The sequence below is a fragment of the Schistocerca gregaria genome, chromosome 10 (genome assembly GCF_023897955.1).
Source record: "Schistocerca gregaria isolate iqSchGreg1 chromosome 10, iqSchGreg1.2, whole genome shotgun sequence".
In the NCBI taxonomy this organism is placed as follows: Eukaryota; Metazoa; Arthropoda; class Insecta; order Orthoptera; family Acrididae; genus Schistocerca; species Schistocerca gregaria.
This window is the reverse complement of record NC_064929.1, coordinates 7,323,166-7,395,254: the sequence shown is the minus strand read 5'-3', so window position 1 is coordinate 7,395,254 and position 72,089 is coordinate 7,323,166.

Here is a 72,089-nt window from a genome sequence, read left to right as displayed (position 1 = left end):
GATGCAATATCTGTGTTTCATCAACACTCTGATAGTCCACAGATCACAGAATGCTTTCAGAAGTGCATCGGAAACTACTACTGGTCTTCCAGGGAACGAACAAAGCGTAGTCTGTTTAAGACACTACTCCCATGGAAGAAAGTGCGCATTGTGACTGTTGTATTCAATCCCGATGCAATTTCTATCTTCAATCAACACTCTGATAGTAGACAGATTACAGAATGCCTCCAGATGTGCATCGGAAACAATTCTGGTCTTCCAGGGAACGATCAAAGCGTAGACTGTTTGAGACACTACTCTTATGGAAGAAAGTGCGCATGGTGAATGTTGTATTCAATCCCGATGCAATATCTGTGTTTCATCAACACTCTGATAGTCCACAGATCACAGAATGCTTCCAGAAGTGCATCGGAAACTACTACTGGTCTTCCAGGGAACGAACAAAGCGTAGACTGTTTGAGACACTACTCTTACGGAAGAAAGTGCGCATGGTGACTGTTGTATTCAATCCCGATGCAATTTCGGTGTTTCATCAACACTCTGATAGTCCACAGATTACAGAATGCCTCCAGATGTGCATCGGAAACTACTACTGGTCTTCCAGGTAACGATCAAATCCTAGACTGTTTGAGACACTACTCCCATGGAGGAAAGTGCGCATGGTGACCGTTGTATTCAATCCCGATGCAATTTCTGTGTTCCATCAACACTCTGATAGTAGACAGATTACAGAATGTCTCCAGATGTGCATCAGAAACTACTTCTGGTCTTCCAGGGAACGATCAAACGTAGACTGTTTGAGACACTACTCCCATGGCGGAAAGTGCGAATGGTGACTGTTGTATTCAATCCCGATGCAATTTCTCTGTTTCATCAACACTCTGATAGTTCACAGATTACAGAATGCTTCCAGATGTGCATCGGAAACTACTTCTGGTCTTTCAGGGAACGATCAAAGCGTAGACTGTTTGAGCCACTACTCCCATGGAGGAAAGTGCGCATGGTGACTGTTGCAATTAATCCCGATGCAATTTCTGTGTTTCATCAACACTCTGATAGTCCACAGATTACAGAATGCCTCCAGATGTGCATCGGAAACTACTACTGGTGTTCCAGGGAACGATCAAAGCGTAGACTGTTTGAGACACTGCTCCCATGGAGGAAAGTGCGCATGGTGACTGTTGTATTAAATCCCGATGCAATTTCTGTGATCCATCAACACTCTGATTGTCCACAGATTACAGAATGCCTCCAGATGTGCATCGGAAACTACTTCTGGTCTTCCAGGGAACAATCGAAGCGTAGACTGTTTGAGACACTTCTCCCATGGAGGAAAGTTCGAATGGTGACTGTTGTATTCAATCCCGATGCAATTTCTGTGTTTCATCAACACTCTGATAGTCCACAGATTACAGAATGCCTCCAGATGTGCATCGGAAACTACTACTGGTGTTCCAGAAAACGATCAAAGCGTAGACTGTTTGAGACACTACTCCCATGGAGGGAAGTGCGCATGGTGACTGTTGTATTCAATCCCGATGCAATTTCTGTGTTCCATCAACACTCTGATAGTAGACAGATTACAGAATGCCTCCAGATGTGCATCGGTAACTACTTCTGGTCTTCCAGGGAACTATCAAAGCGTAGACTGTTTGAGACACTACTCCCATGGAGAAAAGTGAGCATGGTGACTGTCGTATTCAATCCCGATGCAATATCTGTGTTTCATCAACACTCTGATAGTCCACAGATCACAGAATGCTTCCAGAAGTGCATCGGAAACTACTACTGGTCTTCCAGGGAACGATCAAAGCGTACACTCTTTGAGACACTACTCCCATGGAGAAAAGTGCGCATGGTGACTGTTGTATTCAATCCCGATGCAATTTCTGTGTTTCATCAACACTCTGATAGTCCACAGATTACAGAATGCTTCCAGATGTGCATCGGAAACTACTACTGGTCTTGCAGGGAACGATCAAAGCGTAGACTGTTTGAGACACTACTCCCATGGAGGAAAGTGCGCATGGTGACTGTTGTATTCAATCCCGATGCAATTTCTGTCTTCCATCAACACTCTGATAGTAGACGGATTACAGAATGAATCCAGATGGGCATTGGAAACAATTCTGGTCTTCCAGGGAACGATCAAAGCCTAGACGGTTTGAGACACTACTCCCATGGAGGAAAGTGCGCATGGTGAATGTTGTATACAATCCCGATGCAATTTCTGTGTTTCATCAACACTCTGATAGTCCACAGATCACAGAATGCTTCCAGAAGTGCATCGGAAACTACTACTGGTCTTCCAGGGAACGATCAAAGCGTAGACTGTTTGAGACACTACTCCCATGGAGGAAAGTGCGCATGGTGACTGTTGTATTCAATCCCGATGCAATTTCTGTTTTCATCATCACTCTGATGGTCCACAGATTAAAGAATGCTTCCAGATGTGCATCGGAAACTACTACTGGTGTTCCAGAAAACGATCAAAGCGTAGACTGTTTGAGACACTACTCCCATGGAGGGAAGTGCGCATGGTGACTGTTGTATTCAATCCCGATGCAATTTCTGTCTTCCATCAACACTCTGATGGTAGACAGATTACAGAATGCCTCCACATGTGCATCGGAAACAATTCTGGTCTTCCAGGGAACGATCAAAGCGTAGACTGCTTGAGGCACTACTCTTATGGAAGAAAGTGAGCAAGGTGACTGTTGTATTCAATCCCGATGCAATATCTCTGTTCCATCAACACTCTGATAGTAGACAGATTACAGAATGTCTCCAGATGTGCATCAGAAACTACTTCTGGTCTTCCAGGGAACGATCAAACGTAGACTGTTTGAGACACTACTCCCATGGAGGAAAGTGCGAATGGTGACTGTTGTATTCAATCCCGATGCAATTTCTGTGTTTCATCAACACTCTGATAGTTCACAAATTACAGAATGCTTCCTGATGTGCATCGGAAACTACTTCTGGTCTTTCAGGGAACGATCAAAGCGTAGACTGTTTGAGACACTACTCCCATGGAGGAAAGTGCGCATGGTGACTGTTGTATTAAATCCCGATGCAATTTCTGTGATCCATCAACACTCTGATTGTCCACAGATTACAGAATGCCTCCAGATGTGCATCGGAAACTACTTCTGGTCTTCCAGGGAACGATCGAAGCGTAGACTGTTTGAGACACTTCTCCCATGGAGGAAAGTTCGAATGGTGACTGTTGTATTCAATCCCGATGCAATTTCTGTGTTTCATCAACACTCTGATAGTCCACAGATTACAGAATGCCTCCTGATGTGCATCGGAAACTACTACTGGTCTTCCAGGTAACGATCAAATCCTAGACTGTTTGAGACACTACTCCCATGGAGGAAAGTGCGCATGGTGACTGTTGTATTCAATCCCGATGCAATTTCTGTGTTCCATCAACACTCTGATAGTAGACAGATTACAGAATGTCTCCAGATGTGCATCAGAAACTACTTCTGGTCTTCCAGGGAACGATCAAACGTAGACTGTTTGAGACACTACTCCCATGGCGGAAAGTGCGAATGGTGACTGTTGTATTCAATCCCGATGCAATTTCTCTGTTTCATCAACACTCTGATAGTTCACAGATTACAGAATGCTTCCAGATGTGCATCGGAAACTACTTCTGGTCTTTCAGGGAACGATCAAAGCGTAGACTGTTTGAGACACTACTCCCATGGAGGAAAGTGCGCATGGTGACTGTTGCAATTAATCCCGATGCAATTTCTGTGTTTCATCAACACTCTGATACTCCACAGATTACAGAATGACTCCAGATGTGCATCGGAAACTACTACTGGTGTTCCAGGGAACGATCAAAGCGTAGACTGTTTGAGACACTACTCCCATGGAGGAAAGTGCGCATGGTGACTGTTGTATTAAATCCCGATGCAATTTCTGTGATCCATCAACACTCTGATTGTCCACAGATAACAGAATGCCTCCAGATGTGCATCGGAAACTACTTCTGGTCTTCCAGGGAACGATCGAAGCGTAGACTGTTTGAGACACTTCTCCCATGGAGGAAAGTTCGAATGGTGACTGTTGTATTCAATCCCGATGCAATTTCTGTGTTTCATCAACACTCTGATAGTCCACAGATTACAGAATGCCTCCAGATGTGCATCGGAAACTACTACTGGTGTTCCAGAAAACGATCAAAGCGTAGACTGTTTGAGACACTACTCCCATGGAGGGAAGTGCGCATGGTGACTGTTGTATTCAATCCCGATGCAATTTCTGTGTTCCATCAACACTCTGATAGTAGACAGATTACAGAATGCCTCCAGATGTGCATCGGTAACTATTTCTGGTCTTCCAGGGAACGATCAAAGCGTAGACTGTTTGAGACACTACTCCCATGGAGGAAAGTGAGCATGGTGACTGTCGTATTCAATCCCGATGCAATATCTGTGTTTCATCAACACTCTGATAGTCCACAGATCACAGAATGCTTCCAGAAGTGCATCGGAAACTACTACTGGTCTTCCAGGGAACGATCAAAGCGTACACTCTTTGAGACACTACTCCCATGGAGGAAAGTGCGCATGGTGACTGTTGTATTCAATCCCGATGCAATTTCTGTGTTTCATCAACACTCTGATAGTCCACAGATTACAGAATGCTTCCAGATGTGCATCGGAAACTACTACTGGTCTTGCAGGGTACGATCAAAGCGTACACTGTTTGAGACACTACTCCCATGGAGGAAAGTGCGCATGGTGACTGTTGTATTCAATCCCGATGCAATTTCTGTCTTCCATCAACACTCTGATAGTAGACGGATTACAGAACGAATACAGATGTGCATTGGAAACAATTCTGGTCTTCCAGGGAACGATCAAAGCCTAGACGGTTTGAGACACTACTCCCATGGAGGAAAGTGCGCATGGTGAATGTTGTATACAATCCCGATGCAATTTCTGTGTTTCGTCAACACTCTGATAGTCCACAGATCACAGAATGCTTCCAGAAGTGCATCGGAAACTACTACTGGTCTTCCAGGGAACGATCAAAGCGTAGACTGTTTGAGACACTACTCCCATGGAGGAAAGTGCGCATGGTGACTGTTGTATTCAATCCCGATGCAATTTCTGTTTTCATCATCACTCTGATGGTCCACAGATTAAAGAATGCTTCCAGATGTGCATCGGAAACTACTATAGGTCTTCCAGGGAACGATCAAAGCGTAGACTGTTTGAGACACTACTCCCATGGAGGAAAGTGCCCATGGTGACTGTTGTATTCAATCCCGATGCAATTTCTGTCTTCCATCAACACTCTGATGGTAGACAGATAACAGAATGCCTCCAGATGTGCATCGGAAACAATTCTGGTCTTCCAGGGAACGATCAAAGCGTAGACTGTTTGAGACACTACTCTTATGGAAGAAAGTGAGCAAGGTGACTGTTGTATTCAATCCCGATGCAATATCTGTGTTCCATCAACACTCTGATAGTAGACAGATTACAGAATGTCTCCAGATGTGCATCAGAAACTACTTCTGGTCTTCCAGGGAACGATCAAACGTAGACTGTTTGAGACACTACTCCCATGGAGGAAAGTGCGAATGGTGACTGTTGTATTCAATCCCGATGCAATTTCTGTGTTTCATCAACACTCTGATAGTTCACAGATTACAGAATGCTTCCAGATGTGCATCGGAAACTACTTCTGTTCTTTCAGGGAACGATCAAAGCGTAGACTGTTTGAGACACTACTCCCATGGAGGAAAGTGCGCATGGTAACTGTTGTATTAAATCCCGATGCAATTTCTGTGATCCATCAACACTCTGATTGTCCACAGATTACAGAATGCCTCCAGATGGGCATCGGAAACTACTTCTGGTCTTCCAGGGAACGATCAAAACGTAGACTGTTTGAGACACTACTCCCATGGAGGAAAGTGCGCATGGTGACTGTTGTATTAAATCCAGATGCAATTTCTGTGTTTCATCAACACTCTGATAGTCCACAGATTACAGAATGCCTCCAGATGTGCGTCGGAAACTACTATTGGTCTTCCAGGGAACGATCAAAACGTAGACTGTTTGAGACATTACTCCCGTGGAGGAATGTGCGCATGGTGACTGTTGTACTGAATCCCGATTTAATTTCTGTGTTTAATCAACACTCTGATAGTCCACAGATTGCAGCATGCCACCAGACGTGCTTCGGAAACAACTACTGGTCTTCCAGGGAACGATCACAGCGTAGACTGTTTGAGACATTACTCCCGTGGAGGAAAGTGAGCGTGGTGACTATTGTCTTCAATCCCGATGCAATTTCTGTGTTTCATCAACACTCTGATAGTCCACAGATTACAGAATTCCACCAGATGTGCTTCGGAAACTACTACTAGTCTTCCAGGGAAAGATCAAAGCATGGAGTGTTTGAGACATCTCTCCCGTGGAGGAAAGTGCGCATGGTGACTGTTGTATTCAATCCCGATGCAATTTGTGTGTTTCATCAACACTCTGATAGTCCACAGATTACAGAATGATTCTAGATGTGCATCGGAAACTACTTCTGGTCTTCCACAGAACGATCAAAGCGTAGACCGTTTGAGACACTACTCCCATGGAGGGAAGTGCACATGGTGACTGTTGTATTCAATCCCGATGCAATTTCTGTGTTCCATCAACACTCTGATAGTAGACAGATTACAGAATGCCTCCAGAGGTGCATCGGTAACTACTTCTGGTCTTCCAGGGAACGATCAAAGCGTAGACTGTTTGAGACACTACTCGCATGGAGGAAAGTGAGCATGGTGACTGTCGTATTCAATCCCGATGCAATATCTGTGTTTCATCAACACTCTGATAGTAGACAGATTACAGAATGTCTCCAGATGTGCATCAGAAACTACTTCTGGTCTTCCAGGGAACGATCAAACGTAGACTGTTTGAGACACTACTCCCATGGAGGAAAGTGCGAATGGTGACTGTTGTATTCAATCCCGATGCAATTTCTGTGTTTCATCAACACTCTGATAGTTTACAGATTACAGAATTCTTCCAGATGTGCATCGGAAACTACTTCTGGTCTTTCAGGGAACGATCAAAGCGTAGACTGTTTGAGACACTACTCCCATGGAGGAAAGTGCGCATGGTGACTGTTGTATTAAATCCCGATGCAATTTCTGTGATCCATCAACACTCTGATTGTCCACAGATTACAGAATGCCTCCAGATGGGCATCGGAAACTACTTCTGGTCTTCCAGGGAACGATCGAAGCGTAGACTGTTTGAGACACTTCTCTTATGGAGGAAAGTTCGAATGGTGACTGTTGTATTCAATCCCGATGCAATTTCTGTGTTTCATCAACACTCTGATAGCCCACAGATTACAGAATGCCTCCAGATGTGCATCGGAAACTACTACTGGTGATCCAGAAAACGATCAAAGCGTAGACTGTTTGAGACACTACTCCCATGGAGGAAAGTGCGCATGGTGACTGTTGTATTAAATCCAGATGCAATTTCTGTGTTTTATCAACACTCTGATAGTCCACAAATTACAGAATGCCTCCAGAGGTGCATCGGAAACTACTTCTGGTCTTCCAGGGAACGATCAAAGCGTAGACTGTTTGAGACACTACTCTCATGGAAGAAAGTGCGCATGGTGACTGTTGTATTCAATCCCGATGCAATTTCTGTGTTTCATCAACACTCTGATAGTCCACAGATTACAGAATGCCTCCAGATGTGCGTCGGAAACTACTATTGGTCTTCCAGGGAACGATCAAAACGTAGACTGTTTGAGACATTACTCCCGTGGAGGAATGTGCGCATGGTGACTGTTGTACTGAATCCCGATTTAATTTCAGTGTTTAATCAACACTCTGATAGTCCACAGATTGCAGAATGCCACCAGACGTGCTTCGGAAACAACTACTGGTCTTCCAGGGAACGATCACAGCGTAGACTGTTTGAGACATTACTCCCGTGGAGGAAAGTGAGCGTGGTGACTATTGTCTTCAATCCCGATGCAATTTCTGTGTTTCATCAACACTCTGATAGTCCACAGATTACAGAATTCCACCAGATGTGCTTCGGAAACTACTACTAGTCTTCCAGGGAAAGATCAAAGCATGGAGTGTTTGAGACATCTCTCCCGTGGAGGAAAGTGCGCATGGTGACTGTTGTATTCAATCCCGATGCAATTTGTGTGTTTCATCAACACTCTGATAGTCCACAGATTACAGAATGATTCTAGATGTGCATCGGAAACTACTTCTGGTCTTCCACAGAACGATCAAAGCGTAGACTGTTTGAGACACTACTCCCATGGAGGGAAGTGCGCATGGTGACTGTTGTATTCAATCCCGATGCAATTTCTGTGTTCCATCAACACTCTGATAGTAGACAGATTACAGAATGCCTCCAGATGTGCATCGGTAACTACTTCTGGTCTTCCAGGGAACGATCAAAGCGTAGACTGTTTGAGACACTACTCGCATGGAGGAAAGTGAGCATGGTGACTGTCGTATTCAATCCCGATGCAATATCTGTGTTTCATCAACACTCTGATAGTCCACAGATTACAGAATGCTTCCAGATGTGCATCGGAAACTACTACTGGTCTTGCAGGGAACGATCAAATCGTACACTCTTTGAGACACTACTCCCATGGAGGAAAGTGCGCATGGTGACTGTTGTATTCAATCCCGATGCAATTTCTGTGTTTCATCAACACTCTGATAGTCCACAGATTTCAGAATGCTTCCAGATGTGCATCGGAAACTACTACTGGTCTTGCAGGGACCGATCAAAGCGTAGACTGTTTGAGACACTACTCCCATGGAGGAAAGTGCGCATGGTGACTGTTGTATTCAATCCCGATGCAATTTCTGTCTTCCATCAACACTCTGATAGTAGACGGATTACAGAATGAATCCAGATGTGCATTGGAAACAATTCTGGTCTTCCAGGGAACGATCAAAGCCTAGACGGTTTGAGACACTACTCCCATGGAGGAAAGTGCGCATGGTGAATGTTGTATTCAATCCCGATGCAATTTCTGTGTTTCATCAACACTCTGATAGTCCACAGATCACAGAATGCTTCCAGAAGTGCATCGGAAACTACTACTGGTCTTCCAGGGAACGATCAAAGCGTAGACTGTTTGAGACACTACTCCCACGGAGGAAAGTGCGCATGGTGACTGTTGTATTCAATCCCGATGCAATTTCTGTTTTCATCATCACTCTGATGGTCCACAGATTAAAGAATGCTTCCAGATGTGCATCGGAAACTACTATGGGTCTTCCAGGGAACGATCAAAGCGTAGACTGTTTGAGACACTACTCCCATGGAGGAAAGTGCCCATGGTGACTGTTGTATTCTATCCCGATGCAATTTCTGTCTTCCATCAACACTCTGATAGTAGACGGATTACAGAATGAATCCAGATGTGCATCGGAAACAATTCTGGTCTTCCAGGGAACGATCAAAGCGTAGACTGTTTGAGACACTACTCTTATGGAAGAAAGTGAGCAAGGTGACTGTTGTATTCAATCCCGATGCATTATCTGTGTTTCATCAACACTCTGATAGTCCACAGATCACAGAATGCTTTCAAAAGTGCATCGGAAACTACTACTGGTCTTCCAGGGAACGAACAAAGCGTAGTCTGTTTAAGACACTACTCCCATGGAAGAAAGTGCGCATTGTGACTGTTTTATTCAATCCCGATGCAATTTCTATCTTCCATCAACACTCTGATAGTAGACAGATTACAGAATGCCTCCAGATGTGCATTGGAAACAATTCTGGTCTTCCAGGGAACGATCAAAGCGTAGACTGTTTTAGACACTACTCTTATGGAAGAAAGTGCGCATGGTGACTGTTGTATTCAATCCCGATGCAATTTCTGTCTTCCATCAGCATTCTGATAGTAGACACATTACAGAATGCCTCCAGATGTGCATCGGAAACAATTCATGTCTTCCAGGGAACGATCAAAGCGTAGACTGTTTGAGACACTACTCTTATGGAAGAAAGTGCGCATGGTGACTGTTGTATTCAATCCCGATGCAATATCTGTGTTTCATCAACACTCTGATAGTCCACAGATCACAGAATGCTTCCAGAAGTGCATCGGAAACTACTACTGGTCTTCCAGGGAACGAACAAAGCGTAGACTGTTTGAGACACTACTCCCATGGAGAAAGTGCGCATTGTGACTGTTGTATTCAATCCCGATGCAATTTCTATTTTCCATCAACACTCTGATAGTAGACAGATTACAGAATGCCTCCAGATGTGCATCGGAAACAATTCTGGTCTTCCAGGGAACGATCAAAGCGTAGACTGTTTGAGACACTACTCTTATGGAAGAAAGTGCGCATGGTGACTGTTGTATTCAATCCCGATGCAATTTCGGTGTTTCATCAACACTCTGATAGTCCACAGATTACAGAATGCCTCCAGATGTGCATCGGAAACTACTACTGGTCTTCCAGGTAACGATCAAATCCTAGACTGTCTGAGACACTACTCCCATGGAGGAAAGTGCGCATGGTGACTGTTGTATTCAATCCCGATGCAATTTCTGTGTTCCATCAACACTCTGATAGTAGACAGATTACAGAATGTCTCCAGATGTGCATCAGAAACTACTTCTGGTCTTCCAGGGAACGATCAAACGTAGACTGTTTGAGACACTACTCCCATGGAGGAAAGTGCGAATGGTGACTGTTGTATTCAATCCCGATGCAATTTCTGTGTTTCATCAACACTCTGATAGTTCACAGATTACAGAATGCTTCCAGATGTGCATCAGAAACTACTTCTGGTCTTTCAGGGAACGATAAAAGCGTAGACTGTTTAAGACACTACTCCCATGGAGGAAAGTGCGCATGGTGACTGTTGTAATTAATCCCGATGCAATTTCTGTGTTTAATCAACACTCTGATAGTCCACAGATTGCAGAATGCCACCAGACGTGCTTGGGAAACAACTACTGGTCTTCCAGGGAACGATCAAAGCTTAGACTGTTTGAGACATTACTCCCGTGGAGGAAAGTGAGCATGGTGACTGTTGTATTCAATCCCGATGCAATTTCTATGTTTCATCAACACTCTGATAGTCCACAGATTACAGAATGCCACCAGATGTGCTTCGGAAACTACTACTAGTCTTCCAGGGAAAGATCAAAGCATGGAGAGGTTGAGACATCTCTCCCGTGGAGGAAAGTGCGCATGGTGACTGTTGTATTCAATCCCGATGCAATTTCAGTGTTTCATCAACTCTCTGATAGTCCACAGATTACAGAATGCCTCTAGATGTGCATCGGAAACTACTTCTGGTCTTCCACGGAACGATCTAAGCGTAGACTGTTTGAGACACTACTCCCATGGAGGAAAGTGCGCATGGTGACTGTTGTATTCAATCCCGATGCAATTTCTGTGTTCCATCACCACTCTGATAGTAGACAGATTACAGAATGCCTCAGGATGTGCATCGGTAACTACTTCTGGTCTTCCAGGGAACGATCAAAGCGTAGACTGTTTGAGACACTACTCCCATGGAGGAAAGTGAGCATGGTGACTGTCGTATTCAATCCCGATGCAATATCTGTGTTTCATCAACACTCTGATAGTCCACAGATCACAGAATGCTTCCATAAGTGCATCGGAAACTACTACTAGTCTTCCAGGGAACGATCAAATCGTACACTCTTTGAGACACTACTCCCATGGAGGAAAGTGCGCATGGTGACTGTTGTATTCAATCCCGATGCAATTTCTGTGTTTCATCAACACTCTGATAGTCCACAGATTACAGAATGCTTCCAGATGTGCATCGGAAACTACTACTGGTCTTCCAGGGAACGTTCAAAGCGTAGACTGTTTGAGACATTACTCCCATGGAGGAAAGTGCGCATGGTGACTGTCGTATTCAATCCCGATGCAATTTCTGTCTTCCATCAACACTGTGATAGTAGACGGATTACAGAATGCCTCCAGATGTGCATTGGAAACAATTCTGGTATTCCAGGGAACGATCAAAGCCTAGACTGTTTGAGACACTACTCCCATGGAGGAAAGTGCGCATGGTGAATGTTGTATTCAATCCCGATGCAATTTCTGTGTTTCATCAACACTCTGATAGTCCACAGATCACAGAATGCTTCCAGAAGTGCATCGGAAACTACTACTGGTCTTCCAGGGAACGATCAAAGCGTAGACTGTTTGAGACACTACTCCCATGGAGGAAAGTGCGCATGGTGACTGTTGTATTCAATCCCGATGCATTATCTGTTTTCATCATCACTCTGATAGTCCACAGATTACAGAATGCTTCCAGATGTGCATCGGAAACTACTACTGGTCTTCCTGGGAACGATCAAAAACGTAGACTGTAAGAGACGTTACTCCCATGGAGAAATGTGCGCATGGTGACTGTTATGTTCAATCCCGATCCAATTTGTGAGTTCCATCAACACTCTGATAGTCCACAGATTACAGAATGCCTCCAGATGTGCATCGGAAACTACCACTAATTTTCCAGGGAGCGATCAAAGCGTAGACTGTTTGAGACATTACTTTTATGGAGGAAAGTGAGCATGGTGACTGTTGCATTCAATCCCGATGCAATTTCTGTGTTACATCAACCCTTTGAAGGTCCACAGATTACAGAATGCATCCAGATGTGCATCGGAAACTTCTACTGGTCTTCCAGGGAACGATCAAAGCGTAGACTATTTGAGACATTACTCCCATGGAAGAAAGTGCTCATGGTGACTTTTGTATTCAATAACGATGCAATTTCTCTGTTTTATCAACAATCTGATAGTCCACAGATTACTGAATGCCTCCAGATGTGCATCGGAAACTACTACTGGTCTTCCAGGGAACGATCAAAGCGTAGACTGTTTGAGACACTACTCCCATGGAGGAAAGTGCGCATGGTGACTGTTGTATTCAATCCCGATGCAATTTCTGTCTTCCATCAACACTCTGATAGTAGACAGATTACAGAATGCCTCCAGATGTGCATCGGAAACAATTCTGGTTTTCCAGGGAACGATCAAAGCGTAGACTGTTTGAGACACTACTCTTATGGAAGAAAGTGCGCATGGTGACTGTTGTATTCAATCCCGATGCAATATCTGTGTTTCATCAACACTCTGATAGTCCACTGATCACAGAATGCTTCCAGAAGTGCATCGGAAACTACTACTGGTCTTCCAGGGAACGAACAAAGCGTAGACTGTTTGAGACACTACTCCCATGGAAGAAAGTGCTCATGGTGACTGTTGTATTCAATCCCGCTGCAATTTCTATCTTCCATCAACACTCTGATAGTAGACAGATTACAGAATGCCTCCAGATGTGCATCGGAAACAATTCTGGTCTTCCAGAGAACGATCAAAGCGTAGACTGTTTGAGACACTACTCTTATGGAAGAAAGTGCGCATGGTGACTGTTGTATTCAATCCCGATGCAATATCTGTTTTTCATCAACACTCTGATAGTCCACAGATTACAGAATGCCTCCAGATGTTCATCGGAAACTACTACTGGTCTTCCAGGGAACGATCAAATCCTAGACTGTTTGAGACACTACTCCCATGGAGGAAAGTGCGCATGGTGACTGTTGTATTCAATCCCGATTCAATTTCTGTGTTCCATCAACACTCTGATAGTAGACAGATTACAGAATGTCTCCAGATGTGCATCAGAAACTACTTCTGGTCTTCCAGGGAACGATCAAACGTAGACTGTTTGAGACATTACTCCCTTGGAGGAAAGTGCGAATGGTGACTGTTGTATTCAATCCCGATGCAATTTCTGTGTTTCATCAACACTCTGATAGTTCACAGATTACAGAATGCTTCCAGATGTGCATCGGAAACTACTTCTGGTCTTCCAGGGAACGATCAAAGCGTAGACTGTATGAGATACTACTCCCATGGAGGAAAGTGCGCATGGTGACTGTTGTATTCAATCCCGGTGCAATTTCTGTGTTTCATCAACACTCTGATTCTCCACAGATTACAGAATGCCACCAGATGTGCATCGGAAACTACTACTGGTCTTCCTGGGAACGATCAAAAACGTAGACTGTAAGAGACATTACTCCCATGGAGAAATGTGCGCATGGTGACTGTTATATTCAATCCCGATACAATTTCTGAGTTCCATCAACACTCTGATAGTCCACAGATTACAGAATGCCTCCAGATGTGCATCGGAAACTACCACTAATCTTCCAGGGAGCGATCAAAGCGTAGACTGTTTGAGACAGTACTTTTATGGAGGAAAGTGAGCATAGTGACTGTTGCATTCAATCCCGATGCAATTTCTGTGTTACATCAACCCTTTGAAGGTCCACAGATTACAGAATGCATCCAGATGTGCATCGGAAACTTCTACTGGTCTTCCAGGGAACGATCAAAACGTAGACTATTTGAGACATTACTCCCATGGAAGAAAGTGCTCATGGTGACTTTTGTATTCAATAACGATGCAATTTCTCTGTTTTATCAACACTCTGATAGTCCACAGATTACTGAATGCCTCCAGATGTGCATCGGAAACTACTATTGGTCTTCCAGGGAACGATCAAAGCGTAGACTGTTCGAGACATTACTCCCGTGGAGGAAAGTGCGCATGGTGACTGTTGTATTGAATCCCGATTTAATTTCTGTGTTTCATCAACACTCTGATAGTCCACTGATTACAGAATGCAACCAGACGTGCATCGGAAACTACTACTGGTCTTCCAGAGAACGATCAAAGCGTGGACTGTTTGAGACATTACTCCCGTGGAGGAAAGTGCGCATGGTGACTGTTGTATTCAATCCCGATGCAATTTCTGTATTTCATCAACACTCTGATAGTCCACATATTACAGAATGCCTCCAGATTTGCATCGGAAACTACTACTGGTCTTCCAGGGAACGATCAAAGCGTAGACTGTTTGAGACATTACTCCCGTGGAGGAAAGTGCGCATGGTGACTGTTGTATTCAATCCCAATGCAATTTCTGTGTTTCATCAACACTCTGGTAGTCCACAGATTACAGAATGCTTCCAGATGTGCATCGGGAACTTCTACTGGTCTTCCAGGGAACGATCAAATCGTAGACAGTTTGAGACACTACTCCCATGGAGGAAAGTGCGCATGGTGACTGTTGTATTCAATCCCGATGCAATTTCTGTGCTCCATCAACACTCTGATAGTTGACAGATTACAGAATGCCTCCAGATGTGCATCGGAAATTACTTCTGGTCTTCCAGGGAACGATCAAAGCGTAGACTGTTTAAGACACTTCTCTCATGGAAGAAAGTGCGCATGGTGACAGTTGTATTCAATCCCGATGCAGTTTCTGTGTTTCATCAACACTCTGATAGTCCACAGATTACAGACTGCACCAGATATGCTTTGGAAACTACTACTAGTCTTCCAAGGAAAGATCAAAGCACGCAGTGTTTGAGACATTACTCCCATGGAGGAAAGTGCGCATGGTGCCTGTTGTATTCAATCCCGATGCAATTTCTGTGTTTCATCAACACTCTGGTAGTCCACAGATTACAGAATGCCTTCCAGATGTGCATCGGGAAATACTACTGGTCTTACAGGGAACGATCAAAGCGTAGAGTCTTTGAGACACTACTCGCATGTAGGAAAGTGCGCATGGTGACTGTTGTATTCAATCCCGATGCAACTACTGTGTTCCATCAACACTCTGATAGTAGACAGATTACAGAATGCCTCCAGATGTGCATCGGAAACTACTTCTGGTCTTCCAGGGAACGATCAAAACGTAGACTGTTTGAGACACTTCTCTCATGGAAGAAAGTGCGCATGGTGACTGTTGTATTCAATCCCGATGCAATTTCTGTGTTTCATCAACACTCTGATAGTCCACAGATTACAGAATGCCTCCAGATGTGCGTCGGAAACTACTATTGGTCTTCCAGGGAACGATCAAATCGTAGACTGTTAGAGACATTACTCCCGTGGAGGAAATTGCGCATGGTGACTGTTGTACTGAATCCCGATTTAATTTCTGTGTTTAATCTACACTCTAATAGACCACAGATTGCAGAATGCCACCAGACGTGCTTCGGAAACAACTACTGGTCTTCCAGGGAACGATCACAGCGTAGACTGTTTGAGACATTACTCGCGTGGAGGAAAGTGAGCATGGTGACTGTTGTCTTCAATCCCGATGCAATTTTTGTGTTTCATCAACTCTCTGATAGTCCACAGATTACAGAATGCCACCAGATGTGCTTCGGAAACTACTACTAGTCTTCCAGGGAAAGATCAAAACATGGAGTGTTTGAGACATCTCTCCCGTGGAGGAAAGTGCGCATGGTGACTGTTGCATTCAATCCCGATGCAATTTCTGTGTTTCTTCAACACTCTGATAGTCCACAGATTTCAGAATGCTTCCAGATGTGCATCGGAAACTACTACTGGTCTTTCAGGGAACGATCAAAGCGTAGACTGTTTGAGACACTACTCCCATGGAGGAAAGTGCGCATAGTGACTGTTGTATTCAATCCCGATGCAATTTCTGTCTTCCATCAACACTCTGATAGTAGACGGATTACAGAATGAATCCAGATGTGCATTGGAAACAATTCTGGTCTTCCAGGGAACGATCAAAGCCTAGACGGTTTAAGACACTACTCCCATGGAGGAAAGTGCGCATGGTGAATGTTGTATTCAATCCCGATGCAATTTCTGTGTTTCATCAACACTCTGATAGTCCACAGATTACAGAATGCCTCTAGATGTTCATCGGAAACTACTACTGGTCTTCCAGGGAACGATCAAAGCGTAGACTGTTTGAGACACTACTCCCATGGAGGGAAGTGCGCATGGTTACTGTTGTATTCAATCCCGATGCAATTTCTGTGTTCCATCAACACTCTGATAGTAGACAGATTACAGAATGCCTCCAGATGTGCATCGGTAACTACTTCTGGTCTTCCAGGGAACGATCAAAGCGTAGACTGTTTGAGACACTACTCCCATGGAGGAAAGTGAGCATGGTGACTGTCGTATTCTATCCTGATGCAATATCTGTGTTTCATCAACACTCTGATAGTCCACAGATCACAGAATGCTTCTAGACGTGCATCGGAAACTATTACTGGTCATCCAGGGAACGATCAAAGCGTACACTCTTTGAGACACTACTCCCATGGAGGAAAGTGCGCATGGTGACTGTTGTATTCAATCCCGATGCAATTTCTGTGTTTCATCAACACTCTGATAGTCCACAGATTACAGAATGCTTCCAGATGTGCATCGGAAACTACTACTGGTCTTGCAGGGAACGATCAAAGCGTAGACTGTTTGAGACACTACTCCCAAGGAGGAAAGTGCGCATGGTGACTGTTGTATTCAATCCCGATGCAATTTCTGTCTTCCATCAACACTCTGATAGTAGACGGATTACAGAATGAATCCAGATGTGCATTGGAAACAATTCTGGTCTTCCAGGGAACGATCAAAGCCTAGACGGTTTGAGACACTACTCCCATGGAGGAAAGTGCGCATGGTGAATGTTGTATTCAATCCCGGTGCAATTTCTGTGTTTCATCAACACTCTGATAGTCCACAGATCACAGAATGCTTCCAGAAGTGCATCGGAAACTACTACTGGTCTTCCAGGGAACGATCAAAGCGTAGACTGTTTGAGACACTACTCCCATGGAGGAAAGTGCGCATGGTGACTGTTGTATTCAATCCCGATGCAATTTCTGTGTTTCATCAACACTCTGATAGTCCACAGATTACAGAATGCTTCCAGATGTGCATCGGAAACTACTACTGGTCTTGCAGGGAACGATCAAAGCGTAGACTGTTTGAGACACTACTCCCATGGAGGAAAGTGCGCATGGTGACTGTTGTATTCAATCCCGATGCAATTTCTGTCTTCCATCAACACTCTGATAGTAGACGGATTACAGAATGAATCCAGATGTGCATTGGAAACAATTCTGGTCTTCCAGGGAACGATCAAAGCCTTGACGGTTTGAGACACTACTCCCATGGAGGAAAGTGCGTATGGTGAATGTTGTATTCAATCCCGATGCAATTTCTGTGTTTCATCAACACTCTGATAGTCCACAGATCACAGAATGCTTCCAGAAGTGCATCGGAAACTACTACTGGTCTTCCTGGGAACGATCAAAGCGTAGACTGTTTGAGACATTACTCCCGTGGAGAAAAGTGCGCATGGTGACTGTTGTATTCAATCCCGATGCAATATCTGTGTTTCATCAACACTCTGATAGTCCACAGATCACAGAATGCTTCCAGGAGTGCATCGGAAACTACTACTGGTCTTCCAGGGAACGAACAAAGCGTAGACTGTTTGAGACACTACTCCCATGGAGAAAGTGCGCATGGTGACAGTTGTATTCAATCCCGATGCAATTTCTATTATCCATCAACACTCTGATAGTAGACAGATTACAGAATGCCTCCAGATGTGCATCGGAAACAATTCTGGTCTTCCAGGGAACGATCAAAGCGTAGACTGTTTGAGAAACTACTCTTATGGAAGAAAATGCGCATGGTGACTGTTGTATTCAATCCCGATGCAATTTCGGTGTTTCATCAACACTCTGATAGTCCACAGATTACAGAATGCCTCCAGATGTGCATCGGAAACTACTACTGGTCTTCCAGGTAACGATCAAATCCTAGACTGTTTGAGACACTACTCCCATGGAGGAAAGTGCGCATGGTGACTGTTGTATTCAATCCCGATGCAATTTCTGTGATCCATCAACACTCTGATAGTAGACAGATTACAGAATGTCTCCAGATGTGCATCAGAAACTACTTCTGGTCTTCCAGGGAACGATCAAACGTAGACTGTTTGAGACACTACTCCCATGGAGGAAAGTGCGCATGGTGACTGTTGTAATTAATCCCGATGCAATTTCTGTGTTTCATCAACACTCTGATAGTCCACAGATTACAGAATGCCTCCAGATGTGCATCGGAAACTACTACTGGTGTTCCAGGGAACGATCAAAGCGTAGACTGTTTGAGACATTACTCCCATGGAGGAAAGTGCGCATTGTGACTGTTGTATTAAATCCCGATGCAATTTCTGTGATCCATCAACACTCTGATTGTCCACAGATTACAGAATGCCTCCAGATGTGCATCGGAAACTACTTCTGGTCTTCCAGGGAACGATCAAAGCGTAGACTGTTTGAGACACTTCTCCCATGGAGGAAAGTTCGAATGGTGACTGTTGTATTCAATCCCGATGCAATTTCTGTGTTTCATCAACACTCTGATAGTCCACAGATTACAGAATGCCTCCAGGTGTGCATCGGAAACTACTACTGGTGTTCCAGAACACAATCAAAGCGTAGAATGTTTGAGACACTACTCCCATGGAGGAAAGTGCGCATGGTGACTGTTGTATTAAATCCAGATGCAATTTCTGTGTTTTATCAACACTCTGATAGTGCACAGATTACAGAATGCCTCCAGATGTGCATCGGAAACTACTTCTGGTCTTCCAGGGAACGATCAAAGCGTAGACTGTTTGAGACACTTCTCTCATGGAAGAAAGTGCGCATGGTGACTGTTGTATTCAATCCCGATGCAATTTCTGTGTTACATCAACACTCTGATAGTCCACAGATTACAGAATGCCTCCAGATGTGCGTAGGAAACTACTATTGGTCTTCCAGGGAACGATCAAAGCGTAGAAGGTGTGAGACATTACTCCCGTGGAGGAAAGTGCGCCTGGTGACTGTTGTACTGAATTCCGATTTAATTTCTGTGTTTAATCAACACTCTGATAGTCCACAGATTGCAGAATGCCACCAGACGTGCTTGGGAAACAACTACTGGTCTTCCAGGGAACGATCAAAGCGTAGACTGTTAGAGACATTACTCCCGTGGAGGAAAGTGAGCATAGTGACTGTTGGATTCAATCCCGATGCAATATCTATGTTTCATCAACACTCTGATAGTCCACAGATTACAGAATGCCACCAGATGTGCTTCGGAAACTACTACTAGTCTTCCAGGGAAAGATCAAAGCATGGAGTGGTTGAGACATCTCTCCCGTGGAGGAAAGTGCGCATGGTGACTGTTGTATTCAATCCCGATATAATTTCTGTGTTTCATCAACACTCTGATAGTCCACAGATTACAGAATGCCTCTAGATGTGCATCGGAAACTACTTCTGGTCTTCCACGGAACGATCAAAGCGTAGACTCTTTGAGACACTACTCCCATGGAGGAAAGTGCGCATGGTGACTGTTGTATTCAATCCCGATGCAATTTCTGTGTTCCATCAACACTCTGATAGTAGACAGATTACAGAATGCCTCCAGATGTGCATCGGTAACTACTTCTGGTCTTCCAGGGAACGATCAAAGCGTAGACTGTTTGAGACACTACTCCCATGGAGGAAAGTGAGCATGGTGACTGTCGTATTCAATCCCGATGCAATATCTGTGTTTCATCAACACTCTGATAGTCCACAGATCACAGAATGCTTCCAGAAGTGCATCGGAAACTACTACTAGTCTTCCAGGGAACGATCAAAGCGTACACTCTTTGAGACACTACTCCCATGGAGGAAAGTGCGCATGGTGACTGTTGTATTCAATCCCGATGCAATTTCTGTGTTTCATCAACACTCTGATAGTCCACAGATTACAGAATGCTTCCAGATGTGCATCGGAAACTACTACTGGTCTTCCAGGGAACGATCAAAGCGTAGACTGTTTGAGACACTACTCCCATGGATGAAAGTGCGCATGGTGACTGTTGTATTCAATCCCGATGCAATTTCTGTCTTCCATCAACACTCTGATACTAGACGGATTACAGAATGCCTCCAGATGTGCATTGGAAACAATTCTGGTCTTCCAGGGAACGATCAAAGCCTAGACTGTTTGAGACACTACTCCCATGGAAGAAAGTGCGCATGGTGAATGTTGTATTCAATCCCGATGCAATTTCTGTGTTTCATCAACACTCTGATAGTCCACAGATCACAGAATGCTTCCAGAAGTGCATCGGAAACTACTACTGGTCTTCCAGGGAACGATCAAAGCGTAGACTGTTTGAGACACTACTCCCATGGAGGAAAGTGCGCATGGTGTCAGTTGTATTCAATCCCGATGCAATATCTGTTTTCATCATCACTCTGATAGTCCACAGATTACAGAATGCTTCCAGATGTGCATTGGAAACTACTACTGGTCTTCCTGGGAACGATCAAAAACGTAGACTGTAAGAGACATTACTCCCGTGGAGAAATGTGCGCATGGTGACTGTTATATTCAATCCCGATCCAATTTCTGAGTTCCATCAACACTCTGATAGTCCACAGATTACAGAATGCCTCCAGATGTGCATCGGAAACTACCACTAATCTTCCAGGGAGCGATCAAAGCGTAGACTGTTTGAGACATTACTTTTATGGGGGGAAGTGAGCATGGTGACTGTTGCATTCAATCCCGATGCAATTTCTGTGTTACATCAACCCTTTGAAGGTCCACAGATTACAGAATGCATCCAGATGTGCATCGGAAACAACTACTGGTCTTCCAGGGAACGATCAAAGCGTAGACTATTTGAGACATTACTCCCATGGAAGAAAGTGCTCATGGTGACTTTTATATTCAATAACGATGCAATTTCTCTGTTTATCAACATTCTGATAGTCCACAGATTAAGGAATGCCACCAAATGTGCATTGGAAACTACTACTGGTCTTAGAGGGAACGATCAAATCGTAGACTGTTTGAGATATTACTCCTGTGGTGCAAAGAGCGCATGGTGACTGTTGTATTCCATCACAATGCAATTTCTGTGTCTCATCAACACTCTGATAGTCCACAGATTACAGAATGCCTCCAGATGTGCATCGGAAACTACTATTCGTCTTCCAGGGAACGATCAAAGCGTAGACTGTTCGAGACATTACTCCCGTGGAGGAAAGTGCGCATGGAGACTGTTGTATTGAATACCGATTTAATTTCTGTGTTTCATCAACACTCTGAATGTCCACTGATTACAGAATGCCACCAGACGTGCATCGGAAACTACAACTGGTCTTCCAGGGAACGATCAAAGCGTAGACTGTTTGAGACATTACTCCCGTGGAGGAAAGTGCGCATGGTGACTGTTGTAATTAATCCCGATGCAATTTCTGTGTTTCATCAACACTCTGATAGTCCACAGATTACAGAATGCCTCCAGATGTGCATCGGAAACTACTACTGGTGTTCCAGGGAACGATCAAAGCGTAGACTGTTTGAGACACTACTCCCATGGAGGAAAGTGCGCATGGTGACTGTTGTATTAAATCCCGATGCAATTTCTGTGATCCATCAACACTCTGATTGTCCACAGATTACAGAATGCCTCCAGATGTGCATCGGAAACTACTTCTGGTCTTCCAGGGAACGATCAAAGCGTAGACTGTTTGAGACACTTCTCCCATGGAGGAAAGTTCGAATGGTGACTGTTGTATTCAATCCCGATGCAATTTCTGTGTTTCATCAACACTCTGATAGTCCACAGATTACAGAATGCCTCCAGGTGTGCATCGGAAACTACTACTGGTGTTCCAGAAAACAATCAAAGCGTAGACTGTTTGAGACACTACTCCCATGGAGGAAAGTGCGCATGGTGACTGTTGTATTAAATCCAGATGCAATTTCTGTGTTTTATCAACACTCTGATAGTCCACAGATTACAGAATGCCTCCAGATGTGCATCGGAAACTACTTCTGGTCTTCCAGGGAACGATCAAAGCGTAGACTGTTTGAGACACTTCTCTCATGGAAGAAAGTGCGCGTGGTGACTGTTGTATTCAATCCCGATGCAATTTCTGTGTTTCATCAACACTCTGATAGTCCACAGATTACAGAATGCCTCCAGATGTGCGTCGGAAACTACTATTCGTCTTCCAGGGAACGATCAAAGCGTAGACTGTTTGAGACATTACTCCCGTGGAGGAAAGTGCGCCTGGTGACTGGTGTACTGAATCCCGATTTAATTTCTGTGTTTAATCAACACTCTGATAGTCCACAGATTGCAGAATGCCACCAGACGTGCTTGGGAAACAACTACTGGTCTTCCAGGGAACGATCAAAGCGTAGACTGTTTGAGACATTACTCCCGTGGAGGAAAGTGAGCATAGTGACTGTTGGATTCAATCCCGATGCAATATCTATGTTTCATCAACACTCTGATAGTCCACAGATTACAGAATGCCTCTAGATGTGCATCGGAAACTACTTCTGGTCTTCCACGGAACGATCAAAGCGTAGACTGTTTGAGACACTACTCCCATGGAGGAAAGTGAGCATGGTGACTGTCGTATTCAATCCCGATGCAATATCTGTGTTTCATCAACACTCTGATAGTCCACAGATCACAGAATGCTTCCAGAAGTGCATCGGAAACTACTACTAGTCTTCCAGGGAACGATCAAAGCGTACACTCTTTGAGACACTACAACCATGGAGGAAAGTGCGCATGGTGACTGTTGTATTCAATCCCGATGCAATTTCTGTGTTTCATCAACACTCTGATAGTCCACAGATTACAGAATGCTTCCAGATGTGCATCGGAAACTACTACTGGTCTTCCAGGGAACGATCAAAGCGTAGACTGTTTGAGACACTACTCCCATGGATGAAAGTGCGCATGGTGACTGTTGTATTCAATCCCGATGCAATTTCTGTCTTCCATCAACACTCTGATACTAGACGGATTACGGAATGCCTCCAGATGTGCATTGGAAACAATTCTGGTCTTCCAGGGAACGATCAAAGCCTAGACTGTTTGAGACACTACTCCCATGGAAGAAAGTGCGCATGGTTAATGTTGTATTCAATCCCGATGCAATTTCTGTGTTTCATCAACACTCTGATAGTCCACAGATCACAGAATGCTTCCAGAAGTGCATCGGAAACTACTTCTGGTCTTCCAGGGAACAATCAAAGCGTAGACTGTTTGAGACACTACTCCCATGGAGAAATGTGCGCATGGTGACTGTTATATTCAATCCCGATCCAATTTCTGAGTTCCATCAACACTCTGATAGTCCACAGATTACAGAATGCCTCCAGATGTGCATCGGAAACTACCACTAATCTTCCAGGGAGCGATCAAAGCGTAGACTGTTTGAGACATTACTTTTATGGAGGGAAGTGAGCATGGTGACTGTTGCATTCAATCCCGATGCAATTTCTGTGTTACATCAACCCTTTGAAGGTCCACAGATTACAGAATGCATCCAGATGTGCATCGGAAACAACTACTGGTCTTCCAGGGAACGATCAAAGCGTAGACTATTTGAGACATTACTCCCATGGAAGAAAGTGCTCATGGTGACTTTTGTATTCAATAACGATGCAATATCTCTGTTTTATCAACATTCTGATAGTCCACAGATTAAGGAATGCCACCAAATGTGCATTGGAAACTACTACTGGTCTTAGAGGGAACGATCAAATCGTAGACTGTTTGAGATATTACTCCTGTGGTGCAAAGAGCGCATGGTGACTGTTGTATTCCATCACAATGCAATTTCTGTGTCTCATCAACACTCTGATAGTCCACAGATTACAGAATGCCTCCAGATGTGCATCGGAAACTACTATTCGTCTTCCAGCGAACGATCAAAGCGTAGACTGTTCGACACATTACTCCCGTGGAGGAAAGTGCGCATGGTGACTGTTGTATTGAATACCGATTTAATTTCTGTGTTTCATCAACACTCTGAATGTCCACTGATTACAGAATGCCACCAGACGTGCATCGGAAACTACTACTGGTCTTCCAGGGAACGATCAAAGCGTAGACTGTTTGAGACATTACTCCCGTGGAGGAAAGTGCGCATGGTGACTGTTGTATTCAATCCCGATGCAATTTCTGTATTTCATCAACACTCTGATAGTCCACATATTACAGAATGCCTCAAGATTTGCATCGGAAACTACTACTGGTCTTCCTGGGAACGATCAAAGCGTAGACTGTTTGAGACATTACTCCCGTGGAGAAAAGTGCGCATGGTGACTGTTGTATTCAATCCCAATGCAATTTCTGTGTTTCATCAACACTCTGGTAGTCCACAGATTACAGAATGCTTCCAGATGTGCATCGGGAACTTCTACTGGTCTTCCAGGGAACGATCAAAGCGTAGACTGTTTGAGACACTACTCCCATGGAGGGAAGTGCGCATGGTGACTGTTGTATTCAATCCCGATGCAATTTCTGTGTTCCATCAACACTCTGATAGTTGACAGATTACAGAATGCCTCCAGATGTGCATCGGAAACTACTTCTTGTCTTCCAAGGAACGACCAAAGCGTAGACTGTTTGAGACACTTCTCTCATGGAAGAAAGTGCGCATGGTGACTGTTGTATTCAATCCCGATGCAATATCTGTGTTTCATCAACACTCTGATGGTCCACAGATTACAGAATGCCACCAGATGTGCTTCGGAAACTACTACTAGTCTTCCAGGGAAAGATCAAAGCATGGAGTGTTTGAGACATCTCTCCCGTGGAGGAAAGTGCCAATGGTGACTGTTGTATTCAATTCCGATGCAATTTCTGTGTTTCATCAACACTCTGATAGTTCACAGATTACAGAATGCCTCTAGATGTGCATCGGAAACTACTTCTGGTATTCCACGGAACGATAAAAGCGTAGACTGTTTGACACACTACTCCCATGGAGGAAAGTGCGCATGGTGACTGTTGTATTCAATCGCGAAACAATCTCTGTGTTTCATCAACACTCTGATAGTCCACAGATTACAGAATGCCTCTAGATGTGCATCGGAAACTACTTCTGGTCTTCCAGGGAACGATCAAAGCGTAGACTGTTTGAAACTGTACTCTTATGGAAGAAAGTGCGCATGGTGACTGTTGTATTCAATCCCGATGCAATTTCTGTGTTTCATCAACACTCTGATAGTCCACAGATTACCGAATGCTTCCAGATGTGCATCGGAAACTACTTCTGGTCTTCCAGGGAACGATCAAATCGTAGACTGTTTGAGACATTACTCCCAGTGAGGAAAGTGGGCATGGTGACTGTTGTATTCAATCCCGATGCAATTTCTGTATTTCATCAACACTCTGATAGTCCACATATTACAGAATGCCTCAAGATTTGCATCGGAAACTACTACTGGTCTTCCTGGGAACGATCAAAGCGTAGACTGTTTGAGACATTACTCCCGTGGAGTAAAGTGCGCATGGTGACTGTTGTATTCAATCCCGATGCAATTTCTGTGTTTCATCAACACTCTGGTAGTCCACAGATTACAGAATGCTTCCAGATGTGCGTCGGGAACTTCTACTGGTCTTCCAGGGAACGACCAAGGCGTAGACTGTTTGAGACACTTCTCTCATGGAAGAAAGTGCGCATGGTGACTGTTGTATTCAATCCCGATGCAATTTCTGTGTTTCATCAACACTCTGATAGTCCACAGATTACAGAATGCCTCCAGATGTGCGTCGGAAACTACTATTGGTCTTCCAGGGAACGATCAAAGCGTAGACAGTTTGAGACATTACTCCCGTGGAGGAAAGTGCGCATGGTGACTGTTGTACTGAATCCCGATTTAATTTCTGTGTTTCATCAACACTCTGATAGTCCACAGATTGCAGAATGCCACCAGACGTGCTTCGGAAACAACTACTGGTCTTCCAGGGAACGATCAAAGCATAGACTGTTTGAGACATTACTCCCGTGGAGGAAAGTGCGCATGGTGACTGTTGTATTCCATCCCGATGCAATTTCTGTGTTTCATCAAAACTCTGATGGTCCACAGATTTCAGAATGCCACCAGTTGTGCTTCGGAAACTACTATTAGTCTTCCAGGGAAAGATCAAAGCATGGAGTGTTTGAGACATCTCTCCCGTGGAGGAAAGTGCCAATGGTGACTGTTGTATTCAATCCCGATGCAATTTCTGTGTTTCATCAACACTCTGATAGTTCACAGATTACAGAATGCCTCTAGATGTGCATCGGAAACTACTTCTGGTCTTCCACGGAACGATCAAAGCGTAGACTGTTTGAGACACTACTCCTATGGAGGAAAGTGCGCATGGTGACTGTTGTATTCAATCGCGAAGCAATCTCTGTGTTTCATCAACACTCTGATAGTCCACAGATTACAGAATGCCTCTAGATGTGCATCGGAAACTACTTCTGGTCTTCCAGGGAACGATCAAATCGTAGACTGTTTGAGACACTACTCCCATGGAGGAAAGTGCTCATGGTGACTGTTATATTCAATCCCGATGCAATATCTGTGTTTCATCAACACTCTGATAGCCCACAGATCACAGAATGCCTCTAGATGTGCATCGGAAACTACTTCTGGTCTTCCAGGGAACGATCAAAGCGTAGACTGTTTGAAACTGTACTCTTATGGAAGAAAGTGCGCATGGTGACTGTTGTATTCAATCCCGATGCAATTTCTGTGTTTCATCAACACTCTGATAGTCCACAGATTACAGAATGCCTCCAGATGTGCGTAGGAAACTACTATTGGTCTTCCAGGGAACGATCAAAGCGTAGAAGGTGTGAGACATTACTCCCGTGGAGGAAAGTGCGCCTGGTGACTGTTGTACTGAATTCCGATTTAATTTCTGTGTTTAATCAACACTCTGATAGTCCACAGATTGCAGAATGCCACCAGACGTGCTTGGGAAACAACTACTGGTCTTCCAGGGAACGATCAAAGCGTAGACTGTTAGAGACATTACTCCCGTGGAGGAAAGTGAGCATAGTGACTGTTGGATTCAATCCCGATGCAATATCTATGTTTCATCAACACTCTGATAGTCCACAGATTACAGAATGCCACCAGATGTGCTTCGGAAACTACTACTAGTCTTCCAGGGAAAGATCAAAGCATGGAGTGGTTGAGACATCTCTCCCGTGGAGGAAAGTGCGCATGGTGACTGTTGTATTCAATCCCGATATAATTTCTGTGTTTCATCAACACTCTGATAGTCCACAGATTACAGAATGCCTCTAGATGTGCATCGGAAACTACTTCTGGTCTTCCACGGAACGATCAAAGCGTAGACTCTTTGAGACACTACTCCCATGGAGGAAAGTGCGCATGGTGACTGTTGTATTCAATCCCGATGCAATTTCTGTGTTCCATCAACACTCTGATAGTAGACAGATTACAGAATGCCTCCAGATGTGCATCGGTAACTACTTCTGGTCTTCCAGGGAACGATCAAAGCGTAGACTGTTTGAGACACTACTCCCATGGAGGAAAGTGAGCATGGTGACTGTCATATTCAATCCCGATGCAATATCTGTGTTTCATCAACACTCTGATAGTCCACAGATCACAGAATGCTTCCAGAAGTGCATCGGAAACTACTACTAGTCTTCCAGGGAACGATCAAAGCGTACACTCTTTGAGACACTACTCCCATGGAGGAAAGTGCGCATGGTGACTGTTGTATTCAATCCCGATGCAATTTCTGTGTTTCATCAACACTCTGATAGTCCACAGATTACAGAATGCTTCCAGATGTGCATCGGAAACTACTACTGGTCTTCCAGGGAACGATCAAAGCGTAGACTGTTTGAGACACTACTCCCATGGATGAAAGTGCGCATGGTGACTGTTGTATTCAATCCCGATGCAATTTCTGTCTTCCATCAACACTCTGATACTAGACGGATTACAGAATGCCTCCAGATGTGCATTGGAAACAATTCTGGTCTTCCAGGGAACGATCAAAGCCTAGACTGTTTGAGACACTACTCCCATGGAAGAAAGTGCGCATGGTGAATGTTGTATTCAATCCCGATGCAATTTCTGTGTTTCATCAACACTCTGATAGTCCACAGATCACAGAATGCTTCCAGAAGTGCATCGGAAACTACTACTGGTCTTCCAGGGAACGATCAAAGCGTAGACTGTTTGAGACACTACTCCCATGGAGGAAAGTGCGCATGGTGTCAGTTGTATTCAATCCCGATGCAATATCTGTTTTCATCATCACTCTGATAGTCCACAGATTACAGAATGCTTCCAGATGTGCATTGGAAACTACTACTGGTCTTCCTGGGAACGATCAAAAACGTAGACTGTAAGAGACATTACTCCCGTGGAGAAATGTGCGCATGGTGACTGTTATATTCAATCCCGATCCAATTTCTGAGTTCCATCAACACTCTGATAGTCCACAGATTACAGAATGCCTCCAGATGTGCATCGGAAACTACCACTAATCTTCCAGGGAGCGATCAAAGCGTAGACTGTTTGAGACATTACTTTTATGGGGGGAAGTGAGCATGGTGACTGTTGCATTCAATCCCGATGCAATTTCTGTGTTACATCAACCCTTTGAAGGTCCACAGATTACAGAATGCATCCAGATGTGCATCGGAAACAACTACTGGTCTTCCAGGGAACGATCAAAGCGTAGACTATTTGAGACATTACTCCCATGGAAGAAAGTGCTCATGGTGACTTTTATATTCAATAACGATGCAATTTCTCTGTTTATCAACATTCTGATAGTCCACAGATTAAGGAATGCCACCAAATGTGCATTGGAAACTACTACTGGTCTTAGAGGGAACGATCAAATCGTAGACTGTTTGAGATATTACTCCTGTGGTGCAAAGAGCGCATGGTGACTGTTGTATTCCATCACAATGCAATTTCTGTGTCTCATCAACACTCTGATAGTCCACAGATTACAGAATGCCTCCAGATGTGCATCGGAAACTACTATTCGTCTTCCAGGGAACGATCAAAGCGTAGACTGTTCGAGACATTACTCCCGTGGAGGAAAGTGCGCATGGAGACTGTTGTATTGAATACCGATTTAATTTCTGTGTTTCATCAACACTCTGAATGTCCACTGATTACAGAATGCCACCAGACGTGCATCGGAAACTACAACTGGTCTTCCAGGGAACGATCAAAGCGTAGACTGTTTGAGACATTACTCCCGTGGAGGAAAGTGCGCATGGTGACTGTTGTAATTAATCCCGATGCAATTTCTGTGTTTCATCAACACTCTGATAGTCCACAGATTACAGAATGCCTCCAGATGTGCATCGGAAACTACTACTGGTGTTCCAGGGAACGATCAAAGCGTAGACTGTTTGAGACACTACTCCCATGGAGGAAAGTGCGCATGGTGACTGTTGTATTAAATCCCGATGCAATTTCTGTGATCCATCAACACTCTGATTGTCCACAGATTACAGAATGCCTCCAGATGTGCATCGGAAACTACTTCTGGTCTTCCAGGGAACGATCAAAGCGTAGACTGTTTGAGACACTTCTCCCATGGAGGAAAGTTCGAATGGTGACTGTTGTATTCAATCCCGATGCAATTTCTGTGTTTCATCAACACTCTGATAGTCCACAGATTACAGAATGCCTCCAGGTGTGCATCGGAAACTACTACTGGTGTTCCAGAAAACAATCAAAGCGTAGACTGTTTGAGACACTACTCCCATGGAGGAAAGTGCGCATGGTGACTGTTGTATTAAATCCAGATGCAATTTCTGTGTTTTATCAACACTCTGATAGTCCACAGATTACAGAATGCCTCCAGATGTGCATCGGAAACTACTTCTGGTCTTCCAGGGAACGATCAAAGCGTAGACTGTTTGAGACACTTCTCTCATGGAAGAAAGTGCGCGTGGTGACTGTTGTATTCAATCCCGATGCAATTTCTGTGTTTCATCAACACTCTGATAGTCCACAGATTACAGAATGCCTCCAGATGTGCGTCGGAAACTACTATTCGTCTTCCAGGGAACGATCAAAGCGTAGACTGTTTGAGACATTACTCCCGTGGAGGAAAGTGCGCCTGGTGACTGGTGTACTGAATCCCGATTTAATTTCTGTGTTTAATCAACACTCTGATAGTCCACAGATTGCAGAATGCCACCAGACGTGCTTGGGAAACAACTACTGGTCTTCCAGGGAACGATCAAAGCGTAGACTGTTTGAGACATTACTCCCGTGGAGGAAAGTGAGCATAGTGACTGTTGGATTCAATCCCGATGCAATATCTATGTTTCATCAACACTCTGATAGTCCACAGATTACAGAATGCCTCTAGATGTGCATCGGAAACTACTTCTGGTCTTCCACGGAACGATCAAAGCGTAGACTGTTTGAGACACTACTCCCATGGAGGAAAGTGAGCATGGTGACTGTCGTATTCAATCCCGATGCAATATCTGTGTTTCATCAACACTCTGATAGTCCACAGATCACAGAATGCTTCCAGAAGTGCATCGGAAACTACTACTAGTCTTCCAGGGAACGATCAAAGCGTACACTCTTTGAGACACTACAACCATGGAGGAAAGTGCGCATGGTGACTGTTGTATTCAATCCCGATGCAATTTCTGTGTTTCATCAACACTCTGATAGTCCACAGATTACAGAATGCTTCCAGATGTGCATCGGAAACTACTACTGGTCTTCCAGGGAACGATCAAAGCGTAGACTGTTTGAGACACTACTCCCATGGATGAAAGTGCGCATGGTGACTGTTGTATTCAATCCCGATGCAATTTCTGTCTTCCATCAACACTCTGATACTAGACGGATTACGGAATGCCTCCAGATGTGCATTGGAAACAATTCTGGTCTTCCAGGGAACGATCAAAGCCTAGACTGTTTGAGACACTACTCCCATGGAAGAAAGTGCGCATGGTTAATGTTGTATTCAATCCCGATGCAATTTCTGTGTTTCATCAACACTCTGATAGTCCACAGATCACAGAATGCTTCCAGAAGTGCATCGGAAACTACTACTGGTCTTCCAGGGAACAATCAAAGCGTAGACTGTTTGAGACACTACTCCCATGGAGAAATGTGCGCATGGTGACTGTTATATTCAATCCCGATCCAATTTCTGAGTTCCATCAACACTCTGATAGTCCACAGATTACAGAATGCCTCCAGATGTGCATCGGAAACTACCACTAATCTTCCAGGGAGCGATCAAAGCGTAGACTGTTTGAGACATTACTTTTATGGAGGGAAGTGAGCATGGTGACTGTTGCATTCAATCCCGATGCAATTTCTGTGTTACATCAACCCTTTGAAGGTCCACAGATTACAGAATGCATCCAGATGTGCATCGGAAACAACTACTGGTCTTCCAGGGAACGATCAAAGCGTAGACTATTTGAGACATTACTCCCATGGAAGAAAGTGCTCATGGTGACTTTTGTATTCAATAACGATGCAATATCTCTGTTTTATCAACATTCTGATAGTCCACAGATTAAGGAATGCCACCAAATGTGCATTGGAAACTACTACTGGTCTTAGAGGGAACGATCAAATCGTAGACTGTTTGAGATATTACTCCTGTGGTGCAAAGAGCGCATGGTGACTGTTGTATTCCATCACAATGCAATTTCTGTGTCTCATCAACACTCTGATAGTCCACAGATTACAGAATGCCTCCAGATGTGCATCGGAAACTACTATTCGTCTTCCAGCGAACGATCAAAGCGTAGACTGTTCGACACATTACTCCCGTGGAGGAAAGTGCGCATGGTGACTGTTGTATTGAATACCGATTTAATTTCTGTGTTTCATCAACACTCTGAATGTCCACTGATTACAGAATGCCACCAGACGTGCATCGGAAACTACTACTGGTCTTCCAGGGAACGATCAAAGCGTAGACTGTTTGAGACATTACTCCCGTGGAGGAAAGTGCGCATGGTGACTGTTGTATTCAATCCCGATGCAATTTCTGTATTTCATCAACACTCTGATAGTCCACATATTACAGAATGCCTCAAGATTTGCATCGGAAACTACTACTGGTCTTCCTGGGAACGATCAAAGCGTAGACTGTTTGAGACATTACTCCCGTGGAGAAAAGTGCGCATGGTGACTGTTGTATTCAATCCCAATGCAATTTCTGTGTTTCATCAACACTCTGATAGTCCACAGATTACAGAATGCCTCTAGATGTGCATCGGAAACTACTTCTGGTCTTCCACGGAACGATCAAAGCGTAGACTGTTTGAGACACTACTCCCATGGAGGAAAGTGAGCATGGTGACTGTCGTATTCAATCCCGATGCAATATCTGTGTTTCATCAACACTCTGATAGTCCACAGATCACAGAATGCTTCCAGAAGTGCATCGGAAACTACTACTGGTGTTCCAGGGAACGATCAAAGCGTACACTCTTTGAGACACTACAACCATGGAGGAAAGTGCGCATGGTGACTGTTGTATTCAATCCCGATGCAATTTCTGTGTTTCATCAACACTCTGATAGTCCACAGATTACAGAATGCTTCCAGATGTGCATCGGAAACTACTACTGGTCTTCCAGGGAACGATCAAAGCGTAGACTGTTTGAGACACTACTCCCATGGATGAAAGTGCGCATGGTGACTGTTGTATTCAATCCCGATGCAATTTCTGTCTTCCATCAACACTCTGATACTAGACGGATTACGGAATGCCTCCAGATGTGCATTGGAAACAATTCTGGTCTTCCAGGGAACGATCAAAGCCTAGACTGTTTGAGACACTACTCCCATGGAAGAAAGTGCGCATGGTTAATGTTGTATTCAATCCCGATGCAATTTCTGTGTTTCATCAACACTCTGATAGTCCACAGATCACAGAATGCTTCCAGAAGTGCATCGGAAACTACTACTGGTCTTCCAGGGAACAATCAAAGCGTAGACTGTTTGAGACACTACTCCCATGGAGAAATGTGCGCATGGTGACTGTTATATTCAATCCCGATCCAATTTCTGAGTTCCATCAACACTCTGATAGTCCACAGATTACAGAATGCCTCCAGATGTGCATCGGAAACTACCACTAATCTTCCAGGGAGCGATCAAAGCGTAGACTGTTTGAGACATTACTTTTATGGAGGGAAGTGAGCATGGTGACTGTTGCATTCAATCCCGATGCAATTTCTGTGTTACATCAACCCTTTGAAGGTCCACAGATTACAGAATGCATCCAGATGTGCATCGGAAACAACTACTGGTCTTCCAGGGAACGATCAAAGCGTAGACTATTTGAGACATTACTCCCATGGAAGAAAGTGCTCATGGTGACTTTTGTATTCAATAACGATGCAATATCTCTGTTTTATCAACATTCTGATAGTCCACAGATTAAGGAATGCCACCAAATGTGCATTGGAAACTACTACTGGTCTTAGAGGGAACGATCAAATCGTAGACTGTTTGAGATATTACTCCTGTGGTGCAAAGAGCGCATGGTGACTGTTGTATTCCATCACAATGCAATTTCTGTGTCTCATCAACACTCTGATAGTCCACAGATTACAGAATGCCTCCAGATGTGCATCGGAAACTACTATTCGTCTTCCAGCGAACGATCAAAGCGTAGACTGTTCGACACATTACTCCCGTGGAGGAAAGTGCGCATGGTGACTGTTGTATTGAATACCGATTTAATTTCTGTGTTTCATCAACACTCTGAATGTCCACTGATTACAGAATGCCACCAGACGTGCATCGGAAACTACTACTGGTCTTCCAGGGAACGATCAAAGCGTAGACTGTTTGAGACATTACTCCCGTGGAGGAAAGTGCGCATGGTGACTGTTGTATTCAATCCCGATGCAATTTCTGTATTTCATCAACACTCTGATAGTCCACATATTACAGAATGCCTCAAGATTTGCATCGGAAACTACTACTGGTCTTCCTGGGAACGATCAAAGCGTAGACTGTTTGAGACATTACTCCCGTGGAGAAAAGTGCGCATGGTGACTGTTGTATTCAATCCCAATGCAATTTCTGTGTTTCATCAACACTCTGGTAGTCCACAGATTACAGAATGCTTCCAGATGTGCATCGGGAACTTCTACTGGTCTTCCAGGGAACGATCAAAGCGTAGACTGTTTGAGACACTACTCCCATGGAGGGAAGTGCGCATGGTGACTGTTGTATTCAATCCCGATGCAATTTCTGTGTTCCATCAACACTCTGATAGTTGACAGATTACAGAATGCCTCCAGATGTGCATCGGAAACTACTTCTTGTCTTCCAAGGAACGACCAAAGCGTAGACTGTTTGAGACACTTCTCTCATGGAAGAAAGTGCGCATGGTGACTGTTGTATTCAATCCCGATGCAATATCTGTGTTTCATCAACACTCTGATGGTCCACAGATTACAGAATGCCACCAGATGTGCTTCGGAAACTACTACTAGTCTTCCAGGGAAAGATCAAAGCATGGAGTGTTTGAGACATCTCTCCCGTGGAGGAAAGTGCCAATGGTGACTGTTGTATTCAATTCCGATGCAATTTCTGTGTTTCATCAACACTCTGATAGTTCACAGATTACAGAATGCCTCTAGATGTGCATCGGAAACTACTTCTGGTATTCCACGGAACGATAAAAGCGTAGACTGTTTGACACACTACTCCCATGGAGGAAAGTGCGCATGGTGACTGTTGTATTCAATCGCGAAACAATCTCTGTGTTTCATCAACACTCTGATAGTCCACAGATTACAGAATGCCTCTAGATGTGCATCGGAAACTACTTCTGGTCTTCCAGGGAACGATCAAAGCGTAGACTGTTTGAAACTGTACTCTTATGGAAGAAAGTGCGCATGGTGACTGTTGTATTCAATCCCGATGCAATTTCTGTGTTTCATCAACACTCTGATAGTCCACAGATTACCGAATGCTTCCAGATGTGCATCGGAAACTACTTCTGGTCTTCCAGGGAACGATCAAATCGTAGACTGTTTGAGACATTACTCCCAGTGAGGAAAGTGGGCATGGTGACTGTTGTATTCAATCCCGATGCAATTTCTGTATTTCATCAACACTCTGATAGTCCACATATTACAGAATGCCTCAAGATTTGCATCGGAAACTACTACTGGTCTTCCTGGGAACGATCAAAGCGTAGACTGTTTGAGACATTACTCCCGTGGAGTAAAGTGCGCATGGTGACTGTTGTATTCAATCCCGATGCAATTTCTGTGTTTCATCAACACTCTGGTAGTCCACAGATTACAGAATGCTTCCAGATGTGCGTCGGGAACTTCTACTGGTCTTCCAGGGAACGACCAAGGCGTAGACTGTTTGAGACACTTCTCTCATGGAAGAAAGTGCGCATGGTGACTGTTGTATTCAATCCCGATGCAATTTCTGTGTTTCATCAACACTCTGATAGTCCACAGATTACAGAATGCCTCCAGATGTGCGTCGGAAACTACTATTGGTCTTCCAGGGAACGATCAAAGCGTAGACAGTTTGAGACATTACTCCCGTGGAGGAAAGTGCGCATGGTGACTGTTGTACTGAATCCCGATTTAATTTCTGTGTTTCATCAACACTCTGATAGTCCACAGATTGCAGAATGCCACCAGACGTGCTTCGGAAACAACTACTGGTCTTCCAGGGAACGATCAAAGCATAGACTGTTTGAGACATTACTCCCGTGGAGGAAAGTGCGCATGGTGACTGTTGTATTCCATCCCGATGCAATTTCTGTGTTTCATCAAAACTCTGATGGTCCACAGATTTCAGAATGCCACCAGTTGTGCTTCGGAAACTACTATTAGTCTTCCAGGGAAAGATCAAAGCATGGAGTGTTTGAGACATCTCTCCCGTGGAGGAAAGTGCCAATGGTGACTGTTGTATTCAATCCCGATGCAATTTCTGTGTTTCATCAACACTCTGATAGTTCACAGATTACAGAATGCCTCTAGATGTGCATCGGAAACTACTTCTGGTCTTCCACGGAACGATCAAAGCGTAGACTGTTTGAGACACTACTCCTATGGAGGAAAGTGCGCATGGTGACTGTTGTATTCAATCGCGAAGCAATCTCTGTGTTTCATCAACACTCTGATAGTCCACAGATTACAGAATGCCTCTAGATGTGCATCGGAAACTACTTCTGGTCTTCCAGGGAACGATCAAATCGTAGACTGTTTGAGACACTACTCCCATGGAGGAAAGTGCTCATGGTGACTGTTATATTCAATCCCGATGCAATATCTGTGTTTCATCAACACTCTGATAGCCCACAGATCACAGAATGCCTCTAGATGTGCATCGGAAACTACTTCTGGTCTTCCAGGGAACGATCAAAGCGTAGACTGTTTGAAACTGTACTCTTATGGAAGAAAGTGCGCATGGTGACTGTTGTATTCAATCCCGATGCAATTTCTGTGTTTCATCAACACTCTGATAGTCCACAGATTACCGAATGCTTCCAGATGTGCATCGGAAACTACTTCTGGTCTTCCAGGGAACGATCAAATCGTAGACTGTTTGAGACATTACTCCCAGTGAGGAAAGTGGGCATGGTGACTGTTGTATTCAATCCCGATGCAATTTCTGTATTTCATCAACACTCTGATAGTTCACAGATTACAGAATGCCTCTAGATGTGCATCGGAAACTACTTCTGGTCTTCCACGGAACGATCAAAGCGTAGACTGTTTGAGACACTACTCCTATGGAGGAAAGTGCGCATGGTGACTGTTGTATTCAATCGCGAAGCAATCTCTGTGTTTCATCAACACTCTGATAGTCCACAGATTACAGAATGCCTCTAGATGTGCATCGGAAACTACTTCTGGTCTTCCAGGGAACGATCAAATCGTAGACTGTTTGAGACACTACTCCCATGGAGGAAAGTGCTCATGGTGACTGTTATATTCAATCCCGATGCAATATCTGTGTTTCATCAACACTCTGATAGCCCACAGATCACAGAATGCTTCCAGAAGTGCATCGGAAACTACTACTGGTCTTCCAGGGAACGACCAAGGCGTAGACTGTTTGAGACACTTCTCTCATGGAAGAAAGTGCGCATGGTGACTGTTGTATTCAATCCCGATGCAATTTCTGTGTTTCATCAACACTCTGATAGTCCACAGATTACAGAATGCCTCCAGATGTGCGTCGGAAACTACTATTGGTCTTCCAGGGAACGATCAAAGCGTAGACAGTTTGAGACATTACTCCCGTGGAGGAAAGTGCGCATGGTGACTGTTGTACTGAATCCCGATTTAATTTCTGTGTTTCATCAACACTCTGATAGTCCACAGATTGCAGAATGCCACCAGACGTGCTTCGGAAACAACTACTGGTCTTCCAGGGAACGATCAAAGCATAGACTGTTTGAGACATTACTCCCGTGGAGGAAAGTGCGCATGGTGACTGTTGTATTCCATCCCGATGCAATTTCTGTGTTTCATCAAAACTCTGATGGTCCACAGATTTCAGAATGCCACCAGTTGTGCTTCGGAAACTACTATTAGTCTTCCAGGGAAAGATCAAAGCATGGAGTGTTTGAGACATCTCTCCCGTGGAGGAAAGTGCCAATGGTGACTGTTGTATTCAATCCCGATGCAATTTCTGTGTTTCATCAACACTCTGATAGTTCACAGATTACAGAATGCCTCTAGATGTGCATCGGAAACTACTTCTGGTCTTCCACGGAACGATCAAAGCGTAGACTGTTTGAGACACTACTCCTATGGAGGAAAGTGCGCATGGTGACTGTTGTATTCAATCGCGAAGCAATCTCTGTGTTTCATCAACACTCTGATAGTCCACAGATTACAGAATGCCTCTAGATGTGCATCGGAAACTACTTCTGGTCTTCCAGGGAACGATCAAATCGTAGACTGTTTGAGACACTACTCCCATGGAGGAAAGTGCTCATGGTGACTGTTATATTCAATCCCGATGCAATATCTGTGTTTCATCAACACTCTGATAGCCCACAGATCACAGAATGCTTCCAGAAGTGCATCGGAAACTACTACTGGTCTTCCAGGGAACGATCAAAGCGTAGATTCTTTGAGACACTACTCCCATGGAGGAAAGTTCGCATGGTGACTGTTGTATTCAATCCCGATGCAATTTCTGTTTTCATCATCGCTCTGATAGTCCACAGATTACAGAATGCCTCCAGATGTGCATCGGAAACAATTCTGGTCTTCCAGGGAACGATCAAAGCGTAGACTGTTTGAGACACTACTCTTATGGAAGAAAGTGCGCATGGTGACTGTTGTATTCAATCCCGATGCAATATCTGTGTTTCATCAACACTCTGATAGTCCACAGATCACAGAATGCTTCCAGAAGTGCATCGGAAACTACTACTGGTCTTCCAGGGAACGATCAAAGCGTAGACTCTTTGAGACATTACACCCATGGAGGAAAGTGCGCATGGTGACTGTTGTATTCAATCCCGATGCAATTTCTGTGTTTCATCAACACTCTGATAGTCCACAGATTACAGAATGCTTCACGATGTGCATCGGAAACTACTACTGGTCTTCCAGGGAACGATGAAAGCGTAGACTGTTTGAGACACTACTCCCATGGAGGAAAATGCGCATGGTGACTGTTGTATTCAATCCCGATGCAATTTCTGTCTTCCATCAACACTCTGATAGTAGACAGATTACAGAATGCCTCCAGATGTGCATCGGAAACAATTCTGGTCTTCCAGGGAAAGATCAAAGCGTAGACTGTTTGAGACACTACTCTGATGGAAGATAGTGCGATTGGTGACTGTTGTATTCAATCCCGATGCAATTTGTGTGATCCATCAACACTCTGATAGTAGATAGATTACAGAATGCCTCCAGATGTGCATCGGAAACTACTTCTGGTCTCCCAGGGAACGATCAAAGCGTAGACTGTTTCAGACACTACTCCCATGGATTAAAGTTGGAATGGTGACTGTTGTATTCATCCCGATCCAATTTCTGAGTTCCATCAACACTCTGATAGTCCACAGATTACAGAATGCCTCCAGATGTGCATCGGAAACTACTTCTGGTCTTCCAGGGAACGATCAAATCGTGGACTGTTTGAGACATTACTCCCAGTGAGGAATGTGCGCATGGTGACTGTTGTATTCAATCCTGGTGCAATTTCTGTGTTTCATCAACACTCTGATTCTCCACAGATTACAGAATGCCTCCAGATGTGCATCGGAAACTACTACTGGTCTTCCTAGGAACGATCAAAAACGTAGACTGTAGGAGACATTACCCCCATGGAGAAATGTGCGCATGGTGACTGTTGTATTCAATCCCGATCCAATTTCTGAGTTCCATCAACACTCTGATAGTCCACAGATTACAGAATGCCTCCAGATGTGCATCGGAAACTACCACTAATCTTCCAGGGAGTGATCAAAGCGTAGGCTGTTTGAGACATTACTTTTATGGGGGAAAGTGAGCATGGTGACTGTTGCATTCAATCCCGATGCAATTTCTGTGTTTCATCAACACTCTGACAGTCCACAGATTACAGAATGACACCAGTTGTGCATCGGAAACTACTACTTGTCTTCCAGGGAAAGATCAAAGCGTAGACTGTTTGAGACATTACTCCCGTGGAGGAAAGTGCGCATGGTGACTGTTGTATTCAATCCCGATGCAATTTCTGTGTTTCATCAACACTCTGATAGTCCACATATTACAGGATCGCTCCTGATTTGCATCGGAAACTACTACTGGTCTTCCAGGGAACGATCAAAGCGTAGACTGTTTGAGACATTACTCCCGTGGAGGAAAGTGCGCATGGTGACTGTTGTATTCAATCCCGATGCAATTTCTGTGTTTCATCAACACTCTGACAGTCCACAGATTACAGAATGACACCAGTTGTGCATCGGAAACTACTACTTGTCTTCCAGGGAAAGATCAAAGCGTAGACTGTTTGAGACATTACTCCCGTGGAGGAAAGTGCGCATGGTGACTGTTGTATTCAATCCCGATGCAATTTCTGTGTTTCATCAACACTCTGATAGTCCACATACTACAGGATCGCTCCTGATTTGCATCGGAAACTACTACTGGTCTTCCAGGGAACGATCAAAGCGTAGACTGTTTGAGACATTACTCCCGTGGAGGAAAGTGCGCATGGTGACTGTTGTATTCAATCCCGATGCAATTTCTGTGTTTCGTCAACACTCTGGTAGTCCACAGATTACAGAATGCTTCCAGATCTGCATCGGGAACTTCTACTGGTCTTCCAGGGAACGATCAAAGCGTACACTGTTTGAGACACTACTCAAATAGAGGAAAGTGCGCATGGTGACTGTTGTATTCAATCCCGATGCAATTTCTGTGTTCCATCAACACTCTGATAGTAGACAGATTACAGAATGCCTCCAGATGTGCATCGGAAACTACTTCTGGTCTTCCAGGGAACGATCAAAGCGTAGACTGTTTGAGGCACGTCTCTCATGGAAGAAAGTGCGCATGGTGACAGTTGTATTCAATCCCGATGCAATTTCTGTGTTTCATCAACACTCTGATAGTCCACAGATTACAGAATGCCACCAGATGTGCTTCGGAAACTACTACTAGTCTTCCAAGGAAAGATCAAAGCACGCAGTGTTTGAGACATTACTCCCATGGAGGAAAGTGCGCATGGTGACTGTTGTATTCAATCCCGATGCAATTTCTGTGTTCCATCAACACTCTGATAGTAGACAGATTACTGAATGCCTCCAGATGTGCATCGGAAACTACTTCTGGTCTTCCAGGGAACGATCAACGCGTAGACTCTTAGAGACACTACTCTCATGGAAGAAAGTGCGCATGGTGACTGTTGTATTCAATCCCGATGCAATTTCTATGTCTCATCAACACTCTGATAGTTCACAGATAACAGAATGCCTCCAGATGTGCTTCGGAAACTACTACTAGTCTTCCAAGGAAAGATCAAAGCACGCAGTGTTTGAGACATTACTCCCATGGAGGAAAGTGCGCATGGTGACTGTTGTATTCAATCCCGATGCAATTACTGTGTTTCATCAAGACTCTGACAGTCCACAGATTACAGAATGACACCAGCTGAGCATCGGAAACTACTACTTGTCTTCCAGGGAACGATCAAAGCGTAGACTGTTTGAGACACTTCTCTCATGGAAGAAAGTGCGCATGGTGACTGTTGTATTCAATCCCGACTCAATTTCTGTGTTTCATCAACACTCTGATAGTCCACAGATTACTGAATGCCTCCAGATGTGCATCGGAAACTACTACTGGTCTTCCAGGGAACGATCAAAGCGTAGACTGTTTGAGACACTACTCCCATGGAGGAAAGTGCGCATGGTGACTGTTGTATTCAATCCCTATGCAATTTCTGTGTTTCATCAACACTCTGATAGTCCACAGATTACAGAATGTTTCCAGATCTGCATCGGAAACTTTTCCTGGTCTTCCAGGGAACGATCAAAGCGTAGACTGTTTGAGACACTACTGCCATAGAGGATAGTGCGCGTGGTGACTGTTGTATTCAATCACGATGCAATTTCTGTGTTCCATCTCACTCTGATAGTAGATATATTACAGAATGCCTCCATATGTGCATCGGAAACTACTCCTGGTCTTCCAGGGTACGATCAAAGCGTAGACTGTTTGAGACACTACTCCCATGGAGGAAAGTGCGAATGGTGACTGTTGTATTCAATCCCGATGCAATTTCTGTGCTTTCATCAACACTCTGATACTCCACAGATTACAGAATGCCACCAGATGTGCTTTGGAAACTACTACTAGTCTTCCAAGGAAAGATCAAAGCACGCAGTGTTTGAGACATTACTCCCATGGAGGAAAGTGCGCATGGTGACTGTTGTATTCAATCCCGATGCAATTTCTGTGTTTCATCAACACTCTGGTAGTCCACAGATTACAGAATGCCTCCAGATGTGCATCGGAAACTACTCCTGTTCTTCCAGGGAACGATCAAAGCGTATACTGTTTGAGACACTACTCCCATGGAGGAAAGAGAGCATGGTGATTGTTGTATTCAATCCCGATGCAATTTCTGTGTTTCATCAACACTCTGATAGTCCACAGATTACAGAATGCCACCAGATGTGCTTCGGAAACTACTACTAGTCTTCCAGGGAAAGATCAAAGCATGGAGTGTTTGAGACATCTCTCCCGTGGAGGAAAGTGCGCATGGTGACTGTTGTATTCAATCCCGATGCAATTTCTGTGTTTCATCAACACTCTTATAGTCCACAGATTACAGAATGCCTTCAGATGTGCATCGGAAACTACTTCTGGTCTTCCACGGAACGATCAAAGCGTAGACTGTTTGAGACACTACTCCCATGGAGGAAAGTGCGCATGGTGACTGTTGTATTCAATTACGATGCAATTTCTGTGTTCCATCACACTCTGATAGTAGATATATTACAGAATGCCTCCAGATGTGCATCGGAAACTACTCCTGGTCTTCCAGGGTACGATCAAAGCGTAGACTGTTTGAGACACTACTCCCATGGAGGAAAGTGCGAATGGTGACTGTTGTATTCAATCCCGATGCAATTTCTGTGCTTTCATCAACACTCTGATACTCCACAGATTACAGAATGCTTCCAGATGTGCATCGGAAACTACTACTGGTCTTCCAGGGAACGATCAGAGCGTACACTGTTTGAGACACTACTCCCATGGAGGAAAGGGCGCATGGTGACTGTTGTATTCAATCCCGATGCAATTTCTGTGTTCCATCAACACTCTGATAGTAGACAGATTACTGAATGCCTCCAGATGTGCATCGGAAACTACTTCTGGTCTTCCAGGGAACGATCAAAGCGTAGACTGTTTGAGACACTACTCTCATGGAAGAAAGTGCGCATGGTGAGTGTTGTATTCAATCCCGATGCAAATTCTGTGTTTCATCAACACTCTGATAGTCCACAGATTACTGAATGCCTCCAGATGTGCTTCGGAAACTACTTCCAGTCATCCAGGGAAAGATCAAGCACGCAGTGTTTGAGACACTACTCCCTTTGAGGAAAGTGCGCATGGTGACTGTTGTATTCAATCCCGATGCAATTTCTGTGTTTCATCAACACTCTGGTAGTCCACAGATTACAGAATGCCTTCCAGATGCGCATCGGGAAATACTACTGGTCTTACAGGGAACGATCAAAGCGTAGACTCTTTGAGACACTACTCCCATGGAAGAAAGTGCGCATGGTGACTGTTGTATCCAATCACCAATGCAATTTCTGTGTTCCATCAACACTCTGATAGTAGGCAGATTACAGAATGCCTCCAGATGTGCATCGGTAACTACTACTGGTCTTCCAGGGAACGATCAAAGCGTAGACTGTTTGAGACACTACTCAAATAGAGGAAAGTGCGCATGGTGACTGTTGTATTCAATCCCGATGCAATTTCTGTGTTCCATCAACACTCTGATAGTAGACAGATTACAGAATGCCTCCAGATGTGCATCGGAAACTACTTCTGGTCTTCCAGGGAACGATCAAAGCGTAGACTGTTTGAGACACTTCTCCCATGGAGGAAAGTGCGCATGGTGACTGTAGTATTCAATCCCGATGCAAATTCTGTGTTTCATCAACACTCTGATAGTCCACAGATTACTGAATGCCTCCAGATGTGCTTCGGAAAGTACTTCTAGTCATCCAGGGAAAGATCCAAGCACGCAGTGTTTGAGACATTACTCCCTTTGAGGAAAGTGCGCATGGTGACTGTTGTATTCAATCCCGATGCAATTTCTGTGTTTCATCAACACTCTGATAGTCCACATATTACAGGATCCCTCCTGATTTGCATCGGAAACTACTACTGGTCTTCCAGGGAACGATCAAAACGTAGACTCTTTGATACATTACTCCCGTGGAGGAAAGTGCGCATGGTGACTGTTGTATTCAATCCCGATGCAATTTCTGTGTTTCATCAACACTCTGGTAGTCCACAGATTACAGAATGCTTCCAGATGTGCATCGGGAACTTCTACTGGTCTTCCAGGGAACGATCAAAGCGTAGACTGTTTGAGACACTACTCAAATAGAGGAAAGTGCGCATGGTGACTGTTGTATTCAATCCCGATGCAATTTCTGTGTTCCATCAACACTCTGATAGTAGACAGATTACAGAATGCCTCCAGATGTGCATCGGAAACTACTTCTGGTCTTCCAGGGAACGATCAAAGCGTAGACTGTTTGAGGCACGTCTCTCATGGAAGAAAGTGCGCATGGTGACAGTTGTATTCAATCCCGATGCGATTTCTGTGTTTCATCAACACTCTGATAGTCCACAGATTACAGAATGCCACCAGATGTGCTTTGGAAACTACCACTAGTCTTCCAAGGTTAGATCAAAGCACGCAGTGTTTGAGACATTACTCCCATGGAGGAAAGTGCGCATGGTGACTGTTGTATTCAATCCCGATGCAATTTCTGTGTTCCATCAACACTCTGATAGTAGACAGATTACTGAATGCCTCCAATTGTGCATCGGAAACTACTTCTGGTCTTCCAGGGAACGATCAAAGCGTAGACTGTTAGAGACACTACTCTCATGGAAGAAAGTGCGCATGGTGACTGTTGTATTCAATCCCGATGCAATTACTGTGTTTCATCAAGACTCTGACAGTCCACAGATTACAGAATGACGCCAGTTGAGCATCGGAAACTACTACTTGTCTTCCAGGGAACGATCAAAGCGTAGACTGTTTGAGACACTTCTCTCATGGAAGAAAGTGCGCATGGTGACTGTTGTATTCAATCCCGACTCAATTTCTGTGTTTCATCAACACTCTGATAGTCCACAGATTACTGAATGCCTCCAGATGTGCATCGGAAACTACTACTGGTCTTCCAGGGAACGATCAAAGCGTAGACTGTTTGAGACACTACTCCCATGGAGGAAAGTGCGCATGGTGACTGTGTATTCAATCCCTATGCAATTTCTGTGTTTCATCAACACTCTGATAGTCCACAGATTACAGAATGCTTCCAGATCTGCATCGGAAACTTTTCCTGGTCTTCCAGGGAACGATCAAAGCGTAGACTGTTTGGGACACTACTCCCATAGAGGATAGTGCGCATGGTGACTGTTGTATTCAATCACGATGCAATTTCTGTGTTCCATCTCACTCTGATAGTAGATATATTACAGAATGTCTCCATATGTGCATCGGAAACTACTCCTGGTCTTCCAGGGTACGATCAAAGCGTAGACTGTTTGAGACACTACTCCCATGGAGGAAAGTGCGAATGGTGACTGTTGTATTCAATCCCGATGCAATTTCTGTGCTTTCATCAACACTCTGATACTCCACAGATTACAGAATGCCACCAGATGTGCTTTTGGAAACTACTACTAGTCTTCCAAGGAAAGATCAAAGCACGCAGTGTTTGAGACATTACTCCCATGGAGGAAAGTGCGCATGGTGACTGTTGTATTCAATCCCGATGCAATTTCTGTGTTTCATCAACACTCTGGTAGTCCACAGATTACAGAATGCCTTCCAGATGTGCATCGGGAAATACTACTATTGTTACAGGGAACGATCAAAGCGTAGACTCTTTGAGACACTACTCGCATTTAGGAAAGTGCACATGGTGACTGTTGTATTCAATCCCGATGCAACTTCTGTGTTCCATCAACACTCTGATAGTAGACAGATTACAGAATGCATCCAGATGTGCATCGGAAACTACTTCTGGTCTTCCAGGGAACGATCAAAGCGTAGATTGTTTGAGACACTTCTCTCATGGAAGAAAGTGCGCATGGTGACCGTTGTATTCAATCCCGATGCAATTTCTGTGTTTCATCAACACTCTGATAGTCCACAGATTACAGAATGCCTCCAGATGTGCATCGGAAACTACTTCTGGTCTTCCAGGGAACGATCAAAGCGTATACTGTTTGAGACACTACTCCCATGGAGGAAAGAGAGCATGGTGATTGTTGTATTCAATCCCGATGCAATTTCTGTGTTTCATCAACACTCTGATAGTCCACAGATTACAGAATGCCACCAGATGTGCTTCGGAAACTACTACTAGTCTTCCAGGGAAAGATCAAAGCATGGAGTGTTTGAGACATCTCTCCCGTGGAGGAAAGTGCGCATGGTGACTGTTGTATTCAATCCCGATGCAATTTCTGTGTTTCATCAACACTCTGATAGTCCACAGATTACAGAATGCCTTCAGATGTGCATCGGAAACTACTTCTGGTCTTCCACGGAACGATCAAAGCGTAGACTGTTTGAGACACTACTCCCATGGAGGAAAGTGCGCATGGTGACTGTTGTATTCAATCACGATGCAATTTCTGTGTTCCATCACACTCTGATAGTAGATATATTACAGAATGCCTCCAGATGTGCATCGGAAACTACTCCTGGTCTTCCAGGGTACGATCAAAGCGTAGACTGTTTGAGACACTACTCCAATGGAGGAAAGTGCGAATGGTGACAGTTGTATTCAATCCCGATGCAATTTCTGTGCTTTCATCAACACTCTGATACTCCACAGATTACAGAATGCTTCCAGACGTGCATCGGAAACTACTACTGGTCTTCCAGGGAACGATCAGAGCGTACACTGTTTGAGACACTACTCCCATGGAGGGAAGTGCGCATGGTGACTGTTGTATTCAATCCCGATGCAATTTCTGTGTTCCATCAACACTCTGATAGTAGACAGATTACTGAATGCCTCCAGATGTGCATCGGAAACTACTTCTGGTCTTCCAGGGAACGATCAAAGCGTAGACTGTTTGAGACACTACTCTCATGGAAGAAAGTGCGCATGGTGACTGTTGTATTCAATCCCGATGCAAATTCTGTGTTTCATCAACACTCTGATAGTCCACAGATTACTGAATGCCTCCAGATGTGCTTCGGAAACTACTTCTAGTCATCCAGGGAAAGATCAAGCACGCAGTGTTTGAGACATTACTCCCTTTGAGGAAAGTGCGCATGGTGACTGTTGTATTCAATCCCGATGCAATTTCTGTGTTCCATCAACACTCTGATAGTAGACAGATTACTGAATGCCTCCAGATGTGCATCGGAAACTACTTCTGGTCTTCCAGGGAACGATCAAAGCGTAGACTGTTTGAGACACTACTCTCATGGAAGAAAGTGCGCATGGTGACTGTTGTATTCAATCCCGATGCAAATTCTGTGTTTCATCAACACTCTGATAGTCCACAGATTACTGAATGCCTCCAGATGTGCTTCGGAAACTACTTCTAGTCATCCAGGGAAAGATCAAGCACGCAGTGTTTGAGACATTACTCCCTTTGAGGAAAGTGCGCATGGTGACTGTTGTATTCAATCCCGATGCAATTTCTGTGTTTCATCAACACTCTGGTAGTCCACAGATTACAGAATGCCTTCCAGATGCGCATCGGGAAATACTACTGGTCTTACAGGGAACGATCAAAGCGTAGACTCTTTGAGACACTACTCCCATGGAAGAAAGTGCGCATGGTGACTGTTGTATCCAATCACCAATGCAATTTCTGTGTTCCATCAACAATCTGATAGTAGACAGATTACAGAATGCCTCCAGATGTGCATCGGAAACTACTACTGGTCTTCCAGGGAACGATCAAAGCGTAGACTGTTTGAGACACTTCTTCCATGGAGGAAAGTGCGCATGGTGACTGTAGTATTCAATCCCGATGCAAATTCTGTGTTTCATCAACACTCTGATAGTCCACAGATTACTGAATGCCTCCAGATGTGCTTCGGAAACTACTTCTAGTCATCCAGGGAAAGATCCAAACACGCAGTGTTTGAGACATTACTCCCTTTGAGGAAAGTGCGCATGGTGAATGTTGTATTCAATCCCGATGCAATTTCTGTGTTTCATCAACACTCTGATAGTCCACATATTACAGGATCCCTCCTGATTTGCATCGGAAACTACTACTGGTCTTCCAGGGAACGATCAAAGCGTAGACTGTTTGAGACATTACTCCCGTGGAGGAAAGTGCGCATGGTGACTGTTGTATTCAATCCCGATGCAATTTCTGTGTTTCATCAACACTCTGGTAGTCCACAGATTACAGAATGCTTCCAGATGTGCATCGGGAACTTCTACTGGTCTTCCAGGGAACGATCAAAGCGTAGACTGTTTGAGACACTACTCAAATAGAGGAAAGTGCGCATGGTGACTGTTGTATTCAATCCCGATGCAATTTCTTTGTTCCATCAACACTCTGATAGTAGACAGATTACAGAATGCCTCCAGATGTGCATCGGAAACTACTTCTGGTCTTCCAGGGAACGATCAAAGCGTAGACTGTTTGAGGCACGTCTCTCATGGAAGAAAGTGCGCATGGTGACAGTTGTATTCAATCCCGATGCGATTTCTGTGTTTCATCAACACTCTGATAGTCCACGGATTACAGAATGCCACCAGATGTGCTTTGGAAACTACTACTAGTCTTCCAAGGAAAGATCAAAGCACGCAGTGTTTGAGACATTACTCCCATGGAGGAAAGTGCGCATGGTGACTGTTGTATTCAATCCCGATGCAATTTCTGTGTTCCATCAACACTCTGATAGTAGACAGATTACTGAATGCCTCCAGATGTGCATCGGAAACTACTTCTGGTCTTCCAGGGAACGATCAAAGCGTAGACTGTTAGAGACACTACTCTCATGGAAGAAAGTGCGCATGGTGACTGTTGTATTCAATCCCGATGCAATTACTGTGTTTCATCAAGACTCTGACAGTCCACAGATTACAGAATGACACCAGTTGAGCATCGGAAACTACTACTTGTCTTCCAGGGAACGATCAAAGCGTAGATTGTTTGAGACACTTCTCTCATGGAAGAAAGTGCGCATGGTGACTGTTGTATTCAATCCCGATGCAATTTCTGTGCTTTCATCAACACTCTGATACTCCACAGATTACAGAATGTTTCCAGACGTGCATCGGAAACTACTACTGGTCTTCCAGGGAACGATCAGAGCGTACACTGTTTGAGACACTACTCCCATGGAGGTAAGTGCGCATGGTGACTGTTGTATTCAATCCCGATGCAATTTCTGTGTTCCATCAACACTCTGATAGTAGACAGATTACTGAATGCCTCCAGATGTGCATCGGAAACTACTTCTGGTCTTCCAGGGAACGATCAAAGCGTAGACTGTTTGAGACACTACTCTCATGGAAGAAAGTGCGCATGGTGACTGTTGTATTCAATCCCGATGCAAATTCTGTGTTTCATCAACACTCTGATAGTCCACAGACTACTGAATGCCTCCAGATGTGCTTCGGAAACTACTTCTAGTCATCCAGGGAAAGATCAAGCACGCAGTGTTTGAGACATTACTCCCTTTGAGGAAAGTGCGCATGGTGACTGTTGTATTCAATCCCGATGCAATTTCTGTGTTTCATCAACACTCTGGTAGTCCACAGATTACAGAATGCCTTCCAGATGCGCATCGGGAAATACTACTGGTCTTACAGGGAACGATCAAAGCGTAGACTCTTTGAGACACTACTCCCATGGAAGAAAGTGCGCATGGTGACTGTTGTATCCAATCACCAATGCAATTTCTGTGTTCCATCAACACTCTGATAGTAGACAGATTACAGAATGCCTCCAGATGTGCATCGGAAACTACTACTGGTCTTCCAGGGAACGATCAAAGCGTAGACTGTTTGAGACACATCTCCCATGGAGGAAAGTGCGCATGGTGACTGTAGTATTCAATCCCGATGCAAATTCTTTGTTTCATCAACACTCTGATAGTCCACAGATTACTGAATGCCTCCAGATGTGCTTCGGAAACTACTTCTAGTCATCCAGGGAAAGATCCAAGCACGCAGTGTTTGAGACATTACTCCCTTTGAGGAAAGTGCGCATGGTGACTGTTGTATTCAATCCCGATGCAATTTCTGTGTTTCATCAACACTCTGGTAGTCCATAGATTACAGAATGCCTTCCAGATGCGCATCGGGAAATACTACTGGTCTTACAGGGAACGATCAAAGCGTAGACTCTTTGAGACACTACTCCCATGGAGGAAAGTGCGCATGGTGACTGTTGTATCCAATCACCAATGCAATTTCTGTGTTCCAGCAACGCTCTGATAGTAGACAGATTACAGAATGCCTCCAGATGTGCATCGGAAACTACTTCTGGTCTTCCAGGGAACGATCTAAGCGTAGACTGTTTGAGACACTTCTCTCATGGAAGAAAGTGCGCATGGTGACTGTTGTATTCAATCCTGATGCAATTTCTGTGTTTCATCAATACTCTGATAGTCCATAGATTACAGAATGCCACCAGACGTGCATCGGAAACTACTACTGGTCTTCCAGGGAACGATCAAAGCGTAGACTGTTTGAGACACTACTCCCATGGAGGAAAGTGCGCATGGTGACTGTTGTATTCAATCCCTATGCAATTTCTGTGTTTCATCAACACTCTGATAGTCCACAGATTACAGAATGCTTCCAGATCTGCATCGGAAACTTTTCCTGGTCTTCCAGGGAACGATCAAAGCGTAGACTGTTTGAGACACTACTCCCATAGAGGATAGTGCGCATGATGACTGTTGTATTCAATCACGATGCAATTTCTGTGTTCCATCACACTCTTATAGTAGATATATTACAGAATGCCTCCAGATGTGCATCGAAAACTACTCCTGGTCTTCCAGGGTACGATCAAAGCGTAGACTGTTTGAGACACTACTCCCATGGAGGAAAGTGCGATTGGTGACTGTTGTATTCAGTCCCGATGCAATATCTGTGCATTCATCAACACTCTGATACTCCACAGATTACAGAATGCTTCCAGATGTGCATCGGAAACTAATACTGGTCTTCCAAGGAAAGATCAAAGCACGCAGTGTTTGAGACATTACTCCCATGGAGGAAAGTGCGCATGGTGACTGTTGTATTCAATCCCGATGCAATTTCTGTGTTTCATCAACACTCTGGTAGTCCACAGATTACAGAATGCCTTCCAGATGTGCATCGGGAAATACTACTATTGTTACAGGGAACGATCAAAGCGTAGACTCTTTGAGACACTACTCGCATTTAGGAAAGTGCACATGGTGACTGTTGTATTCAATCCCGATGCAACTTCTGTGTTCCATCAACACTCTGATAGTAGACAGATTACAGAATGCCTCCAGATGTGCATCGGAAACTACTTCTGGTCTTCCAGGGAACGATCAAAGCGTAGATTGTTTGAGACACTTCTCTCATGGAAGAAAGTGCGCATGGTGACCGTTGTATTCAATCCCGATGCAATTTCTGTGTTTCATCAACACTCTGATAGTCCACAGATTACAGAATGCCTCCAGATGTGCATCGGAAACTACTTCTGGTCTTCCAGGGAACGATCAAAGCGTATACTGTTTGAGACACTACTCCCATGGAGGAAAGAGGGCATGGTGATTGTTGTATTCAATCCCGATGCAATTTCTGTGTTTCATCAACACTCTGATAGTCCACAGATTACAGAATGCCACCAGATGTGCTTCGGAAACTACTACTAGTCTTCCAGGGAAAGATCAAAGCATGGAGTGTTTGAGACATCTCTCCCGTGGAGGAAAGTGCGCATGGTGACTGTTGTATTCAATCCCGATGCAATTTCTGTGTTTCATCAACACTCTGATAGTCCACAGATTACAGAATGCCTTCAGATGTGCATCGGAAACTACTTCTGGTCTTCCACGGAACGATCAAAGCGTAGACTGTTTGAGACACTACTCCCATGGAGGAAAGTGCGCATGGTGACTGTTGTATTCAATCACGATGCAATTTCTGTGTTCCATCACACTCTGATAGTAGATATATTACAGAATGCCTCCAGATGTGCATCGGAAACTACTCCTGGTCTTCCAGGGTACGATCAAAGCGTAGACTGTTTGAGACACTACTCCCATGGAGGAAAGTGCGAATGGTGACAGTTGTATTCAATCCCGATGCAATTTCTGTGCTTTCATCAACACTCTGATACTCCACAGATTACAGAATGCTTCCAGACGTGCATCGGAAACTACTACTGGTCTTCCAGGGAACGATCAGAGCGTACACTGTTTGAGACACTACTCCCATGGAGGGAAGTGCGCATGGTGACTGTTGTATTCAATCCCGATGCAATTTCTGTGTTCCATCAACACTCTGATAGTAGACAGATTACTGAATGCCTCCAGATGTGCATCGGAAACTACTTCTGGTCTTCCAGGGAACGATCAAAGCGTAGACTGTTTGAGACACTACTCTCATGGAAGAAAGTGCGCATGGTGACTGTTGTATTCAATCCCGATGCAAATTCTGTGTTTCATCAACACTCTGATAGTCCACAGATTACTGAATGCCTCCAGATGTGCTTCGGAAACTACTTCTAGTCATCCAGGGAAAGATCAAGCACGCAGTGTTTGAGACATTATTCCCTTTGAGGAAAGTGCGCATGGTGACTGTTGTATTCAATCCCGATGCAATTTCTGTGTTTCATCAACACTCTGGTAGTCCACAGATTACAGAATGCCTTCTAGATGCGCATCGGGAAATACTACTGGTCTTACAGGGAACGATCAAAGCGTAGACTCTTTGAGACACTACTCCCATGGAAGAAAGTGCGCATGGTGACTGTTGTATCCAATCACCAATGCAATTTCTGTGTTCCATCAACACTCTGATAGTAGACAGATTACAGAATGCCTCCAGATGTGCATCGGAAACTACTACTGGTCTTCCAGGGAACGATCAAAGCGTAGACTGTTTGAGACACTTCTCCCATGGAGGAAAGTGCGCATGGTGACTGTGGTATTCAATCCCGATGCAAATTCTGTGTTTCATCAACACTCTGATAGTCCACAGATTACTGAATGCCTCCAGATGTGCTTCGGAAACTACTTCTAGTCATCCAGGGAAAGATCCAAGCACGCAGTGTTTGAGACATTACTCCCTTTGAGGAAAGTGCGCATGGTGACTGTTGTATTCAATCCCGATGCAATTTCTGTCTTTCATCTACACTCTGGTAGTCCACAGATTACAGAATGCCTTCCAGATGCGCATCGGGAAATACTACTGGTCTTACAGGGAACGATCAAAGCGTAGACTCTTTGAGACACTACTCCCATGGAGGAAAGTGCGCATGGTGACTGTTGTATTCAATCCCGATGCAATTTCTGTGTTCCATCAACACTCTGATAGTAGACAGATTACTGAATGCCTCCAGATGTGCATCGGAAACTACTTCTGGTCTTCCAGGGAACGATCAAAGCGTAGACTGTTTGAGACACTACTCTCATGGAAGAAAGTGCGCATGGTGACTGTTGTATTCAATCCCGATGCAAATTCTGTGTTTCATCAACACTCTGATAGTCCACAGATTACTGAATGCCTCCAGATGTGCTTCGGAAACTACTTCTAGTCATCCAGGGAAAGATCAAGCACGCAGTGTTTGAGACATTACTCCCTTTGAGGAAAGTGCGCATGGTGACTGTTGTATTCAATCCCGATGCAATTTCTGTGTTTCATCAACACTCTGGTAGTCCACAGATTACAGAATGCCTTCCAGATGCGCATCGGGAAATACTACTGGTCTTACAGGGAACGATCAAAGCGTAGACTCTTTGAGACACTACTCCCATGGAAGAAAGTGCGCATGGTGACTGTTGTATCCAATCACCAATGCAATTTCTGTGTTCCATCAACAATCTGATAGTAGACAGATTACAGAATGCCTCCAGATGTGCATCGGAAACTACTACTGGTCTTCCAGGGAACGATCAAAGCGTAGACTGTTTGAGACACTTCTTCCATGGAGGAAAGTGCGCATGGTGACTGTAGTATTCAATCCCGATGCAAATTCTGTGTTTCATCAACACTCTGATAGTCCACAGATTACTGAATGCCTCCAGATGTGCTTCGGAAACTACTTCTAGTCATCCAGGGAAAGATCCAAGCACGCAGTGTTTGAGACATTACTCCCTTTGAGGAAAGTGCGCATGGTGAATGTTGTATTCAATCCCGATGCAATTTCTGTGTTTCATCAACACTCTGATAGTCCACATATTACAGGATCCCTCCTGATTTGCATCGGAAACTACTACTGGTCTTCCAGGGAACGATCAAAGCGTAGACTGTTTGAGACATTACTCCCGTGGAGGAAAGTGCGCATGGTGACTGTTGTATGCAATCCCGATGCAATTTCTGTGTTTCATCAACACTCTTGTAGTCCACAGATTACAGAATGCTTCCAGATGTGCATCGGGAACTTCTACTGGTCTTCCAGGGAACGATCAAAGCGTAGACTGTTTGAGACACTACTCAAATAGAGGAAAGTGCGCATGGTGACTGTTGTATTCAATCCCGATGCAATTTCTTTGTTCCATCAACACTCTGATAGTAGACAGATTACAGAATGCCTCCAGATGTGCATCGGAAACTACTTCTGGTCTTCCAGGGAACGATCAAAGCGTAGACTGTTTGAAGCACGTCTCTAATGGAAGAAAGTGCGCATGGTGACAGTTGTATTCAATCCCGATGCGATTTCTGTGTCTCATCAACACTCTGATAGTCCACGGATTACAGAATGCCACCAGATGTGCTTTGGAAACTACTACTAGTCTTCCAAGGAAAGATCAAAGCACGCAGTGTTTGAGACATTACTCCCATGGAGGAAAGTGCGCATGGTGACTGTTGTATTCAATCCCGATGCAATTTCTGTGTTCCATCAACACTCTGATAGTAGACTGATTACTGAATGCCTCCAGATGTGCATCGGAAACTACTTCTGGTCTTCCAGGGAACGATCAAAGCGTAGACTGTTAGAGACACTACTCTCATGGAAGAAAGTGCGCATGGTGACTGTTGTATTCAATCCCGATGCAATTACTGTGTTTCATCAAGACTCTGACAGTCCACAGATTACAGAATGACACCAGTTGAGCATCGGAAACTACTACTTGTCTTCCAGGGAACGATCAAAGCGTAGATTGTTTGAGACACTTCTCTCATGGAAGAAAGTGCGCATGGTGACTGTTGTATTCAATTCCGATGCAATTTCTGTGCTTTCATCAACACTCTGATACTCCACAGATTACAGAATGCTTCCAGACGTGCATCGGAACCTACTACTGGTCTTCCAGGGAACGATCAGAGCGTACACTGTTTGAGACACTACTCCCATGGAGGAAAGTGCGCATGGTGACTGTTGTATTCAATCCCGATGCAATTTCTGTGTTCCATCAACACTCTGATAGTAGACAGATTACTGAATGCCTCCAGATGTGCATCGGAAACTACTTCTGGTCTTCCAGGGAACGATCAAAGCGTAGACTGTTTGAGACACTACTCTCATGGAAGAAAGTGCGCATGGTGACTGTTGTATTCAATCCCGATGCAAATTCTGTGTTTCATCAACACTCTGATAGTCCACAGACTACTGAATGCCTCCAGATGTGCTTCGGAAACTACTTCTAGTCATCCAGGGAAAGATCAAGCACGCAGTGTTTGAGACATTACTCCCTTTGAGGAAAGTGCGCATGGTGACTGTTGTATTCAATCCCGATGCAATTTCTGTGTTTCATCAACACTCTGGTAGTCCACAGATTACAGAATGCCTTCCAGATGCGCATCGGGAAATACTACTGGTCTTACAGGGAACGATCAAAGCGTAGACTCTTTGAGACACTACTCCCATGGAAGAAAGTGCGCATGGTGACTGTTGTATCCAATCACCAATGCAATTTCTGTGTTCCATCAACACTCTGATAGTAGACAGATTACAGAATGCCTCCAGATGTGCATCGGAAACTACTACTGGTCTTCCAGGGAACGATCAAAGCGTAGACTGTTTGAGACACTTCTCCCATGGAGGAAAGTGCGCATGGTGACTGTAGTATTCAATCCCGATGCAAATTCTGTGTTTCATCAACACTCTGATAGTCCACAGATTACTGAATGCCTCCAGATGTGCTTCGGAAACTACTTCTAGTCATCCAGGGAATGATCCAAGCACGCAGTGTTTGAGACATTACTCCCTTTGAGGAAAGTGCGCATGGTGACTGTTGTATTCAATCCCGATGCAATTTCTGTGTTTCATCAACACTCCGGTAGTCCATAGATTACAGAATGCCTTCCAGATGCGCATCGGGAAATACTACTGGTCTTACAGGGAACGATCAAAGCGTAGACTCTTTGAGACACTACTCCCATGGAGGAAAGTGCGCATGGTGACTGTTGTATCCAATCACCAATACAATTTCTGTGTTCCAGCAACACTCTGATAGTAGACAGATTACAGAATGCCTCCAGATGTGCATCGGAAACTACTTCTGGTCTTCCAGGGAACGATCTAAGCGTAGACTGTTTGAGACACTTCTCTCATGGAAGAAAGTGCGCATGGTGACTGTTGTATTCAATCCTGATGCAATTTCTGTGTTTCATCAATACTCTGATAGTCCATAGATTACAGAATGCCACCAGACGTGCATCGGAAACTACTACTGGTCTTCCAGGGAACGATCAAAGCGTAGACTGTTTGAGACACTACTCCCATGGAGGAAAGTGCGCATGGTGACTGTTGTATTCAATCCCTATGCAATTTCTGTGTTTCATCAACACTCTGATAGTCCACAGATTACAGAATGCTTCCAGATCTGCATCGGAAACTTTTCCTGGTCTTCCAGGGAACGATCAAAGCGTAGACTGTTTGAGACACTACTCCCATAGAGGATAGTGCGCATGGTGACTGTTGTATTCAATCACGATGCAATTTCTGTGTTCCATCACACTCTTATAGTAGATATATTACAGAATGCCTCCAGATGTGCATCGAAAACTACTCCTGGTCTTCCAGGGTACGATCAAAGCGTAGACTGTTTGAGACACTACTCCCATGGAGGAAAGTGCGATTGGTGACTGTTGTATTCAGTCCCGATGCAATTTCTGTGCATTCATCAACACTCTGATACTCCACAGATTACAGAATGCTTCCAGATGTGCATCGGAAACTAATACTGGTCTTCCAAGGAACGATCAGAGCGTACACTGTTTGAGACACTACTCCCATGGGGGAAAGTGCGCATGGTGACTGTTGTATTCAATCCCTATGCAATTTCTGTGTTCCATCAACACTCTGATAGTAGACAGATTACTGAATGCCTCCAGATGTGCATCGGAAACTACTTCTGGTCTTCCAGGGAACGATCAAAGCGTAGACTGTTAGAGACACTACTCTCATGGAAGAAAGTGCGCATGGTGACTGTTGTATTCAATCCCGATGCAATTACTGTGTTTCATCAACACTCTGACAGTCCACAGATTTCAGAATGACATCAGTTGTGCATCGGAAACTACTACTTGTCTTCCAGGGAAATATCAAAGCGTAAACTGTTTGAGACATTACTCCCATGGAGAAATGTGCGCTTGGTGACTGTTGTATTGAATCCCGATGCATTTTCTGTGATTCATCAACACTTTGAAGGTCCACAGATAACAGAATGCCTCCAGATGTGCATCGGAAACTACTTCTCGTCTTCCAGGGAACGATCAAAGCGTAGACTGTTTGAGACACTTCTCTCATGGAAGAAAGTGCGCATGGTGACTGTTGTATTCAATCCCGACTCAATTTCTGTGTTTCATCAACACTCTGATAGTCCACAGATTACGGAATGCCTCCAGATGTGCATCGGAGACTACTACTGGTCTTCCAGGGAACGATCAAAGCGTAGACTGTTTGAGACACTACTCCCATGTAGGAAAGTGCGCATGGTGACTGTTGTATTCAATCCCTATGCAATTTCTGTGTTTCATCAACACTCTGATAGTCCACAGATTACAGAATGCTTCCAGATCTGCATCGGAAACTTTTCCTGGTCTTCCAGGGAACGATCAAAGCGTAGACTGTTTGAGACACTACTCCCATAGAGGATAGTGCGCATGGTGACTGTTGTATTCAATCACGATGCAATTTCTGTGTTGCATCAACACTCTGATAGTCCACAGATTACAGAATGCCTCCAGATGTGCATCGGAAACTACTACTGGTCTTCCAGGGAACGATCAAAGCGTATACTGTTTGAGACACTACTCCCATGGAGGAAAGAGAGCATGGTGATTGTTGTATTCAATCCCGATGCAATTTCTGTGTTTCATCAACACTCTGATAGTCCACAGATTACAGAATGCCACCAGATGTGCTTCGGAAACTACTACTAGTCTTCCAGGGAAAGGTCAAAGCATGGAGTGTTTGAGACATCTCTCCCGTGGAGGAAAGTGCGCATGGTGACTGTTGTATTCAATCCCGATGCAATTTCTGTGTTTCATCAACACTCTGATAGTCCACAGATAACAGAATGCCTTCAGATGTGCATCGGAACTACTTCTGGTCTTCCACGGAACGATCAAAGCGTAGACTGTTTGAGACACTACTCCCATGGAGGAAAGTGCGCATGGTGACTGTTGTATTCAATCACGATGCAATTTCTGTGTTCCATCAACACTCTGATAGTAGATATATTACAGAATGCCTCCAGATGTGCATCGGAAACTACTCCTGGTCTTCCAGGGTACGATCAAAGCGTAGACTGTTTGAGACACTACTCCCATGGAGGAAAGTGGGCATGGTGAGTGTTGTATTCAATCCCGATGCAATTTCTGTGCTTTCATCAACACTCTGATAGTCCACAGATTACTGAATGCTTCCAGATGTGCATCGGAAACTACTACTGGTCTTCCAGGGAGCGATCAGAGCGTACACTGTTTGAGACACTACTCCCATGGAGGAAAGTGCGCATGGTGACTGTTGTATTCAATCCCGATGCAATTTCTGTGTTCCATCAACACTCTGATAGTAGACAGATTACTGAATGCCTCCAGATGTGCATCGGAAACTACTTCTGGTCTTCCAGGGAACGATCAAAGCGTAGACTGTTTGAGACACTTCTCTTATGGAAGAAAGTGCGCATGGTGACTGTTGTATTCAATCCCGATGCAATTTCTGTGTTTCATCAACGCTCTGACAGTCCACAGATTACAGAATGACACCAGTTGTGCATCGGAAACTACTACTTGTCTTCCAGGGAAAGATCAAAGCGTAGACTGTTTGAGACATTACTCCCATGGAGAAAAGTGCGCTTGGTGACTGTTGTATTGAATCCCGATGCATTTTCTGTGATTCATCAACACTTTGCAGGTAAACAGATAACAGAATGCCTCCAGATGTGCATCGGAAACTACTTCTGGTCTTCCAGGGAACGATCAAAGCGTAGACTGTTTGAGACACTTCTCTCATGGAAGAAAGTGGGCATGGTGACTGTTGTATTCAATCCCGACTCAATTTCTGTGTTTCATCAACACTCTGATAGTCCACAGATTACTGAATGCCTCCAGATGTGCATCGGAAACTACTACTGGTCTTCCAGGGAACGATCAAAGCGTAGACTGTTTGAGACACCACTCCCATGGAGGAAAGTACGCATGGTGACTGTTGTATTCAATCCCTATGCAATTTCTGTGTTTCATCAACACTCTGATAGTCCACAGATTACAGAATGCTTCCAGATCTGCATCGAAACTTTTCCTGGTCTTCCAGGGAACGATCAAAGCGTAGACTGTTTGAGACACTACTCCCATAGAGGATAGTGCGCATGGTGACTGTTGTATTCAATCACGATGCAATTTCTGTGTTCCATCACACTCTGATAGTAGATATATTACAGAATGCCCCCAGATGTGCATCGGAAACTACTCCTGGTCTTCCAGGGTACGATCAAAGCGTAGACTGTTTGAGACACTACTCCCATGGAGGAAAGTGCGAATGGTGACTGTTGTATTCAATCCCGATGCAATTTCTGTGCTTTCATCAACACTCTGATACTCCACAGATTACAGAATGCTTCCAGATGTGCATCGGAAACTACTACTGGTCTTCCAGGGAACGATCAGAGCGTACACTGTTTGAGACACTACTCCCGTGGAGGAAAGTGCGCATGGTGACTGTTGTATTCAATCCCGATGCAATTTCTGTGTTCCATCAACACTCTGATAGTAGACAGATTACTGAATGCCTCCAGATGTGCATCGGAAACTACTTCTGGTCTTCCAGGGAACGATCAAAGCGTAGACTGTTTGAGACACTACTCTCATGGAAGAAAGTGCGCATGGTGACTGTTGTATTCAATCCCGATGCAAATTCTGTGTTTCGTCAACACTCTGATAGTCCACAGATTACTGAATGCCTCCAGATGTGCTTCGGAAAGTACTTCTAGTCATCCAGGGAAAGATCAAGCACGCAGTGTTTGAGACATTACTCCCATTGAGGAAAGTGCGCATGGTGACTGTTGTATTCAATCCAGATGCAATTTCTGAGTTTCATCAACACTCTGGTAGTCCACAGATTACAGAATGCCTTCCAGATGCGCATCGGGAAATACTACTGGTCTTACAGGGAACGATCAAAGCGTAGACTCTTTGAGACACTACTCCCATGGAGGGAAGTGCGCATGGTGACTGTTGTATCCAATCACCAATGGAATTTCTGTGTTCCATCAACACTCTGATAGTAGACAGATTACAGAATGCCTCCAGATGTGCATCGGAAACTACTACTGGTCTTCCAGGGAACGATCAAAGCGTAGACTGTTTGAGACACTTCTCCCATAGAGGAAAGTGCGCATGGTGACTGTAGTATTCAATCCCGATGCAAATTCTGTGTTTCATCAACACTCTGATAGTCCACAGATTACTGAATGCCTCCAGATGTGCTTCGGAAACTACTTCTAGTCATCCAGGGAAAAATCCAAGCACGCAGTGTTTGAGACATTACTCCCTTTGAGGGAAGTGCGCATGGTGACTGTTGTATTCAATCCCGATGCAATTTCTGTGTTTCATCAACACTATGGTAGTCCACAGATTACAGAATGCCTTCCAGATGCGCATCGGGAAATACTACTGGTCTTACAGGGAACGATCAATGCGTAGACTCTTTGAGACACTACTCCCATGGAGGAAAGTGCGCATGGTGACTGTTGTATCCAATCACCAATGCAATTTCTGTGTTCCATCAACACTCTGATAGTAGACAGACTACAGAATGCCTCCAGATGTGCATCGGAAACTACTTCTGGTCTTCCAGGGAACGATCAATTCGTAGACTGTTTGAGACATTACTCCTGTATAGCAAAGAGCGCATGGTGATTGTTGTATTCAATCACGAAGCAATTTATGTGTCTCATCAACACTCTGATAGTCCACATATTACAGAATGCCTCCAGATGTGCATCGGAAACTACTATTGGTCTTCCAGGGAACGATCAAAGCGTAGACTGTTTGAGACATTACTCCCGTGGAGGAAAGTGCGCATGGTGACTGTTGTATTGAATCCCGATTTAATTTCTGTGTTTCATCAACACTCTGATAGTCCTCAGATTACTGAATGCCACCAGACGTGCATCTGAAACAACTACTGGTCTTCCAGGGAACGATCAAAGCGTAGACTGTTTGAGACATTACTACCGTGGAGGAAAGTGCGCATGGTCACTGTTGTATTCAATCCCGATGCAATTTCTGTGCTTCATCAACACTCTGATAGTCCACAGATTACAGAATGCCACTAGACGTGCATCGGAAACTACTACTGGTCTTCCAGGGAACGATCAAAGCGTAGACTGTTTGAGACATTACACCCATGGAGGAAAGTGCGCATGGTGACTGTTGTATTCAATCCCGATGCAATTTCTGTGTCTCATCAACACTCTGATAGTCCACAGATAACAGAATGCCTCCAGATGTGCATCGGAAACTACTTCTGGTCTTCCACGTAACGATCAGAGCGTAGACTGTTTGAGACACTACTCCCATGGAGGAAAGAGAACATGGTGACTGTTGTATTCAATCCCGATGCAACTTCTGTGTTCCATCAACACTCTGATAGTAGACAGATTACAGATTGCCTCCAGATGTGCATCGGAAACTACTTCTGCTCTTCCAGGGAACGATCAAAGCGTAGACTGTTCGAGACACTTCTCTCATGGAAGAAAGTGCACATGGTGACTGTTGTATTCAATCCCGATGAAATTTCTGTGTTTCATCAACACTCTGATAGTCCACAGATTACAGAATGCCTCCAGATGTGCATCGGAAACTACTACTGGTCTTCCAGGGAACGATCAAAGCGTAGACTGTTTGAGACACTACTCCCATGGAGGAAAGAGAGCATGGTGATTGTTGTATTCAATCCCGATGCAATTTCTGTGTTTCATCAACACTCTGATAGTCCACAGATTACAGAATGCAACCAGATGTGCTTCGGAAACTACTACTGGTCTTCCAGGGAACGATCAAAGCGTAGACTGTTTGATACACTTCTCCCATGGAGGAAAGTGCGCATCGTGACTGTTGTATTCAATCCCGATGCAAATTCTGTGTTTCGTCAACACTCTGATAGTCCACAGATTACTGAATGCCTCCAGATGTGCTTCGGAAAGTACTTCTAGTCATCCAGGGAAAGATCAAGCACGCAGTGTTTGAGACATTACTCCCATTGAGGAAAGTGCGCATGGTGACTGTTGTATTCAATCCCGATGCAATTTCTGAGTTTCATCAACACTCTGGTAGTCCACAGATTACAGAATGCCTTCCAGATGCGCATCGGGAAATACTACTGGTCTTACAGGGAACGATCAAAGCGTAGACTCTTTGAGACACTACTCCCATGGAGGGAAGTGCGCATGGTGACTGTTGTATCCAATCACCAATGCAATTTCTGTGTTCCATCAACACTCTGATAGTGGACAGATTACAGAATGCCTCCAGATGTGCATCGGAAACTACTACTGGTCTTCCAGGGAACGATCAAAGCGTAGACTGAATGAGACACTTCTCCCATAGAGGAAAGTGCGCATGGTGACTGTAGTATTCAATCCCGATGCAAATTCTGTGTTTCATCAACACTCTGATAGTCCACAGATTACTGAATGCCTCCAGATGTGCTTCGGAAACTACTTCTAGTCATCCAGGGAAAAATCCAAGCACGCAGTGTTTGAGACATTACTCCCTTTGAGGGAAGTGCGCATGGTGACTGTTGTATTCAATCCCGATGCAATTTCTGTGTTTCATCAACACTATGGTAGTCCACAGATTACAGAATGCCTTCCAGATGCGCATCGGGAAATACTACTGGTCTTACAGGGAACGATCAAGGCGTAGACTCTTTGAGACACTACTCCCATGGAGGAAAGTGCGCATGGTGACTGTTGTATCCAATCACCAATGCAATTTCTGTGTTCCATCAACACTCTGATAGTAGACAGACTACAGAATGCCTCCAGATGTGCATCGGAAACTACTTCTGGTCTTCCAGGGAACGATCAATTCGTAGACTGTTTGAGACATTACTCCTGTATAGCAAAGAGCGCATGGTGATTGTTGTATTCAATCACGAAGCAATTTATGTGTCTCATCAACACTCTGATAGTCCACATATTACAGAATGCCTCCAGATGTGCATCGGAAACTACTATTGGTCTTCCAGGGAACGATCAAAGCGTAGACTGTTTGAGACATTACTCCCGTGGAGGAAAGTGCGCATGGTGACTGTTGTATTGAATCCCGATTTAATTTCTGTGTTTCATCAACACTCTGATAGTCCTCAGATTACTGAATGCCACCAGACGTGCATCTGAAACAACTACTGGTCTTCCAGGGAACGATCAAAGCGTAGACTGTTTGAGACATTACTACCGTGGAGGAAAGTGCGCATGGTCACTGTTGTATTCAATCCCGATGCAATTTCTGTGCTTCATCAACACTCTGATAGTCCACAGATTTCAGAATGCCACCAGACGTGCATCGGAAACTACTACTGGTCTTCCAGGGAACGATCAAAGCGTAGACTGTTTGAGACATTACACCCATGGAGGAAAGTGCGCATGGTGACTGTTGTATTCAATCCCGATGCAATTTCTGTGTCTCATCAACACTCTGATAGTCCACAGATAACAGAATGCCTCCAGATGTGCATCGGAAACTACTTCTGGTCTTCCACGTAACGATCAGAGCGTAGACTGTTTGAGACACTACTCCCATGGAGGAAGGAGAACATGGTGACTGTTGTATTCAATCCCGATGCAACTTCTGTGTTCCATCAACACTCTGATAGTAGACAGATTACAGATTGCCTCCAGATGTGCATCGGAAACTACTTCTGCTCTTCCAGGGAACGATCAAAGCGTAGACTGTTCGAGACACTTCTCTCATGGAAGAAAGTGCACATGGTGACTGTTGTATTCAATCCCGATGCAATTTCTGTGTTTCATCAACACTCTGATAGTCCACAGATTACAGAATGCCTCCAGATGTGCATCGGAAACTACTACTGGTCTTCCAGGGAACGATCAAAGCGTAGACTGTTTGAGACACTACTCCCATGGAGGAAAGAGAGCATGGTGATTGTTGTATTCAATCCCGATGCAATTTCTGTGTTTCATCAACACTCTGATAGTCCACAGATTACAGAATGCCACCAGATGTGCTTCGGAAACTACTACTGGTCTTCCAGGGAACGATCAAAGCGTAGACTGTTTGATACACTTCTCCCATGGAGGAAAGTGCGCATCGTGACTGTTGTATTCAATCCCGATGCAATTTCTGTGTTTCATCAACACTCTGATAGTCCACAGATTACAGAATGCCTCCAGATGTGCATCGGAAACTACTACTGGTCTTCCAGGGAACGATCAAGGCGTAGACTCTTTGAGACACTACTCCCATGGAGGAAAGTGCGCATGGTGACTGTTGTATCCAATCACCAATGCAATTTCTGTGTTCCATCAACACTCTGATAGTAGACAGACTACAGAATGCCTCCAGATGTGCATCGGAAACTACTTCTGGTCTTCCAGGGAACGATCAAATCGTAGACTGTTTGAGACATTACTCCTGTATAGCAAAGAGCGCATGGTGATTGTTGTATTCAATCACGAAGCAATTTATGTGTCTCATCAACACTCTGATAGTCCACATATTACAGAATGCCTCCAGATGTGCATCGGAAACTACTATTGGTCTTCCAGGGAACGATCAAAGCGTAGACTGTTTGAGACATTACTCCCGTGGAGGAAAGTGCGCATGGTGACTGTTGTATTGAATCCCGATTTAATTTCTGTGTTTCATCAACACTCTGATAGTCCTCAGATTACTGAATGCCACCAGACGTGCATCTGAAACAACTACTGGTCTTCCAGGGAACGATCAAAGCGTAGACTGTTTGAGACATTACTACCGTGGAGGAAAGTGCGCATGGTCACTGTTGTATTCAATCCCGATGCAATTTCTGTGCTTCATCAACACTCTGATAGTCCACAGATTTCAGAATGCCACCAGACGTGCATCGGAAACTACTACTGGTCTTCCAGGGAACGATCAAAGCGTAGACTGTTTGAGACATTACACCCATGGAGGAAAGTGCGCATGGTGACTGTTGTATTCAATCCCGATGCAATTTCTGTGTCTCATCAACACTCTGATAGTCCACAGATAACAGAATGCCTCCAGATGTGCATCGGAAACTACTTCTGGTCTTCCACGTAACGATCAGAGCGTAGACTGTTTGAGACACTACTCCCATGGAGGAAGGAGAACATGGTGACTGTTGTATTCAATCCCGATGCAACTTCTGTGTTCCATCAACACTCTGATAGTAGACAGATTACAGATTGCCTCCAGATGTGCATCGGAAACTACTTCTGCTCTTCCAGGGAACGATCAAAGCGTAGACTGTTCGAGACACTTCTCTCATGGAAGAAAGTGCACATGGTGACTGTTGTATTCAATCCCGATGCAATTTCTGTGTTTCATCAACACTCTGATAGTCCACAGATTACAGAATGCCTCCAGATGTGCATCGGAAACTACTACTGGTCTTCCAGGGAACGATCAAAGCGTAGACTGTTTGAGACACTACTCCCATGGAGGAAAGAGAGCATGGTGATTGTTGTATTCAATCCCGATGCAATTTCTGTGTTTCATCAACACTCTGATAGTCCACAGATTACAGAATGCCACCAGATGTGCTTCGGAAACTACTACTGGTCTTCCAGGGAACGATCAAAGCGTAGACTGTTTGATACACTTCTCCCATGGAGGAAAGTGCGCATCGTGACTGTTGTATTCAATCCCGATGCAACTTTTGTGTTTCATCAACACTCTGATAGTCCACAGATTACTGAATGCCTCCAGATGTGCATCGGAAACTACTACTGGTCTTCCAGGGAACGATCAAAGCGTAGACTGTTTGAGACATTACTCCCATGGAGGAAAGTGCGCATGGTGACTGTTGTATTCAATCCCGAAGCAATTTCTATGTTTCATCAACACTCTGAGAGTCCACAGATTACAGAATGCCTCTAGATGTGCATCGGAAACTACTTCTGGTCTTCCAGGGAACGATCAAATCGTAGACTGTTTGAGACACTAATCCCATGGAGGAAAGTGCTCATGCTGACTGTTGTATTCAATCCCTATGCAATTTCTGTGTTTCATCACACTCTGTTAGTAGATATATTACAAAATTCCTCCAGATGTGCATCGGAAACTACTCCTGGTCTTCCAGGGTACGATCAAAGCATAGACTGTTTGAGACACTACTCCCATGGAGGAAAGTGCGAATGGTGACTGTTGTATTCAATCCCGATGCAAATTCTGTGCTTTCATCAACACCCTGATAGTCCACAGATTACAGAATGCTTCCAGATGTGCATCGGAAACTACTACTGGTCTTCCAGGGAACGATCAGAGCGTACACTGTTTGAGACACTACTCTCATGGAAGAAAGTGCGCATGGTGACTGTTGTATTCAATCCCGATGCAATTTCTGTGTTTCATCGACACTCTGACAGTCTACAGATTACAGAATGACACCAGTTGTGCATCGGAAACTAGTACTTCTCTCCCAGGGAAAGATCAAAGCGTAGACTGTTTGAGACATTACTCCTATGGAGAAAAGTGCGCTTTGTGACTGTTGTATTGAATCCCGATGCATTTTCTGTGATTCATCAACACTTTGAAGGTCCACAGATAACAGAATGCCTCCAGATGTGCATCGGAAACTACTACTGGTCTTCCAGGGAACGATCAAAGCGTAGACTGTTTGAGACACTACTCCAATGGAGGAAAGTGCGCATGGTGACAGTTGTATTCAATCCCGATGCAATTTCTGTGCTTTCATCATCACTCTGATAGTCCACAGATAACAGAATGCCTCCAGATGTGCATCGGAAACTACTACTGGTCTTCCACGGAACGATCAAAGCGTAGACTGTTTGAGACACTACTCCCATGGAGGAAAGAGAGCATGGTGACTGTTGTATTCAATCCCGATGCAACTTCTGTGTTCCATCAACACTCTGATAGTAGACAGATTACAGAATGCCTCCAGATGTGCATCGGAAACTACTTCTGCTCTTCCAGGGAACGATCAAAGCGTAGGCTGTTTGAGACACTCCTCTCATGGAAGAAAGTGCGCATGGTGACTGTTGTATTCAATCCCGATGCAATTTCTGTGTTTCATCAACATTCTGATAGTCCACAGATTACAGAATGCCTCCAGATGTGCATCGGAAACTACTACTGGTCTTCCAGGGAACGATCAAAGCGTAGTCTGTTTGAGACACTACTCCCATGGAGGAAAGGGAGCATGGTGATTGTTGTATTCAATCCCGATGCAATTTCTGTGTTTCATCAACACTCTGATAGTCCACAGATTACAGAATGCCACCAGATGTGCTTCGGAAACTACTACTAGTCTTCCAGGGAAAGATCAAAGCATGGAGTGTTTGAGACATCTCTCCCGTGGAGGAAAGTGCGCATGGTGACTGTTGTATTCAATCCTGATGCAATTTCTGTGTTTCATCAACACTCTGATAGTCCACAGATTACAGAATGCCTCCAGATGTGCATGGGAAACTACTTCTGGTCTTCCACGGAACGATCAAAGCGTAGACTGTTTGAGACACTACCCCAATGGAGGAAAGGGCGCATGGTGACTGTTGTATTCAATCCCGATGCAATTTCTGTGCTTTCATCATCACTCTGATAGTCCACAGATTACAGAATGCTTCCAGATGTGCATCGGAAACTACTACTGCTCTTCCAGGGAACGATCAGAGCGTACACTGTTTGAGACACTACTCCCATGGAGGAATGTGCGCATGGTGACTGTTGTATTCAATCCCGATGCAATTTCTGTGTTACATCAACACTCTGCTAGTAGACAGATTACTGAATGCCTCCAGATGTGCATCGGAAACTGCTTTTGGTCTTCCAGGGAACGATCAAAGCGTAGACTGTTTGAGACACTACTCTCATGGAAGAAAGTGCGCATGGTGACTGTTGTATTCAATCCCGATGCAATTTCTGTGTTTCATCAACACTCTGACAGTCCACAGATTACAGAATGACACCAGTTGTGCATCGGAAACTAGTACTTGTCTTCCAGGGAGAGATCAAAGCGTAGACTGTTTGAGACATTACTCCCATGGAGAAAAGTGCGCTTGCTGACTGTTGTATTGAATCCCGATGCATTTTGTGTGATTCATCAACACTTTGAAGGTCCACAGATAACAGAATGCCTCCAGATGTGCATCGGAAACTACTACTGGTCTTCCAGGGAACGATCAAAGCGTAGACTGTTTGATACACTTCTCCCATGGAGGAAAGTGCGCATGGTGACTGTTGTATTCAATCCCGATGCAATTTCTGTGTTTCATCAATACTCTGATAGTCCACAGATTACTGAATGCCTCCAGATGTGCATCGGAAACTACTACTGGTCTTCCAGGGAACGATCAAAGCGTAGACTGTTTGAGACATTACTCCCATGGAGGAAAGTGCGCATGGTGACTGTTGTATTCAATCCCGAAGCAATTTCTGTGTTTCATCACACTCTGATAGTAGATATATTACAAAATGCCTCCAGATGTGCATCGGAAACTACTCCTGGTCTTCCAGGGTACGATCAAAGCATAGACTGTTTGAGACACTACTCCCATGGAGGAAAGTGCGAATGGTGACTGTTGTATTCAATCCCGATGCAAATTCTGTGCTTTCATCAACACTCTGATAGTCCACAGATTACAGAATGCTTCCAGATGTGCATCGGAAACTACTACTGGTCTTCCAGGGAACGATCAGAGCGTACACTGTTTGAGACACTACTCCCATAGAGGAAAGTGCGCATGGTGACTGTTGTATTCAAACCCGATGCAATTTCTGTGTTCCATCAACACTGTGCTAGTAGACAGATTTTGAATTCCTCCAGATGTGCATCGGAAACTACTTCTGGTCTTCCAGGGAACGATCAAAGCGTAGACTGTTTGAGGCACTTCTCCCATGGAGGAGAGTGCGCATGGTGACTGTTGTATTCAATCCCGATGCAATTTCTGTGTTTCATTAACACTCTGATAGTCCACAGATTACTGAATGCCTCCAGATGTGCATCTGAAACTACTACTGGTCTTCCAGGGAACGATCAAAGCGTAGACTGTTTGAGACACTACTCCCATGGAGGAAAGTACGCATGGTGACTGTTGTATTCAATCACGATGCAATTTCTGTGTTCCATCACACTCTGATAGTAGATATATTACAGAATGCCTCCAGATGTGCATCGGAAACTACTCATGGTCTTCCAGGGTACGATCAAATCGTAGACTGTTTGAGACACTTCTCTCATGGAAGAAAGTGCGCATGGTGACTGTTGTATTCAATCCCGATGCAATTTCTGTGTTTCATCAATCCTCTGATAGTCCATAGATTACAGAATGCCTCCAGATGTGCATCGGAAACTACTTTGGTCTTCCAGGGAACGATCAAATCGTAGACTGTTTGAGACACTACTCCCACGGAGGAAAGTGCGCATGGTGACTGTTGTATTCAATCCCGAAGCAATTTCTGTGTTTCATCAACACTCTGATATTCCACAGATTACAGAATGCCTCCAGATGTGCTTCGGAAACTACTTCTAGTCATCCAGGGAAAGATCCAAGCACGCAGTGTTTGAGACATTACTCCCTTTGAGGGAAGTGCGCATGGTGACTGTTGTATTCAATCCCGATGCAATTTCTGTGTTTCATCAACACTCTGTTAGTCCACAGATTACAGAATGGCTTCCAGATGCGCATCGGGAAATACTACTGGTCTTACAGGGAACGATCAAAGCGTAGACTCTTTGAGACACTACTCCCATGGAGGAAAGTGCGCATGGTGACTGTTGTATTCAATCACCAATGCAATTTCTGTGTTCCATCAACACTCTGATAGTAGACAGATTACAGAATGCCTCCAGATGTGCATCGGAAACTACTTCTGGTCTTCCAGGGAACGATCAAGGCGTAGACTGTTTGAGACACTTCTCTCATGGAAGAAAGTGCGCATGGTGACTGTTGTATTCAATCCTGATGCAATTTCTGTGTTTCATCAATACTCTTATAGTCCATAGATTACAGAATGCCTCCAGATGTGCATCGGAAACTACTACTGGTCTTCCAGGGAACGATCGAAGTGTAGACTGTTTGAGACACTACTCCCATGGAGGAAAGTGAGCATGGTGACTGTTGTATTTAATCCCGATGCAATTTCTGTGTTCAATCAACACTCTGATAGTAGACAGATTACAGAATTCCTCCAGATGTGCATCGGAAACTACTTTGGTATTCCAGGGAACGATCAAATCGTAGACTGTTTGAGACACTACTCCCACAGAGGAGAGTGCGCATGGTGACTGTTGTATTCAATCCCGATGCAATTTCTGTGTTTCATCAACACTCTAATAGTCCAAAGATTAAGGAATGCCACCAGATGTGCATTGGAAACTACTACTGGTCTTCCAGGGAACGATCAAATCGTGGACTGTTTGAGACATTACTCCTGTATAGCAAAGAGCGCATGGTGACTGTTGTATTCAATCACGAAGCAATTTATGTGTCTCATCAACACTCTGATAGTCCACATATTACAGAATGCCTCCAGATGTGCATCGGAAACTACTATTGGTCTTCCAGGGAACGATCAAAGCGTAGACTGTTTGAGGCATTACTCGCGTGGAGGAAAGTGCGCATGGTGACTGTTGTATTGAATCCCGATTTAATTTCTGTGTTTCATCAACACTCTGATAGTCCACAGATTACTGAATGCCACCAGACGTGCATCTGAAACTACTACTGGTCTTCCAGGGTACGATCAAAGCGTAGACTGTTT